Genomic DNA, 72,089 nt, shown 5'->3' with positions numbered 1-72,089 from the left:
GGAAGAGCTGGAGGAAGTGGCCAGGGAGAGGGAAGTCTGGGCCTCCCTACTGAGGATGCTGCCCCCGCGACCCGGAAACGGCTAAGCGGGAGAAGATGGATGGATGGATGGAATATAATGATGGAGTGCTGCATGGGTTTCTTGTGTTAGAAAGTTGCCTGAACAGAGTCTGAGTGCCTCAGACCTTTTTGATACATTTAAAAGTCATTAAGTGTACAAAGTCAAATTGTAACCTCACCTGACTCTCCAGGTGCAAGTCCTTCAAAGTCTGTAGTGAACACTTTGTGTGGCCCAACCTTTGACCATAGGATGTGGCCCTTGTGCTTTAAAATAAAAGTAGCATTTACACATAGTGGATTCATATATTATAATTTAGGAAAGTAAAAAGTCTTACCAGGAGTTGGGGAACTGGATGGTTCTGTGAGGTCCACAGGCTCCTCGGGGGGGGGGGGGCCACCTTTTTCAGGTTAGCAGGAATGTGGTCCTCTGGTGTTTTAAAAGGGACCATTGATCCACGTTCCCAATTGTGTCTCCCTTTGAGGAAGCAAGATGCACCACCTTCCCTATTGTGAAGAGTCCAAGCATCTCTATATCCATCCCACCCCACTCCTCTGTTCAGCCCAGATGTTCTTTTTCAAGACAACATCCCCAACTTGGAAGTCGTCATCCAGACACTTCTGCAATTTGCAGTGCTTGACTTTTACCTGTGATGCTGTGACGTTATCCTGGACCATCTTGTGTATTGCTGGTTGCATGTGCAGCCCACCATAAATATCCTCACTAGCAACCAGCCTTTCTATGTTCTCTGTGGTAACCTAGATTAGCTTAGAAAGTAGTGGTTTGTATCATTACAGACATTTGTGCAGGTTTAACAATGTTGCAGAAGTACAGTAAGTAGATACTTACATCATAATTCAGTGGCACCTCTGATGGATACCACACTTCTCTTCCAAAAAGCAAGAAAAAAGGGCTGAATCTGGTTATCATTTGTTTTTTGGTTTGTAGACCAAACATAGCAGCTGGTAACAGCTTGTTCCACTGTTTGGGGTTTCGGTGGTCCACTTTGTTGAGTGATCTGTAAGTAGAATACAGTGTGTTTTATCAATAATAGTCAATGTGATGATTAAGAACTTACCTCTGAATAGTACCATTGAGTCTCTCCACCAAACCATTGGCCTGTGGGTGGTAGGGGGCAAAAGCTTCTCTTTATTCCAAGGGCCTTACAGAGGTTCAAGTTCACCTTAAAGGTCAACTATGATATAACCACGATAGATGTACATGTGAAGAAAAGAGAATGTATGATAATACATGTAAACAGCAACATGTTACCCGTAAATAATTTATGAATAAACTGGAGATATTTCATCTTTAACAAGAGACCATGACTTCAATTCCTGAGACAAAAGTAAAACAGATGCAGCTAAAGACCTTGTACTTAAACTCTGTTCCTTGGTCTGTTAGCAGTCTTTGAGGAGCACAAAATCTAATAGACAAGCAGTAACCTCATGTGCTGATTTGCTTTTCAGAGGGTAGGCCTCTGCCCACTTTGTGAAATAATCAACCATAACACAAATATGTTGATTACCACCCTTCGTTTGGGTTAGGGACATCAAGTCCATCCCAACCAGCTCAAATGGCTCAGTGACCTGCAAGATGTAAGAAAAGACAATTGTCTGGTGAACAAGTTTCCAATGTCTTGCGTATACTTTTACATTTTCCATCCTACCTGGATTGGAGTGTACTGGACCTTCTCCTTTAAGACTGCTTGTTTTACCTGGCAGTCAGGACATTGAGCGATCTGAAAGCATAGTCAACCCACATTTATATTCCAGGATACTTTACCTAATCTTGTTTCCTGACCCACAAGTTGAGAAATCATACCCATTTGCAGATGTCCCCCTCCATACCAGGCCAATAACAGCGCTTTATAAGAGCACTGTGAGTTTTTTCCACCACACAATGCACCCCTAAACCACTCCAGTGGAATTCAGTGAACAATTCATTGGTCTCCTCTGCAGTGGTGATAACCTTCACCATGTGCTCAAGGCCACTTTTTGTTCTTCTACATATATAGAACAATACGCCATCTACAAAATGGAAATCTATGTTAATTAACATTTGTACATAAAAAAACACACATGGAATGGGGTTTCTAAGAAACATACCTTGAAGCACAAAGTTGGTGGCTCTCCTTTTGATAGCATAGCGACCATGATTGGTTCAGCCCTCTGGAAGATGTTGGTGGACCTTCCAATAAAACAATCTTTTGTACGATATTTGGATCCATTGTTTAACGCAATTCTGTTTCTTCTCTCTCTGCGTAAACCTACTACTAATTATTGAGGTAGCTCATACACGTCACTGATTGGTTAGTGAATTTGGATAATCAAGGAATTCACCTGAGAACAATTGTGATAAATGATTAGACTGAAATACTACTGTGAGATACAATATTTTCTCTTTCAATGTTCACCTGCACAGCTCACTCTAATACTGCTAAATGTAAATTTCTTGTTTATATATATATATAGTAGATTTCTTGTGTTTCTATATATATATATTCTATAAGTTGATCTTTAATTGTCACTATTTTGTTATTAATTGCAGTCAATGGGATCACACAACATGTTGTTGCTGTTTTAGCACAGTAACAATAAAGAATTCTGATTCTGTATTTTATGACCATCAGAAGTAGGATGGCAGTAGATCTGGACCCAAACACATGCTTTGTTCTGGACCATAACGGCAGCACACTCCACATTGGCTCCACAGATTGTTTGAGGCTGGTTGTTAGAGTCATTTCTGAACACAAAAAAAGTCACGTGGTCTGTTTCTCCGTGTAAATATGTCACAGTCGAGTGGAGGTGTGGACCCAAATGCAAGGAGAGATGGAGGCAGGATGGATGCATAGCGTTCTTGGAAACGTAACTTAAACCCAAATAAACAGGAGGTACAGGGAGCAAGGACCAGACGCAGCAGGACACGAAACGAACCAGCAAACACACTGTGACCAAGCACTCAGCTAAATAGTGGAGGAGGCCTGATTGGGAATGGGCCACACCTGGGTGGAAACATGAGGGCACTAATCAGTCACCAACCAAGCATACAGACATCACTGGGGGGCGGAGCCACAAGCAGAAACACCTGAAACACAGACAAGAGTTAAACACATGACTAGACTCAAACTGAATAAAAAAAGACACAGAATAACTTAAGAAAGGACCCCAAGGGCCAAATAACCAACAGAACCTGACAAAATATAGGTAAACGCGGTCACAACTGAACATGGAATGACTGCATTTCTTCTGCGACTGTCAATATATGGTAAGTTGACATGAGGACCATGTTTTGCTGCCCTCTTATGGATTTGGTTTTCTCAATGACACAGGATCGATTCCGAGTGGAGGAAACTAAAGAGTTTGTTTTATTTTATTGAGACAGATTGTACTCATGCTCATTGTTTTATTGCTTCGTCACATTATACAGATTGTGAATTCTGGAACGTACAATAACACATATCTGCATGATGTTCAAGTGTGTTTATTGCCTTTTGAAGTAGGCTGATCCCACCACGGTTCTCCACAGAACGTCACAGGAAATCATTCCTGCCTGTAGCGATCAAACTTTCCAATTCATCACTGTAACATGACAACTTTGATTGTAGTAAATGTCTGTATTATATTTGTATTATCATTTATTTTACTTTATTTTTTAGTACTGTACTGTGTGTGTATCGAATCCTTATTTTTTAACAGTCTTTCACATAATTATGTACTTTTTAATGTTTATTCTTTCTTTCTTCTTGTTCAACGTTTATTATTTGTATTTGTAATATTTGTTGAGTGGCTGAAATGCAAGTGATTTCCCCCTGGGATAAAGAAAGGACTTTCACTTGTTTAACTTTTATCACATTCAAGTCAATGTACGAACAATGAAATCACATGTTTAGTCACATGTACGCGTTATTCACTCCACAGTGACAGTAAACAGGCTTTTATGTTATTCATTTCTATACAATACCTGTGACCCAGATGTAACCTGTGGTATGTTGCGACCTTCGGAAGCATAGACATTATATACACACATAATGTCTATTATAGACTCAAAAGTAGGTCGCCAGTCAATCTGAACCGACAAAAAAAGTCATAGTTCTGGACTGTGAAGGCACCGCGCTCCACAGATTGTTTGAAACATATTCTTAGAGTGATTTGTGAACAAAAATAATCATAGAGATAACTTCTCTGCGTGTAAATTCAAGTTAACATGGAAACAGTGCAATTCCTTTGCGACCTCTGATAAAAACGTTATGTAGAGATTAGAATCATGTGCTGACAGCTGATCAGTAGCCAAGCGGTTAATGCAGTAGACGTAAGGATTTACTTTTTCTCATTGACGCAGGATCGATCCATAGTGGAAGAGACTCAAGTGTTTATTTATTTGTATGACACAGATCATATACGTGTTCATTGTCTTATTGTTTCATCATATTATACAGACTTTAGATTCTGTAAAAACACAATAAAAACACACAGGGTCGAAGAAGTGCGAGACACGTGACACTTTGCGCCAAGAAGTCCGATTATAGATGTTATACATGTGACACAATCACATATTAACACTTTAAACAGTTGTACAACGTAAATAAAAGCAACCCGGCATCGACGAGGGCAGCTTAGCACCCTGGTCCTTTTTAGACACATCTGTTGAGATTAGTGGTTTTTAAACCATTATATATTAACTTTATTCATAAACAGTTTCATTTTTCATTGGCATTAAAAATGGTTTTATTCCATGTCATTTCAACAAAATCTCAGGACATCCCACGCACTTTGGTCTCAAAGAATTCTGACACTTTTAGCAATAGCTTCATAATTATTCATACATTTTTAGTTTGATCTGATTAATAGTTTTTGAGATTTGGCTAATTTAGTGAGGTGTGTATGTGATGATTTTCACTCATCCTTATTTTTCTAACATTTTCAGCGTCTAAAATCTGAGGAACTACATCACGAGACACTGAAATGTGGTTTAATAATATAGCTCCACCTACTCTCTCAGAATATACAAAAAGATCTGCTATACATTCTATCTAGTGGACATGACAGCTCTTAAAAAACTTTCAGAGTTTGGGTCTGGAACATGTTTGGGTCTTCAGTAAACAACTGATCATATGTCTCAGCTCCCTGTGATTTAATCATCTTTGTACATAGACTGTTCACATCACTCATGATTAGTCACATATATGCTTTGGTTCTTGGGTGACACGCTCTTGATATTTTTTATTACTATTTTCATTGGTCCATAACTCAATGTGGGAATGTAAGAAAAGTTTGAAGTATTTGCATAGAATAGTCTTTGAACATAGACTGTATATGTATTGGATATTGATATAGGAGCTGAAAATGGAAGAATAAGGACACGCAAAGATCGACACATACCTCTCTCACTAAATGATCTATATCTCAAAAAGTATTCATCTGATCAAACTAAAAATGTACACTGTGACTATTGAATAATCACGGAAAAATTGCTTAAAAAAAAAAAACAAAATCAGATTTTTCTTGAGACCAAAGTGCGTGGGCTATTTATTAAAATGACATGTAATGAACCTGGTTCAATGTTCTAATAGAGATGCATTTTCTTAATGATGTTATCTTTTATTATGTGCACATACTGTACATCTGTAGCTTCATTTTGTTTCCACATCTTCGTACAAAACCAAACGACTTCCTCTGCTGACACTAACCTCAGAATGTGTGACACGAGCTTCAAAGTCAAACACTATGAGTGATAAATGACACTAAAGTGAGTTAAAAACAGTGAAGAGTTCATAATAATAATAATATGCACTTTATTCACCAGTAAAATTCTTCTCTACATTTTCCCTGAGGGGTAGTCGTGGGCTGCCAACTGCAGGTGGATTAAGGTTAAAGGACTTCTTCAACATCCCACAGTGATGGCCTTGGTGAGATTCGAACCGGTAACCCTTTGATTACAAGCCCGCTTCCTTAACATGTTCTTCTGTGTGAAGCTAATCTCTGTCCACATGTAACATCCTTCCCATCTCCACGAGGACGCACAGTTCCATGTGTCCAACCTTCACTTTTCCTTCCTGACGACGTCCTGCTGCAGAGCCTGAGGTGAGGAACCGTAGAGCACAAAGAGTCCACACAGAGTCAGAGCGATGCCCGCCCACCACAGAGCAGCGTGGACCTCCCCGAAGAACAGTCTGCCCAGCACGCCCTGCACACACAGGAGGGTCACGTGAGTGAGTGCGTCAGGGTTAGCGTTTCAATTACAATTACGATCGTCCTCAAAATCAATTCCAATTATGTTCCCAATTACTAAAGTTCAACTGAAATGAATCACAATTACTGAGCCTGAAATAAATAACATAATAAAAGTTCACTTTAAATAAATTACCTTTAATAAACAAGCTAAAAAATGTAACCTTCCTCTTGTGTTAGCTTTCTGTTAGCATCTCTAATGATAACAGGTCCTAAATCAGCTGTAAAATACACTAATATCATCTAATTTCTTTCATATCTACCTTGTTAGGCTTCATAATCAATGAAAATATAGATATTCATATTTTTGTGTCAGTATACCTCTCAATTTCAATTTATTATAAATAGAAAAATTTATTAACTCACTCATTTATCCATTCATTTATTTATTCACTCATTTATTAAAAGAGAAAAGAAAAAAAGAGAAAAAAAATGGTAAAATGTGGGAAAATAATGTCGTTCATTATTAAAATATGTTTTATTTGTGTAGAACTGTACATAGAACTGTAACATGGTTCCACAGTTTTGCATTAAATTATAATTGACAATTTTTATAACATTTTCATGGCAATTACATTTCCCTAGTCATTTATCTGAACTTAATTACCATTTAATTACTAATTAATTAGAATTGTAATTAATGATCGATTACAATCATGGCACACGTGCAGTGCTTACACAGGAAATGAAGTTTGAGGCTGTGACGGTGACGGTGACTCTGGCAGAAGACGAGCAGTGTCGAAGGGCTTTGGAGAAGAAGGTCCACATGATGGTGTTAAAGGTGAGGAGCAGGAGCCCACACAGCACACGCAGAGGCACATGGAGCTGAGGAGCACATGTGACCATGGTCATGTTAGTCTGCATAACCTTCAACGTCACGTGAAGATGATGTCATTAAAAACTACTGCACGTTCCTCCCCATAGCACCAACAATAACTTTTAAAAGTCTGTTATGGTTTTAACTCCTCCCTACGATGTGTTTCACTCTTGTTTTCATTGCACTGACTATTTTGTTGTGTTCAGAGTTTTTATTCATTTGTTTATTTGTGACAAGGAACAATGTACATTAATGGATATGAACATTTAAATGTGTCAGATTGTAGCCACAGACTAGTAGGATAAAATCAGAAACCCCTCCTCATAGAAGAAAACTGTATTTTAAAAGTACGATATAGAAGAAGTGAGAAAGTGGTTATTGTGGTCCCTGGAATTGGCAGCACAGGTGTTTTTCAGTGCATTTTAATGATAAACCCTGGTGATAATTTTCACGATTTACCCAAAACACCTAATTATTTTTTTAGGGCCTATACTATGAAGCTAGATATTTATATCCTGGATTTATCTCCATCAGTGGGCTTCATCTAACCAAACATTCTCATCAGAATCTAGATCACGAGTTGATTTCAGCCTGGCTACGTGCGCGCTCTAGTGACAGAGGTGGAAATGACAGCGTCAGACCAATCACAATCACAGAGAAACTGGAGAGCAATTTACATCACAATTGAGGAATCATTCTTAAAAACATTAAAGTCAATATATCAATAACAACACTGTTTCTGCAGTAAAATGGATGAATGCAAGAATTGATGAGTGTTAATGCTTAAATTAGTGAGATTATAAACGGAGAATAAATAGACACTGATGAGTTTCACTTTCACCTCGTCTGTCTCTGATCTGGGTTCATACAGATCAGCCTACATCGTAAGGTGGAATGTATTCATATTTATTATTATCTTACAGGACTGAGGCTTTGCATCACCACAGAATACATGAATGAATTAATGATCCTCCTTTTATTGGGCAGGCCGTTTTCTAAAAGATTTGATTGGTCAGGAGGCGGGACTTTAGTACTCGCTCAGATCCTAACCAGAACAAAACCCGGTGCCAACCAGGTTAGTCGTTCAGCCTAAGTTACCATGGTGATTTAGCTCCGTAAAACATAAGCCAGCTTCGTACTCCAGCACACACCAATTAATTCACGGAAGTTGGCGCGATAAGAGCAAATCCAGCTGCGTATCATATTTGATATCACAATGAAACATCTTCAATAAAATAACTTGAGTCGCTTCTAAATCTATTTTAGCCGTCGGATGACAAAACCTGACAAAATAACAGTGAAAAACATTTTGACCGCGCAATTAAAGTTGCACAAGACCGTCCATAACATCAATATACACGGCAGAGAATTAACCCTGTTCAATCCAAATTTCAGTTAATTTTAGTTTTTTTTTAAATTTTGTCTAATTGTTAGGGGACTATATTCACACAATAATTGTTTCTATTTGCAAAAGTATTTTTTTATGAGCTTAGGGAATGGAGCGGAATGATTTTAAGACCTTAAACAATGCTCTGTTCTGTATATTGACAATGTTATTGACAATCTTGCGCAAAATAATTCCCAAAGTCACAATATTTTTGACTGTTATTTTGTCACTTTTTGTCATCTGACGGCCAAAATAGATTTAGAAGTGACCCAAATGGTTTTGTTGAAGACGTGTCTCATTATTATTGACATTTTGGGACCAAATATAACAAACAAATATTTTGAAGTAAATTTATTTGACATTTATGTGTTTTTGATAAATCGCTAAAATCTTCCACAGGGTATATCACTAAAATGTCCACAAAAACACCAATGCCACCAATTCCGAAGATAACAAGAATCACTTGTTATATCGTACTTTGAAAAAAAAAAAAAATAACAGTTTTGTTTTGTTCTACCATGGGGAGGGGTTTTTCCCCATATAGGGAGCTTTTGGGATATGACCGTTAAACAATAGTTTTCATCCGTTGTCCCCGGCAGGTTGATGTTGTGTACAACAGAAATTACATTTAAAAAAACAACAACTCCAAAATCAGACAGCATGGACAGACAATAAAATACAAAGACTTAAACATAACAACATTGAGCTGAGGACAGATCAGAAATAAAGTGACCATTGCAGCTAAAGTGCCTAAGGCAGATGATAAAGCGCTTTAAAGCTAACATTTTGTGTTAAATAAGAAATTTAACCTCGCCCTTAGTCTGGTTGGTTGTTAGTTAAAGTACTGATATTATATATAATAAACCAACATTATATATTATACATATACAGAAGACTTGTCTGATGATGCTGACATAAACAGACAATGTAGAACGTTGTATGCCCAGGCGAACACACTGGCGTGTAAATTTGGATTTTGTGCAGACAAAGTGAATATAAAGTTGTTCAAATGATATTGTACACCTCTGTACACAGCGCACCTTTGGTTGAACTATAAAAAAGGAACTTTGCAAAGGTTGCATGTGGCGTATAATGACGCTGTGCCTGTGCTGCTCAGTGAGATGTTCATCACTGCTGGAATCAACACGCTGCAAGCCACACTGTACGTACAGTTTTATATGCTGTTTGAATAAGTCAGTGAATACAGTAATTGGGTCATCTATACAGAGCCTTATAAAATCCCTTTTAATTTTTCCCCAATTCCGGTTTTTCCACTTTAATTTTTTAAATTCCGTTTTTTTTTTTTTTTTTTAGAAATATTTATCATTTTTTAAAGAAAATATTAGTTTTTAACTCCTGTGAGGAAACAAAATAAATACTAATAAATGTAAAAAACACTCATAATTAAACAAAAATGTATGTCAAAAATAAAGTAAGATACAATTAAAAGACGAATTATTTTGACTGCTCCTTTTTAAATATTTATATGTCATATAAAGATGTATGAGATGCGTTAACGTCCCAATGACCCAAATTCTCTCAGGAATCAATGATTTACTGAATCTGATCAGGTTTAATGATTAAGTTTTGATCAACTTAATTTAAATTAACCTAATTTAAATGATAATATATTCTGTAACTCTGATGAGATGTTATTAGAATGTAACATTCTAATAACGTTGCTTCAACTGACTTTTATTGTGTAAACCGGAAGTTCCCACTGAAACGGTTGTACTTGAGGTAGCTAGCTGACTGTGAAGGTGAACCTATGAGTCACGGACTAAACGCTGGAATAAAAAGAACTAAAAGACTTAGTTAACCAGACATAACAGTTCCAACACTGAGCAGGTGAAGATGATTAAAGCTGATCACGTTTTCACGGAGCTGCGCTACACAAAAAATGGGCGGAGCTTTACAGGCACAGCAAAGTTAAACGGGCACTAGTGGCTCTGTATTTAGGAGTCAGTGATGATTTGCGGTGTTTTAGACGGTGTTTGTGGTGACAGCGTTTCATGTTGATTTTGTCCATTTCCGCGTTTACAATTTTCATTGGTCAATTCCGTGATTCCGTCCACGATTCCGTTAACGCGGATTTTATAGGGCCCTACCTATAGTGTCATTCGCTATCAGTCGAGGATGTGGAGGCACTGGTAGAGCTGTCTTTTTAAAGTGACTGTGTAATTGTTATTTCTTGTATTTTTGTTGGTGTTTGCTACATTGTGTCCCTCTGTCTTTTTGGACTTTGAGTTCGTAATAAAATTGAATTGATTGATTGAATATCCAAGCAATAAGTGACAGATATCAGTCCCAACAGGACCAATTTCTATTCAATAAAGGGAAATATAATGTAATAATTTGAGGAAAATTTAAGGATTTTGTAAGAATAAGAATTTTCAGTTTTTTCAACTGTTTAACATTAGAAATGACTGCAAAAAATTAAATGGCATGAAAATTTGATAGAAAAGTGGCAGAAATGTAGCAAAAATGCATTAAAAGGAGCAAAAATATGACAAGAAAAAGTGATGAAAATAGGTTAAAATATGGCAAGTTTGGTGTAGTTGCAGAAAAAGGGTAAAAATAAACAAACATCAGCTCAAATTGTTTGAAAATTGAAATATTCCTAATTTCTTGGCAACCCTCCTCTCGTGACCCCAAACGGGGTCCTGAGCCCACGGTTGAGAACACCTGGTGTAGAGAGCATTTCATACACAGGGTGAGTCAACATGTTTTACCTGATTCAAAGATTATTACATTATAAAAACACTGAGAACATTAAAAAACATATGTTTTCCCACCTGATGGATTCAAAATAAGAACAAGAAACGGACAATGAATGAATGTGATACTAATGACAGGAAGTGGAGTTTCAAACTAAACAGTTCAGTATCGATCTGACGGTGCTCGTACCCATGCGCACACTGTTCCGTGCTCGTGGAGCGTCCCCGTGCACAGGGCCGTCAGGTAGTGCGCGTTCACGGTCAGTTTGGCGCACACCGAGGCCACGGAACCCGCAAAGCCCGCCAACAGCGCGTGCACCGAACCAGAGGACATCCCGGAAGAGCTTCACTGACAAACAGGAAGCACGTGGAAATGAGTTCGCCCTTTCAAAACAAAACTAAACAGTGCAGCGCTTACAGTTTTTAAAATTTAGATTGTTGTAACTATTAAAAAAAAACAAAAAAAAACACGGCGAATAACTGAAAGAAAAATCAATTTTAATAATTAATTTAAAAAATCATATTTCAAGTCGTGGTGAATGGAGTAAAGTGACTATATTGATCCCACAGTGGGGAAATTTACTGTCATGACAGCTCAGATAAAGTGCAAGAAAAAAAAACAAAAAACACATTAGGCAACACACAGAATACCCAAAAATACATCTTAAAAATAGTGTAAGAAAGGAGGTAAAATATGACAATACAATACTGGAGGCTATATATAAATAGAAATAGAAAAAATAATGTAAATAGTGTAAAAAATACAGCTTATCCCTAAAGAATATATATATGTCCCCATATATATATATATATAGGCAGGGGGGCAAGGAGAGATGTTTTAGACTTGGACAGCGATCATGGTAAATAAATGGTTATTGGTCCAACAAAAACAATATTTTATAAAGATAACAGTTTGTTTGCACACACAAATGTGACTGAGTGTGAGTGTAAGTGACCATTGATATGAATATATATTATATTAATACCCCTGTAAGTAAATATCCATGCATCTTTGCATTAAGTTAGTTTGTAGAACTTAATTAAGCTTCCAATTTGATCTTATTTCCTACTTGTGCCTCATGAATGTTGTTAAAAATAAAGTGAAGTCACTCTGTAGTTGTTCAAAGCTGAGAAGCATCAGAGACAGAGTCACAGAATCATTTTATTAACACATTTTAAACTAACAACATGAATGAACAAGAAAATCAAGTCAATAGGAAAACAGACACTTGTCTAACACAGCTGTGGTCTGGAGATGACACCGTTTCTAGACATTGTCGGAACCAACAGGCCCAGGGTCGGTCATGTCCAGCCCAGATCGTAGTATCCCTCAGCATTTGATCCAGTAGCTGTCATCTGTTCCCTCCTCCCATTGGCACGAAGCTTGGCTTCTTCTTTTCAGCCATGTGTCTACTTTTGTTATGTTACGTAAACATTTCTGATTGTCAGACAAATAAGTCACCAACATTGATTGAAATAATTAAAACATACAATATTATGTAAAATAAATAAAATTGACCTTTCTATTTTGCAAGATATAATATAATGTATTACGTGACAAATATTTATGCATGTTAATGTAATTAAAAATAATAATGATCCAAATCAGTAACAGGACTTTTATTAAACCAACCATAATTTTGTATTTAATCAAACTAATAACATTCCGGAACTAAAAATTAAAACATTTTAGGAGGATTTGTAAATCTGTAATAATATTTCTTACATTAAAAAGAGAAAGTGTCTATTTGTACGGTTGCCGTACGGGCAACCCGCGGTGAAGTTACCAAAGTACGTAACATTTTAGGGTCAGGATTACGTTATAACCCAATATTGCAACAATTTTTAGGGTTAGGTTTAGTCAAATAGGGGCGCTGCGTACGGATAAAATGTTGGTATATTGATACGGCAACCGTACCTTAAAGACAATATTTTTAAGACACTATCTCATCTCATCTCATCTTCTATTCCTGCTTCTCCTGTACAGGGTCCCAGACAGGAGGTAGTGTAACCATCAATGGAACCCCTGCACTGAGAGGCAGCAAGGTTCCTCAGTGACCCACAGAGTGACCTGCGAGCTCAAGTTTAGCAATAAAAAAATATATATATGTTAAAAAAATAAATCAATGAAAATAAATTCAGTCTGAGGCATTTGGCTTTGTTTACATTCTTAGTGACTTTTCTTAAGAATGTAAAAGGATTGTGCAATCAAGCTGGGGAATCCTTACAATGTGAACCAATGTTTGACGTGCAAGATTTAAGAGAACCAAACCATCAAAGAGTTCAGGCAACGGTAGCATTTACAGTAAAATGTCTCTGCTTTATAGGATCCATAACTTTAGAAGAAGTCCATCTTTGTCCCAGTAGCAACAAAAAAAAAAACAAAAAACTAGCTCTGAGACTTTATCGCATTAATTGCGATTAATTAATTACAGAAAAATAACACACTAAAAAGTGTTTTTTTTATTTAAGAGAAGTTGTTGCAATGCTTTGTGGGTGTAAAATTTAGTCCCAGATGTGTGCAAATTGTGCAAGAAAGAGTTTGCAGATCACAGGAGCTCTTCCACCTCAACGCTAAACATGTAGCAGCTAGCACGGACAATAGTCAAACTCCACACAGGAAGGACCCTTTTTGGGGCCAATTCATAAAATCAGCAGAATGATGGTCCATTGTTCTATGAATCTGTGATAACCACATTTATTTATTCATCTGAATATTAACCATTGTTAAACAGGAAGTTTATTATTTGTGCCATAGCATATAGTAGCCCCGGCTCCAGAACCATATTGTGAGGGGGCATGTGATGACCACGGGGGGGGGCTGATGATTTTCCCACAGATCTGCACCTACATATGCATACAGTACTTAGGTTACCTAAGTACTGTACCTAAGTTAGGTATTGTACTATGGTCTCTATTATTACCGGGACAAGCACACATTTCAATTCATATGCACATGAAAACCAGTTGTAAAACACCAATCACTCATACAAACTTTTTTTTTTTTTTATTTACAAAAAAAAGAAAAAAAAGAAAAGGAAAATTAAGAACAGGGAGGGCCCAGGGCGCCAGATGTCTCGGGCTGGATGGGTGTACAGGACAGTGCGTCTGCTTGGTTGCCTACCCGGAATGGGACGCAAGGTAGCTACTGGGCCCACTTTTAATCGCATCTCACTATCCTAGCCTAGGATTTTTTCTCTCCCCTTTTTCCCTTCCCTTTGTTTGCCCCGGATTTCACTCGAGAACCAGACGTTCATTTACTTCTTTCTTTTTTATTTTGAAGTAATGGCTTTAGGTTTGCACATCAGTTTAGCCTCAGCTTTAACTTCAGCCTTAGCTTTAACTTCAGCCTTAGCTTTAACTTCAGCCTTAGGTGAAAAACCTCGAAAGAAAAATACACAGTACAATAATAATCAGACAACCATTCATTCAAAGAAATAAACTTTAGCTTTCCAACTCTAACTCTTTTCACATAATTCATGCAGTTATCCGATTTTAAACAAGTAGCACTTTCTAAACAGGGTTTCATCCTTCAATATAAGTCCATTATACTTAATCATTTTAACTTCCACATTTTTAAATATTTAACCTGTACCATAAACTTAGTGTTTATTTTATTTATTTAACAAAGAAACAAATCATCTCTTTACAATCATTATTCTTTTTTACCACCTATTTAGTAAACCCAGATTGTTGAAAGAAAGTTAACTTAATACTTAATAACTCATGTCTCTTTTTCAACAGCTTTAATATTTCTACTGAATATAAATCATTGTAAACTACTTATTTAATAAACTATTTTTAACCATTTAATCTTATCTTATTTATACTTATATGTATATAGTTTTACCAACACAGTTAACTTTGCACCAGACATAAATTTAATAACCCCTTAAACAAACAAGTATCAAACTCAAACATTTTTTCACTGCCTGTTAAACAAACACTTTTATAGAAATGAACAATAAATGGATTCAACTCAATTTTCCATTTTAGCAGTGTTTACGTCGTAAGTCTAATGAATTGTCCGATAAACAGAAGTTATCTCTCAGCGCTTACCAGCTGCCCATCCAATCATTTAAAGAGTCTTTTGAACCTCACAGTAAGTTCAGTCCCAGGTGAGGGGACAGAACACTTTCCCACTGGAGCTAAGCACTGCTACTGTCTCAGCTTCACCCACAGTCACTGGTTTGTGCCATTATCACCCTCAGGTGTGCTCACTCACCGGTGGGAAGGACTTCTACCTGGCCCCTCCCCTGCCTAGCAGGAGGGTGAGAGGCAGCTCACATGCAGTTTAGCAGAACAATTATCATTACCACCAGCTTGGCACCCCCATATTTTGAATTTTATTTTGAATTTTATCTAATTTAATCAAACTGTATACTCAACCCCCCTCATTTTTGTTTTTTAAATCTATTTAGTTAATTATTTATTTAGTTATTTTTTTATTTTTCTTTGTTTCACGATCATTTTCCTTTTCATTTAATTTTGCCATACCAAGAAGTGCATACTTGTCTAATTTGTTCGTTTAAGTATTATTATAATGTATCACGTCTATTCACCCTTTGTTAATCTGTTAATGCACACCTTATCACAATAAAAAAAATAAATAGATATCGTCTCAACTCACCACTTAGTAGAGCTGCAGTCGGCGTCTCCCAGAGTTGAACCTCTTCATCACTGCTTCCTTCCATTCAGTAGCAAATCTTTTAGTTAAGTCTCTTTCAAAGGCCAGCTGCACTAAATGTGCTTTTCGTTGGTGCAACATGCTGAGTCTATTGTCTGTGAGAACACTTTTTAAAGTAGAAAAAGAATTCTCACACATGGCTGTTGATGCTCCAAACGTCAGAGCATGTTTAAAGGCCGTCATCACACTTGGCATAGCCTCCAGGGCGCTGTGGAATGTCTTGATAATCCGTGATATTGTCCAGGTTTCATTGTCGGTGGTCATGTTTGTTTTGAGGAACTGGCGAGCAACCACAAACTCTGCTTCAATGATTTCAGTGTTTGATAAAGTCAGAATGGGCTTTATATGTTTGACATCAAGAAAAGTGTCACTGTTTGGGTCCAGAGATTGAAGTGCAGTCATTAGCTCACTGTTGCGTTCACTGAAACGTTTGCTCATTTCTTCCCCCACCGCGTCCAGGGTGCTGTAGAATAATCTCCGCAGTTCAGTGCCCCCCTCGTCAGTATCACTCTGCTCCTGGCCAACAGTCTCCTCAACAACATATCCTTGCAGACTTTTGTTAACCATCCTCTTCCTCTTTTGTGGCCTTTCTATCACTTTCCAAAATTTCGACACGCAAAACAAAATGCAGCGTCAGCTTTGACACTGTATTCTAACCAGTCTCGATGGTTGTACCACAGGGCAACAAACGAGCGTTTCTGACCCTTGAAAAGACGAGAGGGAAACTTTTTCAAGATGATCTGAGAGGGCTTATCCTCACCTAAATCATCCGGAGGACCACTGTGACCATGACCTCGGGTTTGCGAGAGCCCGCTGCTGCTGGGATTGGCGCTATAATCGGCATGCTCCGACTCCACTGGGGGGACTTGCGCCTCTGTGTTGCTACCGCTAGTTAGCTGCGGCTGCTCACCACCAGCTGTTGGCTCCTCTAGCTCCTTCTCCGCTGCGGGAATATGGCTCTCCTGCTCAGCTGTCGGTCGTGCAGTTTGCGGTAGCGGTGATCGGAAGAATTTCCTGATATCCATTGTTTAATGTCGTGACTCGTGATATTCGTTTTTTGTGATAACCGTTTCCTTACGTAAACAGACGTTGACACGTCACTTGCGGCAGCACGCACGCGTCACACGACACAAGCCGAGAGTATCTTAAAATATTTCTTTTGAATTTTACATTTTATTGATTTCAGTTAGCTGAATATGAATTGATACAATGTGACAAACAAAACGAATTATGACTCGTTTTAGAAAAAAAATTAAATCAGCAGGAAAAAAAAAATCATTAGGCCTACCACTCTGACAGCCAATGGGGGGGCAAGGAGGTACGGCAGGGGGGGCATTGCCCCTCTAATTGACCCCCTGACGCCGGGGCTGGTATATAGTCCTCTTAAAGATGTAAATCATTGCTTTAATCAGAAAAAAATGGGTTGAAAGTGACCAAAAATGATGGAAAATGTGGTGAAATTGAATTTTAAAAACCACAGGAATTGGTTAAAAGTTGAAAATTAAAGTGGCCACAAACAGACAGAAAAAGTGGTAAAAAAAGAGTTCAAAGTCTCAATATTGAAACAATTAGTTTAAACTGGCAAATAATGGGCATGAAAAATTGTGAATGTGGTTAAATTGGAAAAACAATAACCGTGATTTATTGTGAAAAGGGTTTGAAAGTGACAATAATGGGTCGACATATGTAATATTAGGATGGAAAAGTGGTGGAAAGGATTTATAAGTGCAAAAAATATCTTGAAAGTGGAAAAAAATGGCAGAAAAGGCATTGAAATGTGATGAGAAGTGGCAGAAATAGGAGTAATGTAGCAAAAGCGCTTTATAAGGAGCAAAAATATGGCAAGAAAAAGTGATGAAAATTTGATGGAGTTGCAGAAAAAAGGTAAAAATAAGTAAAAATGGGCTCAAATTGTTCTAAAAAAAATTCTTAGATTCTTGAACGTATCTGGCGACCCCCTCCCAGTGTTCTGCAACCCCAAGGTTGAGAAGCTTTGCTCTACCCAACAAATAACTTTGTCAGTGACTAGTTCAATAGCAGGCCCTACAATACCAGGACTTTAATCATGGAACACCTTCAATACTTTTATGCTTCTTTTCTTTTTTTGTTCGTCTTGATCCAAAGATGAAGGTCATACATGATATTTTCTCCAACGTGCTGACTCCTGATTGGGACCTAGCCTAGATGCTAGGCCCCGGCATGTGACTGTAGGAGCTGCTACATGAACACAGATGTCCTCTGAGACCAAAGGGACCTTAGGACTGATATCATGTTGGACGCAGACATGGAATGTAGAGCGAGTGGATACAGAGAGGCAACTGTTGAGTGTCAGATTTCTGCTTTGAGGAACGTCCTGATGGTAAAGGATGGAACGATGTGTGATTCAGTGAATTACACGACACGGCTCAGTATGAATAAACCAGATTCAGCTCAGATAGCATTTATAGACACACATAGATAGTGTCATGGTTGCATCACTGCAGCTTTAGCTCTGCTGCTGCTGTAGAAGACGGATCCTCTTCCTCAAACTCCTCTGGACCGTACCATCAGCCAGCAGAGTAGGGGTCCTGGAGTCTTCAGCGTACCCTGCTCACAGCCTCTCTGATCCATCGAATGTGTAGGAATATATAACATATCACAGCAGGAAGGTCTGTTCTGTCTAATCACAGACACAGACTGACAGTCAGGAAGAGAGAACGCAGCTTATAGCAGCTTCCAAAGGTGCCCCCTCCCCCTGCCTCGTGGTACGGTCTTATCCAGGCCATCTGGCACAGAGCAGGAGAAAGGAAAGGGCGTCAGGGAGGTGCTGATGTTCAGGCTGCAGATGTTCATGTGTTCTGTCTGAGACGCCCTGAGTGAGCTGCTGCTGCTGGAAGGTAAGAGACGTACCACACGGCATCCCTCTCCCTGTTATCACCTCCCCCCACACCCCACATTGATCTATGCCATAGACAGACACCACCTCAAGATCTGTACGTGTGTGTGTGTGTGTGTGTGTGTGTGTGTGTGGATTAGCATGAGAAATATGCCATTACACATTTCTTTGCTTTGCAAACATGCAGATGTGCCTGTACGTGTGTGTATGGTGGTGGTGGTGGAGGGGGGGGTGGCAACATAAACACCTCACTGACAGATGTAGGCTGGACTACATCACAATTGTGTGTGTGTGTTGTGTCTTTGTGCGTATCTGTGTGTGTGTGTTAGTGTGTGTGTGTGCGAGTGTGTGTGTGTGTGTGTGTTAGTGTTAGTGTGTGAGTACGTGTGTGTGCGTGTGTGCATGTGTGTGTGTGCATAGAGACCCCTGAGTGTGAGAGTGTGAGATGTTGGCAGATGTTGGAAGTCTTTCTTCTACACATTCGTTAGCTGTGTCTGCTGCTAACAGCGCTAGCATCGTTTCCATTGTGCTGGTGGTGCTCGTTGTACTGATGTAAACTGGTCTAATGGATGCAAATCTTCAGCATTTTTCTGTTGTGTCCTCATTATGAGTCGTTGCATCGTGTGGTTTTTGCTCAGCGCAGAGGAATGGAACATGGAAGTGTGTGGCTAACACTGAATGGAGAGAGAGAGAGTGGAAAGAACATTCAATATTGATAATATTCCAGTGATGTCACACATCACATGACTTTTGTTCACATACTATAACAGGATACCTGTACTCAGAGGTGTCACCATATCAGATTTATATTTCAAAATTATTGTGGGTAAAAAAAAAAAAATCATGATAATACCAAAATATTGAAAATTGTCTTTATTTTTAAGCACACTATTTGGAGTGCTGTTTTAACCCACCTGCTGCTGTTTGTCATTTTTTTTTTGGCATAACTTAGTCAAAAATCCATAAACATATTTGAGCATATTGTAATCCAAAGAATTCTGAGTGGACAGTGAATTTCTTCTCCTTCTCCTGGCTGTAAATTAACTTCAGAAATCCAGGGGGCGTGACGCTGGATGTCAGCCAATCAGTGATCTTTCTACAAACACGTGTGCTCCATGGGCTGTTTTGGGCGTTACTATTGGCTGCTTGACTGAAGTCAGGCGCGTTCACATACCATTGGTAGTAAAAATGTAATGGTGTAAGTTCCAGCAAAGGTCTCCATCACAGCATTACGGTACGTTCACACCGAACACGACTGTAGAGACTGCGGTCACTTAAATCGCCCTGATGAGACGCTTGGACATAGCGGCGCTTTTTGGTCACTTCATCGCTTCATCGCTCCAGTGATGCGATTACCAGGGAACTGTGTGTGTGTGTGTGTGTGTGTGTGTGTGTGTGTGTGTGTGTGTGTGTGTGTGTGTGTGTGTGTGTGTGTGTGTGTGTGTGTGTGTGTGTGTGTGTGTGTGTGTGTGTGTGTGTGTGTGTGTGTGTGTGTGTTGAGCCAGTGACAGGTTAGAGAGAAAGAGAGAGGGGGTTGATCATTTATTTTCCTTCTTGCTCCACTTTTACGGTTTAAACGATCAACTTACAGAGATATTAAAGGATGAGTTCCCTCACAATGTGTTATGATCAGTAGTCTGTTGCAGCCGTCTGCTGCAGCCGTCTGCACTAAAGTGGGAGGGAGCGGGGAGGGGCTGCAGCATCCGCTATACATACAGTAATGGACGGGAGAATTGTTGCTTGAAGTTGCTTAAAAAGTTCATATTTTTCAACTTTGAGCGACGAGGTCAAATCACGCAAGTCACATCGCTTGAGGGGGGATTTTGATGTAATCAAGTGGCTTCAGTCACTTTAGTCGCATTCGGTGTGAACGCACCTTTAGACAACAGTTACTCAGCAAATCAAGTGGAAAAAGGCAGATCGAGGTGGAGAAGCAACAGAATAAAGGTGCAAACATAGTCGAGAGGAACGGATCGCTTTGCATCCTCGCGGATCCCCGTTACTGCACAGGGTTCGCTGCACACCCTGGCATCAGAGAGAGAGTGACAACATACGGCGTGTAAACCTAAGAGAAGCATATTCAAGGTGAATTCATTTTACAGTCTGAATGCAAAGTGATGGTTGTCATTGCCCTGAGCGCCTGCTTGGCGGGGACGAGCTGACAGCAGCAGCCGCTGCTCATTACAGTAACTACAGAGTGATGCATGCATTCATGTCAGAGTCTCTGAAACACCAGAAAACTCTCCAAGAACACAAGATAAAAAGCCCATAAATTTGTCACTAGTCTCGAGTGAGAATAAAGTCACTCACAGCGTTCACAAAGACATTGCTAAGGGAGGCTAAGTTTCGGTTTTGGTTTCAAAACAGACCGGATTCTACTTACTGCAGCGTTAAATCTTCACACCTGTAAAAGTGACCCTGCTGTACGCTGACTGCATGTTTTACAGAAATGAATATTAAATGATGACACATAAAACTTGCATTTGTGACATAAACATTATATTTTCAATATAGAATATCAATGTGATCACAATAAATAGTGGAGCTGTGGCAATATCTGATATTATTTTGTATTGTAGCAAATGATATGAAATCGACCACTGGTCTTTTCTAGTTTTTAAGTTATAATTAGGCCCAAACCATGTGTAGTCAAGTGTGTTTGGATTGAGGTGTCTCCAAACACCAGTTAAATTCTGTTCGTTGCAGAAGAAAGTGAATACAGTTGTGGGTGACTTGCACAGTACTCAGTGGGGTACGTATCCTAAAAGTCATCCTGCACAAGGATAAGATTGCCTCCCGTAATTATATTGTCAGTAACGTGTGGTATAAATTGTAAATGATCGTAAGTGATACTTAGAATAAGCCAGTGACCATTTGAATCCGACATCTGAGCAATAATCTGTCCTTCAAAGTGCTTCAGCTATATGTTGACCCCTGCTGACTAAAGTACATGTCATCACCCTATTGTTTAGACCAGGTGTCCATGAACCAATGCTTCATTTTTAAAATATTGTCCCAAGCTTCACACAGAGCTAGCTACTGCCTCACACACCAATGCGTCTGTGGTGCAGTAAAGTTGTTTATTTCAAAACATTTCTAAAAATAAAAACATTGATGTGATTTTGTTGTTCTGTTTCTTTTTTTGCCAGTGCCATTAAGCACCCTTATGCCTGAACATGGTGTCTGTTATGGACAATCTGTGACAAGCACAGAAGTCCAATAACAAAGCACAGCTCGGGTTCCGATCAGGGGGGACGTTCCTCCCAAAAACACCTCTTCATGCCTGACTGTCGTTGCCAACGTGAGTGTTGAACTCCCCCAGCAGAACGAGGGAATCCCCAGAAAGAGCACTCCCCAGTACTCCCTCTAAGGAATCCAAGAAGGGTAGATACTCTGAGCTACTGTTTGGCCCAAGAGTCAGGACCTGCCCCCCCACCTGAAGGCGGAGGGAGGCTACCCTCTCGTCTACTGGAGTAAACTCCAACGTACAGGCACTGAGTTGGGGGGCAAGAAGTATAGCCACCCCTGCCCGGTGCCTCTCACCATTGGCAACTCCAGAGTAGAAGAGAGTCCAACCCCTGACGAGAAGGCTGGTTGCAGAGCCCTTGCTATGTGTCGAGGTGAGACTGACTGTATCAAGTCAGAACTTCTCAAACACAAGCTTGGGCTCCTTCCCCACCAGAGAGGTGACTTTCCACATCCCTAATGCCAGCTTCTGTAGCCGGGGATCAGACTACTGCCCGATCCACATCTCAGCAGCCCCATACAGTCCCTCCTGCGGGTGCCTATGGGAGAACGGGCCCACGTCATCCTTTCTGGCCTGGCTAGGGCCTGTGGGCAGAGCCCCGGCCACCAGGCGCTTGCTCTCGAGCCCCAACCCCAGGCCTGGCTCCAGAGTGGGGCCCCGGTAGCGCCAATCCGTGCAACGTGAACGTGTTCTTCTTCATATATGGCTTTTGAACTGCTCTTGGTCGGACCCATCACCTGGGATCTCTTTGCCTTTTGAGATCCTACCGGGGACATTAAGCCCCTGACAACATAGCTCCCAGGATCATCCGGGTACTCAAACCCCTCCACCACGTTAAGGTGGTGGTTCGTTGAGGGGACAATTTCAATATGGTTTATTGTTGTTACAGTCACAAGTAAAATACACACAGCTCACTAGCAGAAGAAGCCTATGTCTCTCTATGGCTGTGTGTATCCATCTCTATCTGCGTCTGTCCAAAAGTAAATAAAGTAAGCACAGTTATCTTCTGGGCTGGGCCCCCCTTTGTACAAAGACGAGGCTGGTTCAATTGTGATTTAGCCATATATCACAGGGCAGTCTACCTCTGCTCTGCTCTGCTCTGCTCAGTGACCTTGAGGTCATGTGAAAGCAATGCACAGTTGTGTGAGTGTTCATACCAAAGCAACAGAGTGTCATGGCCTACCAGAGACAAACATTAAAAAATAAAGAAATAAAAGAAATATCTTTCAGCGCTGATATCAGTAATGAGAGCAGCTCTTCAACAAAAAACAGCTTTGACTTCAACACACTTGGAGATCTGTAAAAGGAGAAGACACAGAAGGCACCGTTTACATTTTCAGTCATGGCGTCCTACACTGACGACGAGGAAGAGGAGCTGCTCTTGTTGCTTGCTTTACAAAAGAGACAACTCAAGAGGAGGTGGAATGTACGTCCATTAAATGCTTGAAGAGGTGAGGAAAGAGAGTACGCCATGTTAGTGAAGGACATGCAAAGTGTGGACTCGGAAAAACACTTTCTGTACTTCTGAATGATGTGAGAAAATAGTCTCTGAGGTGAGTAATGGAAAATATTTCACTCATATGTTGGCCTGATTTAGATTTTATGATACTAGTTCAGTGCCCGTCGGAAGTATGCATTCATGTGGGAGCATAAGGGGTATATTTGCGGGTGTAAAATGTGGGTGAAGTTTTCCTGGTTTAATTCTATGGGACGTGCATGACTTCATCATCACTTTTGTATTTTTTTGTTTGGTGTATTTTCCTGTAGCGTATGTTTTTTGGAGTCATGTGTATTTGTGTATCTTTCTGTTGTCTTTTTGTGCATAAATGTTTGCTGTTTTTTTTTATTTTTTTCATTAAAAATTTTTAATTTGTAATTTTAATTTTTTTGTAATGTATGTTTTTTGGAGTTGTGTATTTTTGTATCTTTCTGTTGTGTTTTTGTACATTTTTTGTATAATTATTGTTTTTTGTTGCCATTGTAGTGTGATTCAGAAGTCATTTTGTGTATTTTTTGTGTAAATATTTAGTTTTGTGTATTTTTCATATAAATACTTTGCTTTGTGTATTTTGAGCCATTTTCATTTTTTGTTGTATTTTTCTGTAATGTATGTTTTTTGAAGTCATCATTATGTGTATTTTTTTTATCTTTCAGTTGTCTTTTTGTGCATTTTTTGTATAATTATTGTTTTTGTTGCCAATGTAGTGTGATTCTGGAGTCATTTTGTGGTATTTTTTTGGTATAGTTTCGCGCATTTTAGTGTATTTTTTGTATAAGTATTTAGTTTAGTGTATTTTGAATCATTTTCATGTTTTTGTTGTTGTTTGGTATATTTTTCTGTAATATATGTTTTTTGGAATCATTTTGTGAGTTTTTGGAGCCTTTGTGTATGTTTTTCTGCATTTCTGTTGTCGTTTTGTTTACTTCTTGTATAAATATTTAGTTTTTTGTTTTACGTCATTTGTGCATTTTTTGTATAATTATTTTTTGTTGCCTTAAGTAATGTGATTCTGGAGTCATTTTGTATCACTTTTTAGTGTAGTTTTTTGCATTTCTGTTGTCTTTTTTGTAATTTTTGTATAAATATTTAGTTTTGTGTATTTTAAGTCATTTTCACATTTTTTGTTGTCGTTTAGTGTGTGTGTGCCTGCCTAACCTTCACTGAACTTATCTATTTTCAGTAGTTAGGTGTAGTGGCAGAGGTGTGTTTACTGATCTGACTCAACACTACAGTCACTACCACCCAATGGACGGGTGTCATGACACAGACTGTAACCGGACTAAACGGTGGTCCGTTATACACACACACACACACATAGACGGTGATTGATAGTGAAGCGCACCTGATCGGTGTGTGTGTGTGTGTGAGACTCTCTACCTTGGACTCTCATCTCCTCCGTTGGTTCTCTCTCACACGCGCTGCTGATAAATGTGCAGCTTTCAACACAGCAGCCATTACCGTCAATAACTTCCGGGTGAGGTCTGTCCGGTCTAAATAGCGAACGGTCAAACTAACATGAAAATAAACGTTTTGAAATGTCATCACCAAATAAAGAACAGTAAAAAAGGTATTTTTGCTCAAAAGAGAAAAGAGAAGTCCACGGGAGCTCACGCACACACCGGAAGTGAGCTGTGCAGTGAAATAGATATAGATGGTGCGCTAGCGCCCTCTCACACCCTGAGGTCAAAAGCTGAATAGGTTTCATTTCGGGGCCGTCCAGAAGAGAAATCAAATTTAAATAAACAGTTTGAAATGACCAAATTACTCCAAAATAACAGATACACACACTTGGGATATTTGGAACCCATTGACCAAGTTTCAGGTCGAACTCGCACCACGTCTGGGAGATATTTGCTCCACACACAGACACACACGCACACAGACGTCCCTTGCTTTTTAGATAGATGCTATGGGGCAGGTTAGCTAACCCACCACATAATGTAGCCTACAGTTTGGTTATCACCTCAGTGGGATCAGGGTTAACCCTCTGATAGTAACATACTTAAGTAAATTTCAGCATCCTTTGCTATGTATGTATTTTCTACCATCTATGTATGTACCGGCGAACGCCCCGCCCCCACGCTATGTCTTGTGTTTATAAAGCAGCATGAGCTCGGCTACGGAGTCGGTGGGAGGAGGGCGGGCCGTCCTCTGGCCCTACCTCACTGTGCGGGGAGGAGGAAGTCAGTGTCCCGTCTATGGACACGCTCACTCATGAATATGCAAAAGTAGGCCGCAAATCAGCCTGTTTGTGTAGAGTTCCTCAGAAAGTGACTTTTCAGAGGCTAAAACTCTGGAAAACAGGCGAGTTTGGGAAAATAAACCTTGAATACTATGTTTTTGGTTCTTAGAACAAATGGAGATGGTGAAAAATAGCATGATGTGGGACCTTCATCAAAGATTTAATATTTACAACAACTGGTAATTCTGCAAGCTCTGAATCTGATAGAAAAACTCCTGCTCCATGTTAAAAAGAAGCTCATGAGACTTCAGTTGACCAACATGGCAGCAATGGTGTTGCTAAATGCACCTCAGTGTTATGTTTTTCCCTCTCCTCTCTGTGCCAGTCAAGGGCTTCCAGTCTCAGTTTTAGGGGATCCCCCTCTGTCTCTTCTTCCCCTGCTTACCGCTGGTGCTTGTGCTGCAGTGTTCTGGGGTGATGCTGTCCGAGGTGTTACTTATGTCAGCAAAACCTGGTGGAGAGCAGGATTGTGGGGTTTACTGGCTCATAGAGGAGTCAGAGCAGGTTGGTGAAGGCGATTCAATGGCAGGCAAACTGGAACTGTCGTCAAATACCTAAAAACAACATAATAATTAGTTACAAGTACACAGTACATGTGTAGGATACATCATGCTGTGAAGGCAGTTGTGGCTGGCAAAGCTCCAGCAGGATGACAAGGATATTAAGCACAAAAATCACAGGCTCATCGTGTAGTAGTTTTTGTGCATTTTTAAAGAGGTTTTTGTGTAAAAGAGTGCTTTGATGTGCAGTTCAATCCCTGTTTATCTAATGTTTACATTTGTGTATCTCCAAATGGCCACACATACAGGTAACACACAAATGACAAACATTGTTGTATTTTGCTATAATTACATATATGACTGACCTCACTGGGAACATTACACTCCATCTCCCACAACATTTCTTGAAGTAGTCAAGCCATGAAAGGAGTGCAGATACAGTATATATTGAGGGAATTCCAGCTGCATTCGCCCCATCTTCACTTCTCCCTTTCATTTTTTGTTTGGCTTTAACAAATCCGTCCCTCATATACTTCCATTTCCCTCTGCACACTGCCTCATCCTAGAGTGGATGCGATCTCTGTCCAAGAGTTGCTGCTTCATCTCCATCTCTCCTGTACTGTTTCTCAACACGGGTTAAATACAGCTCTGTGTTACATTTAATGCTGGTCGACACATGCCGAGCAGTGTTTTGTGTTACACCACGTACATGGACAACTTCCGGGCAGAAGTAAAATCTGAGCTTTGCAGACAATTGTCCTAACGCAGACTCTGCTCCGCTGATGTACGTCCGAGTATGTTTGAACCTTTACAGATGCTTAGAAGATGTTCAGCAGTAATGTGAAAGTGATCTGTTTAGCTAATGACACGGTACCAGACCTGGCTGACAGGATCTTGCACAATGTGCAGGAAGAATACCCAAATGTGCAGAATGTTGTGATTCATTTTGAATTATATGATTTGACAAAGGAGTTAAAGGAGGAGTTCATTTGTCTGTCAGTAATATGGCGCTCCACTGCTGCTTCATTCACTCAAACCTGGCAACCCACACACTCCACAGCTGCTCCTCAACAACCTACAGGCTTTGGAGTTTACTGACAGACATCTGTTACATTCTCAGATGGACACATATTACAGATGGGCCGGAGAGTGTGTGTCCGTGCATGCTGATGTGCTCATCTGTCACAGTTCATTAACAAACACACAAACAAACGCCCAGACGCACTATTTAGGTTGTGTTCTTACACTTAGCATCAACATGACTTTAGGTGTCATGTGTCTTTAACATCTAAGTCACAGCTGTAGCTCTCTTACAGGAAGAAAAAGCTAAATATTGAGGCTTCAACATGTTTCATCAAGGTGCTGGTGTCTTGTTCTATGTGGCCCTGAGATCTACACTGTTGTAGAGTCCACTATGTTGTGCTCTAGAATTAGGAAACCCTGCTCTGTGGACCTGCTGATCTGGACAAGGTCAACTGTCAATGATCACTTTAAAATCCTTCAGAAGCTCACAGATGTACAGATGTTTTCAGGCTGAATATGAGCAAAAGTTTGGAACCTGCTGAGTGGGCAAGGTGCAGATACCACAGTACATCCACAGGCCATGCTTTAAAGTATTCAAGCTGTTTTTGTGTGCTAACACCAGGGTTGGGGTCAATTACCTTTTTAAAATTATAATTACATCTTCAGTTACAACTCAATTACCATTATGGTGACCGGCATATTTTTTGGCAATTATTTCACCTAATAGTCAATTACAATTACATTCTAAATTACTACAGTTCAAGTATAATTAATCACAATTACTGAACCTTTAATAAATAAGCCTATAAAATGTATCTTTCCTCTTGTGTTAGCTTTCTGTTAGCATCTCTTAAGATAAGGTTTTTCTTAAATATTTTAAATCAGCTGTAAAATACACTAAGAATATTATCTATTATCCAATTTATTTTTCATCTCTTAGTTACCTTGTTAGGCTTCCTAATCCAGGAAAATATTGGTAACAGGTAGTGGAAAAAATCAGATATTGATATGAAACACATTTTAATAATTGTTAACTACATATGTGTAAGCCATAGAACTGGAACATGGTTCCCAAGCTTTTAATTAATTTGACAGTTTTTATAGAATTTTCATGCCAATTGCAATTACAATGTCAATTAAAGCCGCAAGCAGCGTCGTAGGGTCCGAAAAATTTGTCGGGGTCGGTAACCCAAGGTCGCATATCCATATGTTGGGGATTTGGGTTTAGTCTGAGCAAATTTGTTGCAAATTGGTGGAAAAACAGCTGCGATATTGCATTTCAAATGCTTTAGGATTAGCATTAGCCTTAACCTAGCAGTCGCAATAACCTAGCATTAGCATTGGGCTAATATTAGCATTAGCCTAGAATTAGCATTAGCCTAGCAATGGCATTAACCCAGCAATAGCATTATCCTAGCATTAACATTAACCTAACATTAGCATTGGGCTAACATTAGCATTAACCCAGCATTAGCAATAACCTTGCATTGACATTAACCTTGCATTAGCATTAACCTAGCAATAGCATTCACCTAGTATAGGCATTAGCCAAACATTAGCATTAACCTAGCAATTGTCTTTAACGTAGAAATAACCTAGCATTAACCTAGCAATAGCATTGACCTAGCAGTAGCATTAGCCTAGCAATAGTAATGATAATCCAGTCGAACAGGAAAAAACAGTAAGACCAGTTAGAAGGCCAATTTACATAGTGCATGCATTAAAAACCCAGTATGAAAGGAAAAACTAGCATAACCAGTAAAACCAGTTAACACAGTAATATGTATTAAAATCCAGTATAAAGGTTTAACCAGTTGAATCAGTTAAAAATCAATCACTGCGGAGTTGGTGCAAATCCTGAAAAAAATAGCCATGATATAGCATTTTGAATGTGATGGCGAGGAAAATAGCACCACTCGAGAATGCAAGGCATGATGGGAAATGTTTCAAAGCAGTCATGAATAGGCTTGGGCATTTGTCATTTGTGTGAAATATAGTAGAACGACCTATGTTTGTCAGTTATTGGGATTTAGAATGTGATGACGAGGAAATGGCGATGGATTTTCATGTGACATGATAAGCCCCTCCCACTGAACACTGGCTGTTTTGTTTTTTTTATCAGCGACCTGCTCCCATCTGTCTAAGTTCATGCAACAGTATTTTGAGGTCAACATGACATATCGTCTTTCCGCTTGAGTGGTTAGCGTCGGATGCCACTAAATGCGGTGCCATCTGAGAATGCAAGGCATGATGGGTAATTTTCACATTGAGTCTTGTTTAGGGATAGACAGTCATCATGTGTATAAAATATGAGACAGTTTGAACTTTGTATATGACAGTTATATAGATTTATCTATTATGGCGTGCTATACTTGCTAACAGTGAATATGAACGTAACAGGCGCCAGTCGAAAACGCAAAGCATGATGGGAAATGTTTTAATGCCCTCATGAATAGGTTTGGGCAAATGTCATTTGTGTGAAATTTGAGGCTAATCGAACTTTGTATGTCAGAGTTATGGGTTTTTTGAGATTGTGGCGTGCTAACGAATATTAGCATTGCAACTTTGCTGCGGTGCCACGACCAAACTGTTAAAGATACACTAAATCCTTTGAAGAATTTGAATCTTCAGTGGGTCCTAAGTGTTCTGGCTCAGTTTGAAGCAAATCGGATGAAGCCCCTCAGACTAGTTTGTGCAAATGCGTTTCCAGGACGAAACGCCATTTTTTTTTACCTTTGACCCAAGATGGCTGACTTCCTGTTTGGTTTTGGGCAGGGTCATAAAGTAACTTTTTGCTCATCTTAATAATATATGTGGCGAATTTCGTATGAATCAGTCAAACTTGCTAGTCGTGTGGTTCCATTTTTTACGTCTATGTAAAATAATCATAATAATAGTAAATTCAAGCAATTACAATCTGGGACTTCGGACCCTAATTATCTGAATTCAGTTACAAGCAGATTTTTTTCCAATTATAATTACATCATAAGTGAAATTAATTATCAAATATGTGATTAAAATTATAATTAACCCTAACCCTGGCCAACACCAACAATACTGAGCAGGTGTGTGTGGGTTATATTCTGTTATCAGTTCATTACAGTCTGTCTTTAAATCAAAAGTGAAGTTTGTTTTGGTTGTTTATGTTTTTGTTAATAACAAAGGCTGATTATTGTCTTTAGATGCAGATATTTTGGTGTGTAAAAGAATGAGGTTTGTGTCTGAGAAACTGTGCTGGCTGTGGGTGTAACCTGGCCCTCAGGCAGCAACATGACTCCACTCAGTGTTAGAGTAATTAGAAGTCCCCCTGCTGGGAGCACTGGTGTAAATATTTCATCCACAACATGTCATGCTGCCTGGGCATTCTGTGCTCCTCGTGCACAGTCTGTGATGCAGTCACTGGTGAGTCGTTTTTGTCGTGGAATCAGACACCCAGCGTTTAAATCTATAAGTCACGTGCACAGTGATGTGAGTGAGAAATATCTGCTGAGTGTGTATCAGTTACTGTTGGAGGCGAGTGGAGAAGCTCAGAACGTTCTGATTGTAACTCTGTTTAAAAGCTAACATTTACTTTATCTTCCTTTTTTCTTAGATATGTGTCACAAGGATGTCCACACGCAGCTGCCAGGGGACGGACTCGGTCATCAAGCCCTTAGACACCATCCCTGAGGATAAGAAGGTGAGAGTTCAGCGCACTCAGAGTGGCTTTGAGCCGTTTGAGAAGCCCAGCAGCCAGGTGAAGAGAGTCCACTCTGAGAACAATGCCTGCATCAGCACCAAGAGCTGCTCCACCAGCAAAGAGTCGCCCAAACTACGTCGCCACTCCAGCCCTACCTCTGTAAGTCTGACATATCATCAACTTATTCTGTTTGTTCTAGTTCATATTGCTTATCACAAATGGAATGGAGGCCAGCTTTGATTTTATTTATAATTTGAAGCCCTTGTGTTCTTTGTAGCTTCTTGACTTCCTCCTGATGTTTCAGTCAGCTGGTATCTCCATGTCTATGAGTACTGCCCTCTGCTGGTGTGTGTAGGCACTACTATGTGCTCTTGGTTGGCAGCAGCTGTTTGTCAATCCCACAGGATCTCTGCAGAGGTGTAAAGAGTACTGATCTAGTCTACTTAAGTACAAGTACTGATACTCAAGTACAAGTAAAAAGTAGCTCAATAAACAGTTCTCAAAGTAAAAGTTACTATACTTTCACCCCCCACATTTATTTTTGGTAATAAATCTTACATACAGTAAACATCTCATGTATAAACTTAAAAAGAAAGAGATCAAATCTTTCACGATTAGTTCTAAATGTATTTTCCACAAAGACATCTGTATAAAATAAAACGTTTTTTAAAGTGTATAATTATTTTTTGAATAAAATAACACCAATAAATTCAATTCAAAATAATAAAAAAAAAAAAAACATTCTGAGGCTCGAAGTATAGCTACATGTATGAACTCTAAAACAGTGCCATGTCAAACGTTCCATGTGGGTAACAACATAATAAGTAGAAACACCTGAACCATAGAATGTGGCTGGGCTTTGATCAGAAATAGTACGACTAAGAACATATGGATTATGTTCAATGTGCCTTTATAAACTGCTGACCTGAAATCACGGTACAGTACTGTTGTTTAAGAAACCATTTTTAGTAATAATTTACTCAGTAATTGTTGGGTGTAGAAATGTAACAAATTACTTTAAAACATGCTTAACTACAAGTGAAATGACTGCTTTAGGAATTTACTCAAACAAGGTTGGATGAATTACGACCAAGCTCGTGGAACATCTCCACATGGAATAGCACGTACCACGTTCCCGAGAATTCAATCAAATGACTCGGTTCCACCGAGTAAACAAATGTGGCCCCCTGGCACCCCCGTAGCACATACAGATGAATGGGCCCCATTCATATATTGGTAGGTGTTAATGATTTGGTACCACCAACTGTTAGAATATTTGACACAAATGAATGAGAAAACGACTTTAATGGAAATTGCCAAAAAAAAGGGGGGGGGTCCCTAATCAAATTGTGCAAGGCATAATCATAATCTACATTGAATTACCTTTGAAATGATATATCACACGACTATGTTCCCACAAATTTGGAAATGACCGGAAATGACCATTTAAAAAAAGGGCTTCGAGCGTCTCATCATTTTCATTCATAGAGTATTCATACCCAACTGCATTCCGATCTAATGAGAACTAACGGAGGTGTAGTCATTTGAAAAATGGGGCCCCCGGGGTCCCCCTGGTGCCCCTGTGACACTTACAGGGTAATGGGCCCCATTTATATATTGGTATGTGCCAATGATTTAGTACCACCAACCGTCATAATATTTGACTGGCAAATAAATGACAAATCGACTTTCGTTTTTTGTTTCATTTTTAGGCCCCAAATTGAAAACCCTCCGAGCATCGATGCATGCTCATCCATAGATTATACCTACCAAATTTCAGCACGATCCGATCACGAATAACAGAGGAGTAACGATTTTAACTAGAGTACACAAAAAGAAGAAGAACAAAAACAACAACAAAGTGAGTATTATTTTTGTACGGTAGCTTGGCCTAAAAAGTGCAAGTAAACATAAAAGCAACTCAGTGACAGTAACCTGAGTACTTGTAATCCACTACTTTCACCTCTGGATCTCCGCCTGTTGTTCCAAGCACCTGTTCTAGTGGTGGGAGCTCCTAGTACAGACTGGTACAGATGCTCCTCTACTCTTGGTTGGGTTTCTCCATGTTGGCAGATGCTGATGCATCTTGCACCATGTCACTATGTGCTGCAGCGGTCTGACCTGCTGTGGTAGAGCCTGTCCTCTGTGTCTAAATGTGCTAAAATAAAGGTACATACAGCTGTATGTTAAAAAGTTATTTATGACCCCCTGGTGTCCACACAGGACCTGAGTGCAGACTTTATCCACTTCCATGTACAGTTTACATGATTTATGCTGTTTGCACGTTTATCCACGAGTGATTGGAAAATAACATTTTTAAAACCTAAAAGTTAAGTGATTGAGGGAGTGGGCATGTAATCGGAGGGTCACTGGTTCGATCTCACTCGGTCCATCATTGTAGGATTTTGAACAAGTCCCTTAACCTAGTGATTCTCAACTGGTGGGTCGCGGACCTGTACTGAGTGGGTCGCGGACAGCTGATCAAAAATAAATAAATACTAAATATCTCTAATGTTGGACTTGTTTTTATTTTGAAAGAAACTTTTCGTTTGACAGGGGTGCTGTGAAATGCATGTGACATGGGAAAATATATAGATTTATGTTTTTAAAAAGATTAAATATGTGTGTTTTCAACAGCTATTTTAGAAAAAATGAATTTGGTTGGTTGAATTCTAAAAAAAAAAAACTGGGTCACAAATTAATGACCGTGGTGAAATGTGGGTCCCAGGGTGAGACCAGTTGAGAACCCCTGCCTTAGCCTCCCACTGCTCCTCAGGGAGGGGTTAAATGCACACATTTCATGTATGTACCTGTTCATGTGACCAAAACAAAGGCTTTGGTATTACAAAGACCTCCAACCTGCCTGTCATTGGTCGATCTCATCAGATCTCAGTACGTTGCTCTGTACGATGTATCCTTAATTTCATGTGATGAACTATTTCTCATTAGTTCACTGTTTGTGTTTACAAACTGATGAATAATCTTCATCCATCCATCTTCCTTTTTTCTTCTTCTCAGCCCACGAGCCCCAAATTTGGGAAGGCTGATTCTTATGAAAAGCTGGAGAAACTGGGAGAAGGTTCATATGCTACAGTGTACAAAGGAAAGAGCAAGTAAGTGAGCGCGTTTCACACCTATTTAACCCAGTCAGAATAATCCATCCAATCATACAATGACTCTTTAGATCCACACAAAGAGCAGTGTCAGTAATGCCTGCTCAGATAATAATAGGTGTTGTTCTAATGATGGTGTAGAGATTGTACGCCTACGCGTGGGACGGAAGAGTCTCTGCAGATGTTCTGAACATCAGCAGGAGACACAGTATGGTCGACTTGGTGTGAGAAAGCCAATGAGATCAAGATGTTAAAAAACCACAGCATTAGAAGGAGAATGCTTCAATCAATAAAAAAAAATGCTGATCAAGCAGAGAAGATCCATTCTCCTTCACCTTAGACCATATGTGTGAAACTCATGGCCCAGGAGCCGAATCGGCTCTTTGGAGCAGACAATTCGGCCGCAGGAGAAAGTAGAAATGACAGTGAAAACATTAATCATTGTGTAAAATAAATTACACAATATTTGTAGGGGGATTACAGTTTTCCCGGTGCTTATATACCATGATTTCTGTTGTTTTTAATGTTAAACTGTTGAAAAAAACTCAAAATTATTACAAAAATACTTCAATTTCCCCAAATCATTACATATTATTTCTCATAATGAAATAAAAATCGGTCACAAAATCTAGGAAATTTAAATTGAAGATCCTGTTGTGACTGATATCTGTCACTTTTTGTTTGGTTATTGTCGGTTTCTTACGTATTTAGTATTTTTTGTAGAAGTGCAAACTAGGGAACAATAATGTTGAAATGATTAATTTTCCTGTATAAAATCTGTGGTCCACTTGTTATCAAACTGCTTTGTATTTGCCCCCTGAACTAAAATGACTTTGACACCCCTGCCCTTGACTGTGAGCATCTGTTAGCATCAAACATGCTAAATAGACTACTAGTGTTATTTAGCATCTTTGACAAACACAATAGTAGTGACACAGGGATGAGTTTAGATGCAGCTCTACATGTGTTTACGTGTGTTTCTACGCTGGTGAACCTTTGCTCAGAACCAGTGTCTGTGGTCAACAGGGTTAATGGGAAACTGGTGGCTTTGAAAGTGATTCGTCTTCAAGAGGAGGAGGGAACACCCTTCACAGCCATAAGAGAAGGTAAAATGATTATTATCTGAAGATTATTATCATAATCTCAAGATTATCATTTTAATATGAATAAGATGATTTACCTGAATCCACCCAGAGCTCATATCCAGGGCCTGCTCTACGAAGCTGGATTTCCTCTTAACTTCCGGGATTACTGTACTACGACGCTGGCTATCTTCTTACCGGGCTAAATCGCCATAGTAACTTACCGAACAGCTAGCCTGGTCGGCAGTAGGTTTAGTTCTGGCTAGGATGTGAGCGAGTATGAAAGCCCCGCCTCCTGACCAATCAGTTCCCTTGGAAAATGACCTGCCCAATGAAAGGTGGATCACTGTGTGGATCTGATGTGACGCTGACAGAGAGAATATTTAGGCATTGATGCAATCCTTTCATTTACTAATGACATCCTATAGAAAACATATAGATATATGTCTGATGGACTGATCTATATTAGGACCAGCGGTGCTAGGAACCCTATTGTAATCGTCAAGATTATAGCTACATTTTATTTTTCTCTCGGTAAAAGTGGTGCTGCAGGCTAAACCATGCAAGGGAGGGCGGTGCCCTTTGCAGAGTTGGTTCAGACCCCCCAGCTTACCTCGGACGCAAAAAATGTCTGTCAGCAGGTGGAACTAAAACCAAGGTCAACACGCTTAGGCCTTTAACTCCCACATCGTATGTTGCACATTCAAAAACTTCATATCCACAGATTCCCTGAATAGCACCGAATCACCTGGACTTGGCCACGCCCATTTCCACCTTGAGTTTTGTTGGCGCAAAATCGCGAAAAACTGGAAAACTTACTTTTTCAAACTCCTCCTTGGAGTTTTGTCCAATCAACGTGAAACTTGGTACGTAGAGTCTTCAGTTGGACCTGATCTAAAATTGAGTAAAGAATTTTATTCGGGCAAAATATGTGCAAATTATTAACAAGTAAAGTTTTCTAGCTAGCTATTAAAACATGAACTAGTGCATATCTCGGTCAAAACAAATGCTAACCACACCAAATCTGAGATCCTTGGTTGGCATGTGACTGTGCGGGTATGCGCCAAATTTCAATGATATTGGCCTCTAGGGGGCGCTGCAATTATGGGATATTTATATCTCTTAAATGGCAGACCGATTTTTACCAAAATTGGTAGCTATCACTACTGAGGCCATATCTTGGAGTGAATCGCGATTGGTATTGATATATAGAAGACCACGCAGACCACTCATACCAAAAAGTGCACCACTATGTGGCGCTATAATGGTTGCAAGCAGGTTTTGGGTTATAACTTTCACATTTTAACCACATCTTCATAAACTTTATATCTATGTGTTCCCTAAATACCGTTGCATCTTCTAACATAGGCCACACCTACTCCCACAGCATATTTGTCTTTGTAAGTCACTACACATCAAAAATCTACTTTTTCTAACTCCTTGTGTTTATGCTCCATCTGCACCAAACTTTGCACATATAAAACTTTAGAGTCTCATCATCGCCCCCAGCCCGTCATCCTTCGTGACGTTCTTCCACGGGCTCCGCAAAACCTGGGGGCTGAGTTGTGCTGGAAGGCTTGGCCCCCTTTCATAACTGCTTGCAGTTCTCGTTGTTATTATTATTATTTTATTAGTCAGCTGATAAAGCCTGCGTGCGATGGATTCTTTCAGACATACATTCATGAATTCATTCATGTATTCCTGTAAGATAATACAGGCTGTATACAATACAAAAATTGTCCACTTATGATTTAGGCTGACCTGTATGAATGCAGCATCAGCGACACAAGGTCCAGCATTATGCTATTTTTCACCCATCTCCATTTGTTCTAAGAACCCCAACAACACAGTGTTTCAGCTACTTTTGCTACACCCCTTTCTTCTCCTCTTCACCTTATCTTGTCACAGAAATAGTCAATTTAAGACGATAGTCCATTGTTTTGTCCAATTGTTACATTGCATAAAGTTTAGTCAGTAGCACAATGGAGGGTCTCTGAAAAACTTTGAAATGTCGCCATGAAATGTGTTTTATGTGAGTTTTATGGATCAAATGAACACATGTTGATATTCTACTTGGTCACTTTCTCACAGGACTTTCAAAGGTGGAGAATCAACAGAGATATTTAGCCTCAGTGTGCTTCAGGTTTTTGTCGTTGTAGATTCCAAATGCATCTCAGGAAACTTAGAAGTAAACTTCAGTGGGAACGCTGCTCATCCCAATCTTACTTATAGTGTATAGTAGACAGTACAGTATACACTCATTAGGTTTGTAGTGTGTGGTATTCAAGAGATTCAAGATTTTCATTTGTCACATACAGATGTGGAGTTAAATGCAACAACATCGAACACTCAGTTTAGTAATACACATACATAAGTAAAAGTAGAACACAATACAAGATTAAAAAAAAGGAATTATTTGAATGCACAAGACACAAATACAGAATAGAATACTGTAAACAGTGCAAAGTGTTCGTACAGTGTGATATTTCAAACACAGCCTTGATTCCTTCATCGTGAGTTTTGAAATGTAACGAAGGATTTACAGAATGTCTGCTACTTAATAAATGCTGGCTTGTCATTGGTTCTCCTCTCTGCTCTTCGTACAGCGTCTCTTCTCAAAGGCCTGAAGCACGCCAACATCGTTCTTCTTCATGACATCATCCACACCAAGGAAACACTGACTCTAGTTTTTGAATATGTGGTAAGTGTGCACAGAAATCGTAACTTTTAACCCTTTAAAAACATGTTGACTCCCATCATGCTTTGTGTCATGTTCGTACTGCCAGCTTTGATCTGGAACAGGGTTAGTGTGTCCTCTATCAGTCTGAAAACTACTCATTGTTTTTAAAGAGTCTCACAATCATCAAAATCAATTATTTTTTCTAAATTCATGTGTTTTATATTACAAGTTTTTACTGAGCTATTTAGATTTTGCACATTTCCAAGGATAATGTAAACACAGCTAGTGAGAAGACCTCACTGTGATAAAGCAGAGGAGCTGCTCTTCATCAACAATTTAAATGTGCTTTGTGTATATAGGACATTATTATTATTATAATTTAATATATACATGAGTGTGTCAAGTTCACCATTTTATGTTATTTTATTTGATATTGTGCATTGTTGAAATGTCAGTGTTATATAAATATTTTCACATATTTGTAATAGATTTGTTCTTAGTATTTATTCATGTAATTGCAATGCTTTGATATTAGTGAGGTTAGTACACAGTCAGAGGCAGAAATGCAACGGTACTAATAATACCTGGAATCATTATTTCTCTTGGTGTTTTGTTTCCGACTTTGATTTCTTCTTTCTCAGTTTTTGGGTTTCAACCAATCATTTCTACTGACTATGCTGTGTTTGATGTGTCCTGAACCTTAAGTTGCTCTTAATGGTTGATTATTAGCACCTCTGTCCCATTGTTGTGTGAATGAGGTGATATTTTAAAGCACTTTGGGTCTACAGTGTTTGACCTGAAGGCATCGCTATTAACACTGTCCTTTTTCGTTTTTATCCAGCATACAGATCTATGTCAGTACATGGACAAACATCCTGTTGGTCTTCATCCAGACAACGTAAAGGTAAAATACACATCTGTGAAAATAATTACAATAACACACTGTCCTGATAGGAGACAAAAAGTACTTCTGTCATCTTTAAAACATTCAAAATGACAATTTAAAGGTTTTCGTCAGAAGTCAGTTGGTGCTTCTGTTTTTTAAAAAGTATTATGGTATTTTACACCCATCTCCATTTGTTCTAAGAACCCCAACAACATAGTATTTGAGGTTTATTTTCCCAAACTCGCCTGTTTTCCGGGGTCTTTAACCCTCTAAAAAGTCACTTTGCGCCCGCTTCTGAAAACAGGCTTTTTTGGCGCTCATGCATATGCATGAGTGGGCGTGTCTGTAGACGCTGACTCCACACCACAGCTGATCACTATAGTGATTTTCTTTTGCTCTCCACACGCTCTTGTTCTAGTTTTCAGCCAAAAAACTGCACATTACAGTTAAACACATGAATATTTAAGCGGCTGTTATGATTGTGAGTCAGACAAACGCTGCTTCAGCTTGTGTGTTTATCACAGCAGCAGTAAATCATTAACAGGCACTTCCTTCTCCTCCTCACCTCTTCTGATAAAATAAATAGTCCATTGTTTTGTCCTACCGCTGCGTTGCATTGGGTCACAAACATGTCAGATCATCCCATAAAGTAGGGCTGAAGGATTTTGGAAAATAATCTAATTGCGATTTTTTTCCTCCATATTGCGATTGCAATTTAATATGCGATTATTTTTTCAAGGGCCTCTTGTCATGTATTTTTCAATGAACACAAGCAATAAATCAATCTGTTTCATAATAAACAATTTTAGATTTATTTAAACTTTAAATAAATATAAAATATACATTTTAAAGCACAGATTACAACAATAAAGCAAAGAAATCTGTGGCTTTACCTCTTCAACATATCTAACTAACGTCACGTTTCATGAAACACGTAAACATGTGGACTGCACTTCTCAAACACTCTCTGAACTTCAGAGGACAGTACAAGACATTACAAGAAATAAATACAAATTAAAAAATTCAAATTGCAGCCTTTGCAATTAGAAAATAGCATTTTATGATGTTGCGATAATATCGCGAATGCAATTAATCGTTCAGCCCTACCATAAAGGCGATACGAGGCGGTATAACGGTTCCTAAAAATGAAACTGATTGCTCACGCTCACGCTGCACTTTAGATTATCTATAAACTGAACGTAAATATACTAACTGTGATATTAATTATGATATTAACTGTGATTGTGTGATTGTCAGGAGGAGGAGTTTGGAAAATCGCCCGTTTGGAGCTTTGTTTTTACTAAATGTGGAATAACAAGGGAGGGTTATTTGGTTCTCTGAATTAGGCTAAAGAAATGTTTATCACTGTATCAAAGTTACATTATTCATAAAACTGCCCCTTTAAATTATCTTTATTTTACAGTCGGTGTGAAAAAAGATTAAATATGTGACATTTTTACACTATGAAAATATTTTTGGGTTTTAATAATATTACCTCAACTAGTAGATTATAACATAGTAAAGTAACTACATTTGGTTCATTTCTACATGCTATACACAACTATTTTAGTTAAAAAATATACAAGAAGTAAAATAAAACCTAAAAGATACATGTAAGGATTCATGAAGTAACCTAAAATTATTGAAAGTAACCTTTCCAAATCAGTTTGTGTTCTTTTTTTTTTTTTCCACCTTGTTTGCACATGCTGTTGAAGGTTAACACTACAAGAAGTGCAATCTTTTAACAGCAATGCATATTTTATTATTGCAATTAAATAAATGAATTTATTTCATTGCATAATTGTGACCATCACCAGCCCTCCCTAGGGAAGGGTAAATACTTTATTAAAGGGAGGATGTAAAAAAGAGAGGGCAGTGTTACACCAGGGTGAGGGGGGTGGGGGGGGAGTTAACAGGGAGGAGGGATACAAGATAGGAAATGGAATGGGTGGGGAATAGTCAATAAGTTTCAAGTGATGTGATGTGAAATTGTGGTTGTGTATATTGTGCTTATTGTTGTGTTATCAAGCCAGTCTGGTGACCAGTGTGCGGCTTAGGAATAATGGTGGTGGCTGTGAGCAGAGGAGGAAGTGAGTGGAAGTTACATAAAACAGGTATTTGGGAACAACGTGTCTATGGTTGAGCCCAGTATGAGTGTTATCCCACAGCCCGAGGCCAGTGCGTCCATGACAAATGTGATTCCAAGAGCCGCTACTGCAAAACCCATGAGCCGCCCCCAGGCCCGAAGAAGCAGTCGGGCCAGCAGAAAGAGCGAGAGATCTAGGGGCCCCCGGTGACCACCCCACGGCCAAGCAGTCCCCCGAACGCCCCCAAGGTCCCAAGCCGAGAGGCTGCCATTGCCCCCCCATACACACCCGAAAAGCCCCCAAGGAGCCAAGGACCCAGCGCACCACGCCACCGACTCCAACCCCCAACCCCCAGGCCCCCCAGCCGCTGGGGGTCACCCCCAGCGGTGCTCCCCCTCCAGCCTCTGTGGATTTATGTGTATGTGGTGTAATAGGCCGGAGGGTGTAAATGATGATACACCCTCCGGGGGGTGGCATGTTGAGATGCGATTAAAATTGGAGGGATTAGTAGGGCAACTAGAGGTGGGAGGGCCGCCCCCACGCCACTACATAGTAACACAGGTGGCGGCCCCCTCCACCCCCAGCCCCACCATCCAGCCCCCCAAGGGTTTGTGTTCTAAACAACATGCGTGTAATCCATCATGTTCTATAATGATACGGTTTGATTATTACAATGACATTCATTTTTTGTTAAAATGTCCTTTAGCCTGATTTTTTTACGTGGAGCAAAACGGGAATCAAATCTTAGCATTTTTGTGCTGAAGCTCATGCTGACATGTGCATTATTACATCATTAAATGGAGGCAAACTGTGGGTGTTTCCTTTGCTCATCACAATGTTCTGTTGACAAACAGTAGCTGTAGATTTAGTGCATTCATCATATTCTAGGAGTGGAACTGAGTTTACGATATAAGCTACGAGATGATACAACATTTTATTTTGTTAAGTAAATAACTAGTTATTATTACCAAATGATTAAACTAAAGTGTATTTGACTTTTTCTATTTAAAGTGCACAAACTGACTGATTCAAACTAGAAGCACACAGCTAATATATGCTGCTGCTCATCATCATCATCATCATTGTCAAATCCTCTACTCTACCATTTAGACTTTTTATGGTCCACACACACTTCCTTTTCTGAGCCGAGCATCTGCTGCATAGTCGACTAGAAGAAAAACAACAACAACGGAGGGTAGAGGGAGTCAGCATGTCGGAATTTCTTACCAAAAAAGAAAAACTACAGGTCATCAATGAGAATATAAAGAGATTTAAGTATACCTCATATTATTTATACATATCATGTATGACCAGGGGTGGAAAGAGTACAGAAAGAATCTACTTTAATAAACGTACTGTTACTTTGATTAAATTTAACTGAAAGTAAAAGTAGTTACTGGTGTAAAAATCTACTCAAGTAAAAGTAAAAAGTAGCTCACTTAAAATGTCCTTATTTACTTTATTAGAAAACACCATTTCAAAATAACATGCATGAGAACAAGACAGGGTGTGGCTAACCTGGATAAATAAAATAGGATAAATGTCAAGGATGTCAATTCGATGAGGTATGTGTTTCTGTAAATACATCCAATGTGTCAGAGCATCCAATAAATCACCTCTGAAAGCAGGAAATGTGTACAGTATGTTATATAAAGTCTATAAAACATTCTAGGTGGAATGAGCCGAAGGAGGAAAAAATGATACTGATGCCCTAGGGCAGGGGTCTGCAACCTTTACTCTCAAAAGAGCCATTTTGTCTTATCTCACCTGGATTAAAGTCCTTCCAGAGCCGAAAAAAAAAAAAAAAACCTTTCTAATGAAAACAACATAGTGTATACATTTCTATACAGTTAAAATTATATCGAATAATGTTTTGAAAACAATTTTTTTTTTTAGATAATGTATTTCAAGGACTACAAAAAATAATTTGAATTTGACAACACATGTCAGTCAACACATGCTGATTACTAATTTCTTGCCACATATCAAGCATATTAGCCGGCATGTTGGCAGTTAAATGAATCCGTCCCCACATAATTCAAATGTATATTTACTTCCAGGATAGACTTTCAGTACATTTAGTTATCTTGCCAGGGATTTAAAACTTAAAGTTAACCACAGGTGCAGGAAAAAGTTAATGGTCTGTAGATGTTTCAGGACGTGAAGTGAGTTATTGCAGGTTGACAAATCGTTATATCGTGATTTTATTTGGTTTCAAAATCATTAATCATTAATACCCTCTGTAAGAAAATAATTATTGATTTCAATATTTTTTGAAAGCTTTAGGGAGCCATTGCAAAAGAGTCAAAGAGCCACATGAGGCTCCAGAGCCGCAGGTTGCAGACCCCTGCCCTAGGGTGACGTGCACGCACCTACAAATACAGTTTTATATTAACAATAATAATTGTAATTAAAATCACATGATCATTGCGCAAAACTGCTGATCAATTGGCTGCAACACCTGTAGCTGTTATAAAAAGAAACGCACACACAATGCGTAAAGACACACAGTGGCTCATCAGGCACTGCTGGAGGACAAGGTGCACGGGAGACCAGAGTCAGCGCCAGGCAGTATTACATGGGGAGGCATTAAGAAAACTTTGGGGGGCACAAAAACGCTCGGCTCTGAGTCGCACACAACCTATATGGTTTATAAACACAGCCACAAAAACAAAGTTAGCTCGCTAACATACCTCTGACCAAGTGGTCGCTGCAGACACGGGCATCAGCAGACTCTGCTCCTCTAAACCGCAGACGTAGGTTTAATATCCACTTTTTACGGCGTTGTTCTGTGAGCTTTTTCCATTTCTCACCTTTGTGAACGACAATCTTCAGTCCTCTATGAAATATATTTTCTTTTTCTCGGTTAGAACGATTAGAGCAGCCATAAACTACACAAAACATGGGCATTTTGATTATTTCAGACAGCAAATTCTCAAGTTTCCCGCTCTCTATCAGAATTTTGCATTCTCGCTTTGTCGTGATGCAGCAATGTGAGTGACGTCACGTGAATCAACAGAGTAGGCCATAGACATATACACATTCTATTGGCTGATCCTAATAACAGCTCTAGGGTTCAATAGCACAAATGTAGCAGACTCCCGTCCGCGCACGGGATTTATTTTATTCTGTTACTTGAAACAAAATTTACTTAAGTAAAAGTAAAATTACAGATTTTAGAAAGTACTCAATAAAGTAGAAGTACACAAAAAGCTACTCAATTACAGTAACGCAAGTAAATGTAATTCGTTATTTTTCACCCCTGCATTTGACTTTAGTGGAAAACATTTATTTCATTTAAAAAAAAGAATATTTCAAATTCAATGAACTTTTATTTCTCATGAGTATTTATTAAAAATTAATAATAGAAAATATAATGGGCTCCCAGTCTTTGTTAGATTAAATCTCACTTGAATAAAAATCACAATCAAAACCAATAAAATACAGCCTGATAAGAAAGAAACCACACACACCCTAAACAATAGATAAAATGACTCCACAAGTCTCGACAAACCAAACTACTCGGCGGCCATCTTGAGCCCATTAGCGTGATGCTGAAAGGCACCACCTCAAATCTTGTATGCGTGTGTGTGTGTGCGTGTAGTCTAACATTTCTTCCCTGCTCTTAAAGCTTGTTGTTGTGTTTCATTGTTTTTCAGCTCTTCCTGTTCCAGATGCTCAGGGGCTTGTCCTACATCCATCGGCGATATATTCTTCACCGCGACCTCAAACCACAAAACCTGCTCATCAGTGACACCGGGGAGCTCAAACTTGCTGATTTTGGTGAGAACTCATTAAAAACTTATTATTTGAAGTTTTTCCAGGTTGTGGATGGTTAGAGATGGAGCATGAACAGAAACATCTTGACTAATTGTTGAATCATAGAGGGTGGAAGATGTTTACAATGCAACTAACACTAAAGCTAACAAGCGTTTATCATTTCAAACCTTTTAAAGTGACGCTAGCTAAACTATTTAAAGGGGGGTATCATGTTTTTTTCAGGTACATAATACCATTCTATAGCATACTCAAATAACTATGCTATGCAACATTTTTTGGAAAATGCAGCAAATATCCATCCATCCATCCAGCTTCATACCCGCTTATTCCCGTTTAACAGGGTCGCGGGGGTCTGCCGGTGCCAATCTCCGGCTTTCATAGGGCGCTGGGCGGGGGTACACCCTGGACAGGTCGCCAGTGCAGCAAATATTTTTAAAAAAAATTTAAAAGAATTTTCCCTCTGTAGCACACGGTTCATGGTGCTTCGATTTTACCTCTGTCTCTTTAATAAACTTAAAGCTTTTCTGACACGCCCATAAACACGCATGGATGTTGCTTACTTCTGTTTTTCTGTGCACTGTGCTTGGATACTTTCTACATTTTTACATCGCTACAATACATTAAAATGATTATCAAATTGAGGAATGCTAACGTACGGACGGAGATCTCTGTCACCGACACACACACACACACGCACACACACACACACACACACACACACACACACACACACACACACACGCATACACACACACACACACACACACACACGCACGCACGCACAGGCTTACCTATGCTGCTGCTGCTGCTGGCTCTAGAGACCAGAATAGGGAACACATTGTGTAAGTGTACTTATTAATCCACTTTCAAATAAGCTCTTGTTTTAAAGCAGTCATCTGAAAAGTGCCTGGAACAAACATAGCAGATCTTTTTGGGACAAGGGCCGCGTCCAAAGCTAAACTCCAACCATTGTTGACGAATTGAGTTTTATTTACATTTCTATTTTATTTTTATCTTAATGGTACATTAACTCATTCAGTGCCATTGACGTAATATTACGCCATTTCAAATCCAAACGCTCAGTGCCATTGATGTAATATTACATCAATTATGTTTTTTTACTAAAATACACCCTGGTGGAGGTCCCTCATCAATATTTAAGCTGTAATGTGATGTAGTGACCAACTGTGCCCTGAAGGTGGCCTTTAGATGATAGATTAGCGAATGATGCTACCATTAGCTAAGGAGGATGAAGCAGGGACGGTGGGAGATTATGGTGCTATGAAGTGATATTCTGAAGCATCCAGCAGATCACAGCACCACATACTAACACAGAACATGTCTGGACCTGAGTGGATTATTGATAATGTTGCGATTGTGAGATTAAACCATCAACTAACTGGACAATACAGGTCATCTTGCGTGTCGGGAGGAAGTGACGTCTGTGTGACTGACTGGGGTAATTTTGCCATCAAAAATCCGGTCTCAGTGATGTTTTTGTAGTTTTAAATAAGGAAACAATGTTGAGGTGTCCCTAAAGCAAAAAAAAAATTGCTTCAAAGTTACGAATACATTTTTTCAGAAAAAGACATTTTTCTCAGCTTTTGTTACAAATTAGTGATTTGTGTAAAACTTGCCTCTATTCAACTGCAGATTACAGAAGAACGAAACAAGCTAAAAACAAAATTATTTTTTCAGATGAAATTAGAGACTTTAATTGGTGTCATTCAGATTGTCATAGGACAAAATATTCTGTGCTCCGTTATTTATTGTTTACTTCTCTCTTTGTGTCTTTACCAAAGCTCTGATTTGCTTCCAAGACTTTCTCAAAGTTTCCTCCGTCCTCACGAGGCCTAAAGCAGGTGTTAGCTGCACCATCTTTGTGGCTAACATGCGCAGAATATGGCACAGACAGAATTTGTTCAGTCATGTTTAGGCTCTTGTGTCGTGATTCCATCCTTTTCCCAACGCTTACCCCTTTTGATGCTTCTAACGTGCCTTACATCTTTGGCTCCAATCAGTCGACCAGATATCCATGAGCTTCAGGTGGTAACCACAATTGATGATGATGATGAGGAGGTAAAGTTCCTCTGAGTCACAGAGGATGTAGAGACACAAATGAAAAGGTGGATGCTTTAGCTCAGAGAGAAAATAACAGAGAAATGAACAATAACATCAGCAAATCAGAAACCTAAAGTATAGTCAAGGGAAACGTTATCTTAACGTGGTGAGACAGTTAGAGTGGTTGGAGAAGAGAGGAGGTGTTGTCGGTGCAGCTCAGGGTGGAGCAGCATTAGTTGAGTGCAATAAATCAATGAAACATCAACAGAATTCTGTGATAGATGTAAGAGTGCTAATGCACTCAAAGCTGAATGCTAACGCCCTAAAACAAAACTAAGAAGAAGTCTGTTGGCAGGACACTGAGGATGTGTTGTAAATGTCATACTAACGTACTACTCATACTAAGTCTGACGTCTAATGCTGCGTTCACACCGGATGCGTCACGACATGTCCTTGTGTCCAGATTGCATAAAAAGTCAATAGATAGATGCGTCCCAGATGCTTTCCTGTGTGGCGGTGCGGTCCATTCCGAGGCCGTGCGAGGAGGCTCCTGATTTTACACATATCCGCACATTCGCAAGAGTTGAACATATTGAACTCTTGCGAGTGTTTTGTATGACGAAAGCCAATCAGAGTCTTTGTTGACGATGACATCAGGCCGTCAACAGAGACACCGGTCTGTTCACCCATTCAACCATGGAGTAGAAGCTGTGTGTGACCACCTGGAGCTGTATGACACAGCCTTTATAACCAGGACCGGACTAGGAAGGTGGCAGTAGCAGGTAAAAGTTCTCTGTAGCACTGAGCTAGGATAGAATTAGCCGTTAATCACACCGGCTTTTTTCACTGGTGGTTTATGTTTATGAGAGGAGAAAAAGGAGTGCAGCTCCTCACTTCAACAGGCAGTGAAACTCACCCAGTTGAATGTGTCGCTGGTGGGAGGGGCTTTGCTTCGAACGCACATATGAAGCGAATGGGGACATTTTTTGATCCTGCGACACATGCGGAAACTTTCGTGCGACAGATGCGTCGGATGCCGCAGAAGACGCATTCGTTGTGAACGCAGCATAAATGAGTATGTAGTACGTTCACGTTAGATAGTATGAAAAGATTGAGTATGCAAGAAATACTTTGATGTATACAATATCATTTATTTCAAGTATGCACGATGGGCACATTATGTATTGTGAGCTGAATGTAAATTGGTCCTGACACCAGCTTCAAGCTAAAAATCAAACATCCCCTTTTCAAAATAAAAGCATCTCTTAATTTGTTTTCTAATACTTTTGTGAATAGGGTTCTTGTTTTGAAGTTAACTGGAAGTTTTTTTCAATGTGTTTCTGTGAGTTTTATGGATCAAATGAGCACATGTTGATATTCTACTTGGTCATTTTCTCAAAATTTTCTCAAAAAACCCACGCAGCATGGGGAGAACATGCAAACTCCACACAGAATAGACCCAAGTGTTCACCCCAGAGTTTGAACTTCTTACTGTAAGGCAGACATGCTAAGCACCAGGTTTGGGGTCAATTCCATTTTGTTCATGTTCAGGTACAATTAAATTACAATTACAGCAACCAGTATTTATTCCAATTACAATTAATTGACAATATTTTTGTTATCCCCAGAACGTCAATTACAACTGCGTTCTCAATTACTTAAGTTCAATTACAATTAATAATAATTATTGAGCCTGAAATGAATAACCTACAGTAATAAAAGTGAACCTTTCTCCTGTGTTAGCTTTCTGTTAGCATCTCTTATGCTAGCGGGTCCTAAATCAGCTGTAAAATACACTAAAAACTAATATCTATCATCTCGTTTCTTCCCTATCTATTGATTACCTTGTTAGGCTTTCTAATCAATGAAAATATAGGTTTGAATATTTTTGGTGTGGGCGTCTGAGCCTTTTTTGTGTCACTATACCCCTAGATTTATATATATATTTTAAAATGGTACAAAGTGGTAAAGCTTGATATGAAACATATTTTAATAATAATTAACTACATGTGTGTAGAACTGTACATAGAACTGTAACATAGTTCCCTCGTTTTGTGTTAAATTATAACTGCCAATTTTTATAGAATTTACATGGCAATTACAATTTCAAATGAAATGATCTAAACTCAATTACAATTGAATTACGATTACAACAGCAACATATTTTTAAAATTACAATTGCAATTAATGATCAATTATGCAATTACAATTGTAATTGACCCCAACTCTGCTCAGCACTGTGCGCCCCTGTCTGTGAACCGTCTAACTCAAATTATCTCCATCTGGTCTCAATATCTGGTCAGATTTGGATCTTGGAGGAGGTTTGACTCTTATTTAACATCTGAAATGTTGGTTATTTTACATGTATGGTATTTAATGTCCACTTGGAGTTAAGATCTCTGGTCCTACACTGAAGTGGTCCAGTGTTCTCTGGTCCAACATGTTGTTGTTTTCCACTTTGCTATAGATGTAATCCATCTTGTTCTTTTTTGTGGTGGTTGGACTCTTTGGTCCCAGGTTTGGCCAGAGCAAAGTCAGTTCCCAGTCACACCTACTCTAATGAGGTGGTGACGCTGTGGTACCGGCCTCCAGACGTCCTGCTGGGCTCCACAGACTACTCCACCTGCCTGGACATGTGGTGAGTGAAGTGTCCACGGGTTCTACCTACACAATTAACATCTACTTGATGTCTATCAGATGTGTTAGACTAGAAGAATCTTTTATATATAACACACGGTTCCCGAGAATCCTTAGGAAGTCTCAAAATGCATTAAATTCATGAATCTAAAAATAAGGCCTTAATTGTTGGTATTGTTTCAAAACTCTTACAATAAGTATGATTTTATGATTTAAATTAGTCTCACATTTCAAAATTAATGATCCGTTTTGTTTAAAAAAAACATGGGAAATTGTAAATTTAACGAAAATTGCTCATCCAACAAAGATTTTTCTTAATGGTTTTTATTTTTTATATTTTTGTTGTTTCATAGATTTCTGGCTATTTTTGTAGTCATCTTGTGTTTTTTGAAGTGATTTAGGTTTTTTTCTGGGTTTTTTTGTGTAGTTTACCCTCATTTTGTGTATTTTTGTGTGTTTACTTTGGGGGCCGACGGTTGCACGTCTGCACTAGACGCTAGAAAAAAAATGTACCCTCACCCCTATGTTTTTTTCCCCCCAAAATATGTTTACTGTGAAGTTGGTCTTAAATTTAATTTCAAATGGCATTAGAAAGTCTTAAAAGTCTTGAATTTAATTTGACTAAAGCTGTTGGAACCCTGATAATAGTCTAGGTCAGTGGTCAGTGGTCTCAGACATTTAACCTGAATCCATGTACCCCCTACTCCTACACACTTCATAAACACAATAATGTAATGTCATATACACAATGTAGCCCTACAGTGAAATTTATCTCTGAATTTTACCTATTACCTACATTTAATAATATGTAAAAAAAAAAAAAGAAGAATCGGTAAACACACAATAATAAATCTTGTTCAGAATTATCACTTGATTTATTTATTTAATTAGCCTACTGGTATTTTCATTTCATTTTCATTTTATTTCACAATTCCATACGTTGCATTGTGTTACATCATGTTAGTCAAGTGCAATTGTGAAAAAGGACTCCCAAAAAGCAGCAGCTTATAAGTAGGGGGTCCATCCCACCACCTTTCCACCACCATTCACCTGGCAAGATTTTGTGAGCAGTCCAACTTAAATAATAAAACATATCTCTTTAATTTTTCGGGTGTTTAAGAACAGTTCCCTCAAAGCAAACAATATGGATAACCACAGTACCTCTGCACCTTAACTAGATTTTTTTTTTTTTAATTTATTTATTTATTTATTTATTTTTTATCATGAAACAAGCGAAAGAAGTGAACCCTCGGCCACAGGATGTAAATGGACCACACTGAAGTAGTCTCACAAAGCGCTTTACATATCAGATGTGTATCTCATCAGTAGTTGATGCTTTAGTTTATTTTTGAATGTAGATAATGACGTAGATTGTTTTAACTTTGTATCCAACTCATGCCATAATTACATATACTGAATTTAGCACTTGTTAGATTCCTATATTTCCCTTTTAGTAACAGCTTATGTCTGGTTTGGTGTGGGTGAGAAGATGAGTATAATGGAATGAGTTTACATAATATGATATTTAACCTGTTGACAACATTATACATTGTACATGCATTGTGATAAAAGTTGATTTCTGGAAGCTTTAGTAAGCCATGTCTATGGAAGAGTGCATTTGTATGAGAATTTCGTGTAGACCAAGAAATAGTTTGTATGGCTTTCTTTTGTAATATTAAGAGTTTGTTAGTATAAGAAGGGTAATTATTGTTCCATATAATATTACAATAATTTAGATGAGGCTCAAACAAGGTCCTATACAGTGATAAGAGTGCATCTAATGACAGCACTTGTCTTACTTTAAAGAACAATCCAACAATTTTGGATAATTTTTTAACCAGATCATTAATGTGTTCCTTAAAGTTTATGGATTGATCAATATGGATTCCAAGAAATTTTATTTTGTCCACTTTTTGGATAGCTCTACCGTTTATGTTTAAATTAATGTCACAATCCCTGTACTTATGACTGCTTGGGCGAAAGACAATATAAAAGGTTTTACTGGTGTTTAGTGATAGTTTGTTACATTTGAACCAGATATCTATTACCGCTAGCCTGTCATTTAAAAGTTTCTCAAGGTGATCCAAGTGTTTGTGGGATATAAACAAATTAGTGTCGTCAGCGAATAGTATTTTATGAATATCACAGGAACAATGTACAAAATCGTTAATATAAATAATGAACAAAAAAGGCCCCAGAATGGATCCCTGAGGAACCCCAAATTCAATATTTTCCAAATCAGAATCTTTTCCATTTAAGTTCACATATTGCCTTCTTCCATAAACATAGTCCCTGAACCACTGCAAGGCCACACCCCTGAATCCGTAGTGCAACAGTTTACCAATTAAAATTTGAAAGTCTATGGTGTCAAATGCTTTAGAGAGGTCAAGAAAGACACCAATACCAAATTCTTTCCTCTCAAAAGCATCATTTATTTTCTCTACCAAATCTAAAATGGCCAAACTTGTGCTGCTTTTCTTCCTAAAGCCATATTGTGAGGATTCTAGTATGTTATGTTTATCTAGGTAATCTACAAGTCGTAAATAAACCACCCTTTCTAGTACTTTAGACAACGCCGGCAGAATTGATATAGGTCTATAATTATGAAGATCATTTTGTCACCTGATTTGTATACTGGTATTATCTTTGCTATCTTCGTTTGTTTGGGAACTATGCCATACTGTAATGACAAATTAATTATGTGGCTCCGCTATTTCATTCCCTATGGCTTTAAGAATAATACTAGAAAGTCCATCAGCACCAGCTGTGTGTGAACATTTAATTTTTTTGTTTACTTCCATTTTACAGGTAGGTCTAAAGTAGCAGGAACTGAGAAAGTTTTATAATTAACACTCCCAGGTGGGCCAAATTGTTGGGACAGATTCTTTCCAACAGAGGCAAAATATCTATTGAATAAGTCAGGTAGTGGATCTTGTATTGTCTGGTTATTTGATGAGGATGGTTGACTGGGGATTTATTACTGCGACCAAGTATCACATTCAACACTTTCCAAGATTTCTTCTGATCACCTGAGGCAGATTTGAGCCGATCAGTGTAGTAATGGCTTTGCTAGTTCATATTAAGCTTGTTCATTTATTCTTGTAATGTGTAAACAACCTTTTGTTTTCAATGTCAGGTTTCTTCCTATATTGTTTATAAAGTTGGTTTTTCTTCTGGATAGATTTTAGAATTCCTTTGGTGATCCATGGATGAGTTTCCTTTTTGTTTTTGATTGTCCTTTCAGGAATAGTTGCGTTGATAGCATCAGTTATTTGAGTAATTAAAAAAGCATAATTTGGATCTGTGGCATTGAATATTTCATCCCAACTTTTTCTTTTGAGGTGTTGAACTAATTTCGCAAGAGTTGTGTTATTTAGAACATTTACCTTTCTATTAGTACATGGATCGGATACTCTTTTTATCCACTTTGTAAAAAACACAATAGGGTAATGATCGGAAATGTCAGAATAAATCACACCTGATTTACAGTCAGTATTTTGTATATTTGTTATAATATTGTCAATTATAGACATATTTCTATCTGTAACACGTGTATGTTTATTAATAGTCAGATAGAATGATGAGGAGTGGATAGTATTTAAAAAAATTGGTTCCCTTTGTATCTTCTTTAGCAATGTCTATATTAAAGTCTCCCATAATTGTGCTTTTTTAGTTCATCTGGTTTATACTAAGAAGGAGATTATCAAAGTGGTTTCAAAATGTTTCACAATCAGAGTTTGGTGGTCGGTATATTACTCCGATGATCATGCATGCACCACTCGCTATTTTAATTTCGAGAAATAATGAATCTGTGTGACCATCATCAACTGTCAGATCATAACGCTCCTTTACAGCATAATGAGAATTTACATATATACTGTACATAGCCCTCCTCCAATTCTGCCCAGCCTATTCATAAAATATAATGAGTATCCATCTATTTTGTAAATATCTGAAGGAGTTTGCTCACTCATCCAAGTTTCACTGCAACCGATGATATCAAAACTTGTTCCTGTGCTAGCAAGGAGGATGTTTTTTAAGACTTCTAATGTTTAGATGCATTAGAGAGAAAGATAAATTATTATTTTGTTTCAGATCTTCAGGATTGTAGTACTCACAGCTTGTATTAGTAGAAGTAGAGAGGTACTGCTCAAATTTCTCATACTCGGTACTACAATTTAAATCTAAAATACCCATTATTTTATAATAGAATTAAAATTATATTTCCGGATGCAAAAATACATTACATACAGAAAACTTTGGACCATTATTTTCTTTTTTATTTAAACACCCTGTGAAGAAGAAGAAATACATTTCAGTGAGACCGGCATTTTTCCCAATTACAATTAAACTGACAATTATTATTTTCCCCCTGGAATTCAATTACAATTGTTCTCACTTACAAAAGTTCAAATTTCATTAATCACAATTACTGAGCCTGAAATAAATAACCCCATAAAACATTTGTTTGCCTTATGGTGATAGCCTTATCTCAGGAAGAAAAAAAATCTAAATTATTTCAATTTCTTTGCCTTGCCTCAGAAATGTTGGTTTTTTCACATTTTTTATCATTTTTCATGCCTTACTGGATTTTCACTCCAGTTTAAATATGCTAATCATCATGTTTAACTAGTATTTAACTTCATTTTTTTTATCTCAAAAAAGAAATTTCCAAAATGTTTCTATTTTTATGCCTTACTGTAGCTTTATCTCAGAAAAAAAAATAAAAAATCCCTGTTTATGATAGCCTCATCTCAAAAAAAGTTCTAAAAGTTTTCTATTTTTATGCCTTAATTCTATTTTCATTTTATTTGTAAGCCCTATCTAGAAATTGCTAATAATTATTATCATTATCTGATATATTATTATCTAAACTTAATTACAAATTAATTAAATGATTACAAAAACAACAGATCTTTTAAAATAAAATTACAATTATAATTACATCATGATTGTAATTAATTATCAATTATAATTGACCCCAACCCTGGCAAATACAACTCACTACAACTTTAATGTTTGGCTGAGTCTGACTCTTAAATTATTCTCCATGAAAAATCTTGTTCTTTCTTTTGTTTTCATGTTTTCAAAGCTGAAAATTGACCACGTACTGGTGACAAAGGGCATCAAGCATGTTTGGCTAACGCAAATCAATGTCGCTCTCATCATATTTTAATGAGATAGTTTCTCTGTCACCACTAGAGGGCAGTCTAACAGAGGCCAGTGTGTCATTTATGGCAATGCATGGAGGCTCCTGACTGCTGCTCTATTTATATTCTAGTTTCCAATGTTGTTTTGCTGTTTTACATTTTTATTCATGTACCCCTATGACAATAAGCGTACCCCACATTGGGAACCTAGGGTCTAGGTCTAAAGTGTGTGAGTTGGTATCTGCGTTTGTGGAAAAGCTGAGTAAAGGCTTTACTTTTAGGGGCGTGGGCTGCATCTTCGTTGAGATGATCCAAGGAGTGGCTGCTTTTCCAGGAATGAAGGACATCCAGGACCAGCTTGAGAGGATTTTTCTGGTGAGATGCGTTTTATTGGATGTTATGTTGTGTCTTCACTTCATTCAACCAAAGGGAAACCTCTGCATCAGTGTGTGAACAATAGAGCAGACAGAAAGATATTTTAAATATATTTCCCACCAGCAGACGACTCAAACCTGCTGCTACGTTCATTCTAAAACAAACTCATTTGAACACATTTTGTCATCACTCACTTTGTCATTCAGCTTCGTCTTTAAATGTGTATTTTATCACTTTAACTGAAACGTTTGATGGTCATTTACATGATTGTTTATTTTGTTTTTTACGTGAGATGGTAACAAACAGTCTGTGCTTGACTGTGTGTCAGACCACTGGGGGGGCTCGCCCCACACTTTGAAAAACCCTGCTTTAGATTGTTTTCAGACCCTGCTGCTGATGTGTTTGATCCTTTGTCGAAAAAGAAAGAAACAGGTTTGACGTTTAGGTTCATGTGCACATTAATAATGTGTCAAACTTAAGGCCTGGGGGCCAAACCCGGCCTTTTAGAGCATTGAATGTGGCCGGCAGGAGAAAGTAGAAGTGAAAGAGAAAATATGAATAACGGTGTAAATTATTAACTAATTCAGTTGTAGATATCTCAGTCCATTCAAAATATTTACAGGCCTCACAGTTTGTCCAAAATCTTTACATTTTACCCAATTTATTCTTAAGAAAATGTATCACTTTTTGCTTTGATGTCTTACATACTGTAGTATATAACATTTAATTATCAAAGTACAAACTCGAGCTCAACAATGTTGATATTTCTTGTTTTCCCGCCTTAAATCGCGGCCCTGAACTGTAACGAGTTTGACGCTTCTGATCTAAGCTGTACTGACAGTTGTTTCTGTCCCTCCTGGTCCAGGTTCTAGGAACACCATCTGAGGACATGTGGCCAGGGATCAGCTCCTTGCCTCACTTTAAACCAGGTAGGAGCGTCTGTGGTTTCCTGGTCCAGTGATACCATGTGTGTAAGTTGACCACATGTTGGAGATCCATCCAGCTTCATAACCGCTTATTTGATAACCATTTAACAGGGTCACGGGGGGTCTGCCGGTGCCAATCTCCGGCTCTCATAGGGCGCTGGGTGGGGGTACACCCTGGGTACACGCCAGTCCATCACAGGGCAACACAGACAACCACTCATTCACTCCAATGGGCAATTTAGAGACTCCAATCAACCTTACAGTCATGTTTTTGGATTGTGGGAGGAAGCCGGAGTACCCGGAGAAAACCCACGCAGCACGGGGAGAACATGCAAACTCCACACAGAAAGGACCCAAGTGTCCTTCTTGCTGTGAGGCGGACGTACTAACCACTAAGCCACGGTGCTCCCCATGTTGGAGATGTAAATTATTATTACCACAGGAATAGTAACAAAGCTCTGTATAATGTCAGCCACTCATGAACACTCACAGTCACACACAGTGATGCTAATGCTACTTATGCTACAGTTTATAAAGCTGACGTTAGCTAACAGTGCCGGTGTCACGGTCTTTCTTTTTTCTATGGACTTTATATTTTGTTCAGTGCTTTGAGATGACTTTGTTGTATTTTGCGCTATATAAACAAAGTTGAATTTAATTGAATTTAAAGTGAGTTCTAGTGATAATTTAGCTCATCAAGTATTCTTTTTAATTTAAATACATATGATTAAAATGTTTTTCTCCTGACATTCACATTTTGTGAATTTTATTGTCATTAAAACTAATTATTAATAATACCATCAAGTTTAATATGCTAATAATATCAGCGCTTTGATTGTTACATTATTTTTCATTCAGCCAATTTGGCGCCCCTGGCCGTATGGCACCCTTAGCATTTGCCTATATAACGGGTCGGCCCTGGAGCCTCCCATTTAATAATTCTCCCGCTGAAATACTGGGCTTGTTTTTCATTGTCACACACTCCTGATCATACGTTACTAGGGATGTAACGATTCACTCAACTCCCGATACGAGTCGATTCACGATACTAGGTTCACGTTACAATTCTCTCGTATTTATTTTACAAAATGGGACTGTAGACAAATGATGATTTAAAAATATTCCTTTATTTTTTGGCGGGAAAAAACTAGAAAAAACTAAAATCTAAAAATAAATCTTGAATGAAATAAATAAAGGAATAATACAAATGAAAAAGAAGCCTATTAATTTAAAAACTACAAAATAGTTATTTTTCTTTTTGAAAATGCAACTGAAAATGTATTTTGCGCCTTAACAATTGGACTTTAAAAAAAAAAAAAAAACAGTCTGCACTCTAGTTACGTCAGATATTTGTTTGGACCAGCAGAGGGCGCTGGTAACCCAGTGGTCGGTTGGGATGCAGATATTCTGTGCAGTGAAGAAGAGATGCTATGCTAGCAGACAGAGCTAATAGAAAAACGGGCCTTTTACAGATATTCACGTAATATTACAGATATTCTTTCAGTACTAAAGGATTCATTTATGAACATGTTTAAGAGTAGCAGGCGGCCAGAAAGAAAGTAGTAGCAGATTCCGCCCGCCGCCTCAGCATTTGGACAAGAGAAGGATAAATAAATCTGCTGTTTAAAAAAAGTACTGCGATTCAATTTTCAGAAAATCGTTGTGAACCGTGATACCTATGAATCAATTTTTACGATTAATCGTTACATCCCTATACGTTACTCTAACCTCATGTACTTATTACAACAGTTAGCTTAACTTATCCCAACATGTCCTCAGTTCAGACCCATGGGTGACTAACTATGGGATGTTTTTTAGTTTCTATGTTGAACAAAATGCTGAAAGGGAAAAATCAAGAGTGCTCATCAGTTGGAGAAACATGGTCATATATGAAATGCTTATACGTATATTTTAGTCAGTTTTGACCTCTTTGTCAAATCATCATCATGGCTGCTGGCCAACAAATGCCATTTTAATCACTATTACAGGTTAAAAGCCACAGAAAAAGCTACCATGTTTCCATCATGAGAAGTTCTACCTCACAAAGTATGAATTAGAAGAAAGCACCCCCAAAAAATAATAATAATAATAATAATAATAATAATAATAATAATAATAATAATAATAATAATAATAATAATAATAATAATAATAATTATGTTACTTGTGAAAAACTAATAACCAACAAATGATTACAAGACATGGAACCAAGCTACAATAGCCTCGTATAAATGATTTTCAATACTGGCGAGTGGAGAAATAACCCAAAGTTGGGTCCAAAATAAAAATGAAGAAGTTGCATAAAGAAAAATATTTTATATCCTAAGAAAGAGTAACCTTTACACCATAAATTAAAACAGAGATCAGATTTTTTCTTGCATTCCCTCATGCAGTTATGGGCCAATGAAAATAATGAAAAAAAAAAAAGTATCAGCTTATCAAATTTCAAGAGACTGTCACTCAAGAACCAAAGCATATGTGTGACTAATCAATAGTGATGTGAACAGTCTATGTTCATAGATCTATGCTGATTCAATTACAGGGAGCTGAGACATATGTAAAGGTGTTTACTGAAGACCCAAACATGACCCATATCCTGAGAGAGTAGATGGAGCTGTATTACTATACCAAATTTCAGTTTCCTATGTGATGTAATTCCTGATATATTAGAATCTGAAAATCAAAGATAAATAAGGACAGAAATCAACACGAAGCCCCTCCCTAACTGTTCATAACTCAGAATGTATTCATCCATTCAAACTAAAATGTACTGCGTGCCTATTGGTTAATCACAGAACAATTGGTAAATATGTCAGAATTGTTTGTTGGCCATTTGTTGTAATGACATGGAATGACCCGTGTCTTTGTTTCAGGACGGTTCACAGTGTACAGTGCTAAGAAGCTGAGGCAGGCCTGGAACAAGTGAGTGGATCCTTCTTTTCTGGTGTGTGTGTGTGCGTGTGCGTGTGCGTGTGCGTGTGTGTGTGTGACCTCGATGGCTCTCCATAATATACGCATCGACGACGTGTTAAATTCACATGATTTTGAGCCTTTGGCCACTTGTCCAGTTTGAGCGTGTGTTCCCATTGGCTCCTGAGCAGTTGGGTTAAACCTTTTTTTATAAGCCTGAGGGCGTTTCACTATTTAACAAGGAACTTCTCATTTCTTTGCCGTTCAGTTGATAGCCAATCAGATATCTTTGATTAATAAAAAAGCTCCCCTGTAGTGGTGAGGAAGAGTGTGTGTGTGGGGGGGCACAGTAGGGGGGTGGGGGGGGGTCACTGCCCCGCTAATAAATAAAATAAATTTGCTGCAGTGGGCGCAATGCATTTCATCAAATCTGGAACTGTTTGCGGTGATTGTTTTAGCACCCGAAAATAGTACGACTGACAAGCAGGTGCAAACACATGCGCAGAGATCAGCTGCAGTAAATGTTGACACAAAACACAGTAGATATGGGGAAAAAACTCTAGTTAACCTTTCTAGTATAAGAAAATAATTTTAATAAAACAATTGTCAATATTAACAGCCACTGAATAAGAAAATGCAGAGTAAAGAAAAGTGTGTGATGGAGAGAAAAAGCTGGACGCGGCGCGTGTAGAGTCTGGTGTCGCTGTGGTGCAGAGAGTCGCTGTGGTGCAGAGATTAGAGCTGCACGATTTTGACAAAAAACCTGATTGCCATTTTTCTGACAGATATTGTGATTCGATTTATGATTTTTAAAAATCATTGTGCATTTAAATGCATATGCGTTTTTTTTTTTTTTTTTTTTTTTCAAATTTCGTGTTTTCCACATCTTTTTTAAAAAAATTCAGGTTTTTTTTAAATATTGATAATTTATTTTCAGAAAATATTAGTTTTTAACTCCTGTGAGGAAACCAAATAAATACTAATAAATAAATAAAAACCCATAATTAAACAAAAATGCATTTTAAAAAATAAAGTAAGATACAATTAAAAGGAAGATATACTGTAAGTTGTACTGTGAGGAAACAAAATAAATACTAATAAAAAATGTATGTCAAAAATAAAAAAATTAATTTTAAATAATGAGTAAGATACAATTAAAAGGTACTGACATGGATTATTGTGACTGCTCCTTTATAATAATTCATGTCATATAAAGATGTATGAGATGTATGTTTAAAAAAACAAAAAAAAGAATTTTTATTTGTTTATTTTTCTACATTATTAAATGTTTGTACAGCACACAGAGAAGTTCACCTCCCTCCAGTTGAACTTCTTCAAATATCATTTTGTGCTTCTGTGCACTCACCTCTACACATTGAACGAGCAAAATGTTCATTTAAAATAGGAAAGTCTCAACCACGTCTATACGTACAGCTATTACTGCCACAATCTTAGTGAATTACCCACAACAGGTGGAGAAACGGTGCCACCAAAGGATTTAGGGACGCCACTGGTTTACCACCCTTTATTTCAGATCTTAGTGAATCCACCCCTCAGTGTGTGTGTGTGGGCGTGTTTCTCAGTGTGTGTTTCTCAGTGTGTGTCTCTCAGTGTGTGTCTCTGTATGTGTCTCATTGCGTGTGTCTATGTGTCTCTCAGTATGTGTGTCTCGGTGTGTATGTCGGTGTGTTTCTCTGTGTATCTCTGTGTGTGTCTTTGTGTGTCTCTGTGTGTGTGTCTTTGTGTGTCTTTCAGTTTGTGTATCTTTGTGTGTCTCTCAGTTTGTGTATCTTTGTGTGTCTCTCAGTTTGTGTATCTTTGTGTGATTCTCAGTGCGTGTATCTCAGTGTGTGTCTTTGTGTGTCTCTCAGCGTGTGTATCTTTGTGTGTGTCTCTGTGTGTCTCTTCGTGTGTGTATCTCTCAGTGCATGTCTCTCGGTGTGTGTCTCAGTGTGTGTATCTCGGTGTGTGTGTCTCTGTGTGTGTGTCTTTGTGTGTGTATCTCTGTGTGTGTCTCTCTGTGTGTGTCTCAGTGCATGTATCTCAGTGTGTGTTTCTCAGTGTGTGTCTCAGTGTGTGTATTTCGGTTTGTGTGTTTCTGTGTGTGAATCTCTGTGTGTGTCTTTGTGTGTCTCTCAGTGTGTGTATCTCGGTGTGTGTGTCTCTGTGTGTGTCTTTGTGTGTGTATCTCGGTGTGTGTCTCTCAGTGTGTGTATCTCTGTGTGTATCTCAGTGTGTGTGTGTCTGTTTGTGTCTCTTTGGTGTGTTTTAGTGTGTGTCTCTCAGCGTGTGTCTCTCTGTCTTACTGTGTGTGTGTCTTCAGGTTGGGGTATGTGGACCATGCTGAGGATTTGGCTTCCAAGTTCCTCCAGTGCTTCCCAAAGAATCGTCTGTCAGCGCAGACGGCACTAAACCACGAGTACTTCAGTGACCTTCCTCCGCGACTGTGGGAGCTACAGGACAGTAGGTATCACCATCCTCACTGAACACGCAGAGAGCAATGGACCACACACACACACAACCTTCATCCATTCCTTCCACGTATGTGTTGTGTCCTGGCCAGTGTCTACGAGGGGCATCATCTCCAGCAGGAGCCCCATAGTCGTTAAAGTGATCCTCCACTGTTTTTATTAGTTTGGCCTAAAATCTTTAACATTTTCTTATTAGAAGATCGATGTTTAAAAAAACACATTATTTTGCACCATATTCATTTTATTAACGTTTAAAAATGGGACTACATTAGAGTTTTAGAGCCTGTGTTCCTCCATCTTGAAATCATGTGACTGATGATGTCATATGGCCCCACTGCCTGTAAACATCTAATTGTTTCTATTTAGCAGCTTTTTTAGTCAAAATGACAACTTGTGCTGCTTTTGGTTGCTCTAAAAAAACAGGAAAAGTTGAAGATGTTGATGTCAACCTCATTTGTTTACTAATAGAGAATAAAAACAGTTGTGACAAAAAAATAAGAAAAGGGGACGACGGTTCCAACCCTTAAACAGTGAGCGGCTGATGCTCTGATGTCCAAAGTTTGCGAGTAATCACAGACTGTTGAAGGACTTCTATCCTCAGGGTTTGTGTCTTCAACTGTCCGTAATTACTCGCTAACTTCAGATATCATTAATAACCTTTTCAAGAGAGTTAAAGCATGGCTTTTAAAAAGCCATGCTTTAACTCTCATCTCTGATTTTATGTATGTTATATGAATGAGATTTATTCACAAATGATTGACTTGTATGACTGAGCTGAATTCCAACTAGAAGTTTTATTGTATCTGTTAATGATCTTAAAGTTATATTTATAATGATGTTAATTTTATTTATTTTTTTATCAGTAGAATGTACATAAATTGCACTCTATGTATTGCATCTGTTTCTTGACCCCTCCCCCCAAGGACTGCAGATGGAAATTAGCTGTTAAGCTAGAGTCTGATACAAACATCTGTGTTTTCATAACTTAACCAGTGTACCTCCTTTGCATGTTTGTCAATCCATGTGTACCCCTTCTTCAAATCATAAGTACCCTCTCCATAATTTAATATACTTGTTCATTTGTGGAACAGCGGGCCTAAACCCCTAACTAAGGCTTGATCTACAAATTCAAAACAATGAGTGTAATTTATTGATTGCTTATATGATTACTTCAATAGTAAGTAGATACAATCTCCTTTGCAAAATGTAGCTAATTGTCTCATATTGTCAGAAGTGTGAAAAAATGGCCTTGACAGCATGAAAACATACTGTTTCAATTCAAGAAAATATAGTATTTTATTAAGCAATAGTACTTTTATTTTGTGGTGAATTTGTACACAGAATTGCTTAAAAAGGAATAAGGAACATTTCCCAACTATTTTTAAATTAATTTTTAGATATTTCCAAGTACCCCCTGCAATGTGCTCCTGTACCCCTGTTTGGGAACCACTGACTTAATGTATTTGTAAGCTGTCCAAATAAATAAATTAATTAATTAAATTAAATTAAATATGTTGATCACAAGCATATTTCTGTGTAGACCTATGCAACAAAACTGGTCAGTCCCACTAAATCTCACTCAAAGGTTTTTTTTAAGTTGGCAGCTTTGTATAACATCTCAGTACATGTGGTACATGCTGGTTCTCTGTGAGATAAAACAGAAGCCCTGTTGCTAATCATGTGTGAACAGTGAACAGAAACCTCCATGCTAAATGCTAATTGAGCTGCATGTGTAATCCTCCTCCAGCTCAGTGTTTGTGAACCTCTGTCCGTCTCCTGCAGTGTCTTCTATCTTCACTGTACCAAATGTCAAGCTGCAGGCAGAGAGCGGGGACAGCATCCAGGTGTGTGCGCAGAGAAACAGCCACGGAAAGGCTTCGTCTGACAGCAAACACTGACCTGAAGCAGCAGGTGTGTGCTCCTCATCGTCTCAGGGTTCACTCAAGGATCAATGTGATGATGAGTTTCAGAACAACAAACACATCGGTCCTCATTTATCAACCTTATGCGAAAATTAGTATAAATCTGAGTTCACATTGTGTCGTACGACAGGACCAACGTGTGATTTATGAAACATTGGTATCTTTGGTATGATTGGTATAAACATGTTACGCCCTCCTGTTTTGGAGGCCCCGCCCACTAAGGTCAAGATAAAAATCGGCATCCTTACATCTGAGGTAGAGGAAAACAAAGATTTGCTTTTTGAACGTGTGAAAATGGACTTAAAGGTGCAGTTGGTAACTTGGAGGAGAGAGAGGACTTAGCGTTAATTTTGAACAAGTACAACTTCAATATTGCTAAATGGCCAGTAAACCACACAACAAAACCGTTAAGACTGTCAGGTCACTTCATAAAGATACCGTCTGCTACTTTCCAATAAAACAACAACAATCAGTAACGTTCGCATTAGTCTCGGAAACAAGCTAACGTTAGCCCGACTGCAACATCACAGTAATATAACATGCACTACGCAGTACTCGTGTAGCAATTACAAATCAAACAAAATGTAAATCAAGCAGGGTTAATTACCTGTCAAGCAGAAAAGTCACCAATTCTGCATCAGTTTTGAGTCCTTCTAGATCACGGAGTTCCCTCCACCGCTGAAAAGCCACTCCGATGTTGATTCTCGACTTGTCCCGGACTCTGTCCAATTCTTTCTTTTTAGCTTTTCTTTCTTCTTGCTTCCTCTTTTTACTTATCGTCTTTGCCGTTTAAGCTGTTGTTGCTAACGGAGGTATCGGCAGCTGATCGACTGTCAGACAGTCCATCAAACACAATCCTGGCTCTGATTGGTCCATTTGCTTGGTTGCGGCGGATTCTGGCGATTTGCAGTAGGAGCAGTAGGCGGGACTTAATGAGCCTGTTTTTTTTTTTGTTTTTTTTTACAAATTACTAGTTTCATGTAATGCTGTCTTTACATAGTGACAGTTTTAGCAAATATATAAAAAAGTCACTTTTATAAGAGTTATCTATTGCACCTTTGAAGAAGCGCACTCTGTGGAAGAGGATCTGTTACTGAGCAGGAGATGTCTGCCCCCCCGTGTGCGCTGAGCACAACTTCGCAACAGAGATCCTGGTGAAACACACAGATATGACGTGGCAAAAAATATCACATTAAAAGAAATTAACTATCAAAACTCTTAAAAAAAGCCTTAAAAGTGATTAGATACATTTGTAAAAGTTTCAGGTATACTTTATATTTTAAAAGCATGGATGAGGTCTGGTCTCCTCAGTATTAGATCCCAGCGAAGGCAGTGCTCTGAAGCCCAGTTTCTCTGGGGTACACACTCCTGTTCAGACGGTTCACCAGCGGGGTTATACAGTATTCAGTGCAAGGAAAACCAAAAAAAGTGGTATCTGTCATAACGTGGGCTCTTTAAATGAATTTTATTTTGTTTTAATAATCTGTTTTGATCTGTTCTGAATGTGTGTCTGCTTATCTTAAATGACAGCTGAGGTTTGTTTAATACTTTATTTTCAGGCTCAGTCAGATTTTGCTGCTGCTCCACAAATCCAGTCAGATTATTGTAAACGAGCTGAGATCTGATTGTAGCGTACGCTCACGTCACAATTGATAAATACCGAAGCTTGCGTGAATATGGTTGAACGCATGTCGTGCGCTCAGTACAAACTAAAGGGTGTAATAAAAAAATATATCGAGATATTTTACCACACGATTACAATATTGTTCCAAAAAATATCCAAATTGATTTTTTTTAATCATGCTTTTTAATGAAAAAACTTTTAATTGCACTAACAAATGCATAGCACGTAAACGCCCTGTCATAGGTGTCAGTGAACCACATCAGGCCTTGTGAAACGACCTCACGCCCCAATGCTTTTTAGCTGGAAGTTTATTGCACTTCATTCTCATGAAACATACTGGGCACTTTTATGTGGTTATTTTTTCATAATAATTGAAGAACTTAACAGAATCAGAATCTGTTGTAGGAGCAAAAGTTAAACTTGTTTTTGATATTGTCACTTGAATTACAGTTAGTTTCCATTTACTTGTTCTGGCAAGTTTAAAAAAATAAAAAATAAATTGTACCATTTTGTACTTGTAAAGGTGAAATTTGTAATTATTTACTATTTACATCATGATATATCATGTTGTTTAGTACTGGGATATATGCAGAAATAATGTATTGTGACATGCAAATTGTGAATCATATTGTGTTGTCAGATTTATGGCAATGCACAGCCCTGATACAAACAGTTGATAAATGAGAACCGTTATCTTTATGTCTCAATAAGTCTTCAGCTTCCACTGTTTCTACAGGTTTGGCCTAAAACCTTCATAATGTTGTTATTAAATAGAAGATCTGTGCATAAGAAGACTTTATGCACCATATTATTTTAAAAATGAGTCTGTGGGCCACCATCAGGACCATCAAAGCCTCATGGGTTCATGACTGGTCCACACAAAGTCCCTGAATGCTGGGAGTAGTGGACGTGAATAAAGCAGAACATTGTTTAGGAGTGAACCAAAGGAAGAATAAATCATATGGGGCCTTTATTGTAACAAAACATTTTGTGTGTGGGTAATACAATCCATGTGTCTGTACCTGTTCCTCTTCTTCTGATTTTTTTTATGGTAGTTTCCTCTTCCTTTTCTTCACCGTATTTGGAGGTGGTTTGATTGGAAAACGTGTTATATGAATGTGTGTCTTATTAATAGGTTCTAAGTTATAAAAGATAGTCATATAACATATATGACATAAGTTAAAGTTATTTAAAACATATATTAGAGATGTAACGATTCACTCAACTCCCGATACGATTTGGTTCACGATACTGAGTTCACGATACGATTCTCTCACAATTTATTTTACAAAATGGGACTGTAGACAAATGATGACTGAAAAATATTCCTTTATTGATTTGGGGGGGAAAAAAATAGAAAATACTATACTATTTTCCTTTTATTTTTCATTGTCAAAAGAATCCCTTGATAAACTATTCAAAATAATGCAATTTAACTAAAAATAAACCTTGAATGAAATAAATAAAGGAATTATACAAATGACGAAGAAGCCTATTAATTAAAATTCTGGTTCTATAGTAAACAATGCAAAACTAAATAATAGTTCTTTTTCTTTTTAAAAGTGCAACTGAAAATGTATTTTGTGCCTTAACAATTGGACTTGTTAAGTCTGCACTGTATTTACATCAGATATTTGTTTGGACCAGCAGAAGGTGCTGGTCGGTTGGCATGCCGATATTATTGCAGTGAAGAAGAGAAGCTATGCGGTGCTAGCAGACAGAGCTAATAGAAAAACGTGACTTTTACAGATATTCACGTAATATTACAGATATTATTTCGGTGCTAAAGGGGTAAGGAATCATTTATGAACATGTTTAAGAGTAGAAGGCAGCCAGAAACAAAGTAGTAGCAGAATCCGCCCGCCACGTACACTGCTGGACAAGAAGGATAAATATATAGCGCTCTCTGCTGTTTAAAAAAAAGTACTGCAATTAATTTTCAGAGCATTGATGTGAACCGTGATACCTATGAATCAATTTTTAACTGCCTTACAATTAATTGTTACATCCCTAATATATATGTATATATATATATATATATATATATATAGTGTTTTATGAAGTTGGCCTTCCATTGGAGGGTCTGTCACTTGGTACCAAGTCTGTCACTTTAAAATCAACAGAATTTCTAGCGGTATTGCATGAGTTACAAGTTAAAGATTGCATTTGCCAAATGTAGAATGTCCCGGTTTGACGACACACACAGAGGCGGCCCTACCACTAAGTGGATTAATGGGCTGCTTAGGGCCACCAGGGGGCCCCCACACTATGGCTGTCCATCACACTTCTTTAACCTGTTCTTTACAGCGAACTGCTACTTTATGTTAACACACCCCATCCTTCAAAAATCACCGTCAACGTCACTGTGACGTTAAATCAGCATCTATCATACTTGAGGTCCTCCATGACATGAAGAAAGGCTTAGTGTACTGGCAGTCATCAGGTTGGAACTTAAGGCAGATTTCCTTTGATGACATTATAAAAACAAAAAAAAACAATCATATGGTCATTAGCAAGAAGAAAGAAAATAAAAAAGTGGTTGGAGCTAATAAGCTGTAATGTTTTTCTTTGAAGTTCTAAACAATATTTTAATTTATTTTTTCATTTGGATGTTCAGACTTTCTCAACCTTTCTTTTGAGGCTCCTTTATATAAACAATTACATTTACCACTTTATAAATACTCTTCATATTTATTTTGTTGCAATGAGTGTTTTTATTTTTTTAATTTATATTTGTATATTCATGTTTAAATTTACTTGTTTTTTTTTTTGTTTTAAAGAAAAAAGTCTTTTTGCCATTATTACCATGTTCATCGTGTTTCTGCTCAGTAGAATAGTAAGGAATCCCTTATGTAAATACATTATTATTGGCTAATTGAAAACAATCATTTATGAATACATTTAAAATCAGCCTTTAACCCTTTATTGTATTTATTTATCTTCCATTAGAGTGGCTTTACATACTGTACATTTGATTTTACCCTCAAGGTTAAAGTGGTTCATTAGAGTTAATGTTTGACACAGAAGAGCAGTTAGTAAACTATGGCCATCATGTTCAGCGTTTGTGTTCTTTAACGGTCCATAGTTGACAGTGTGGGGCCGCCAAAAGGTATCCCGCTTCGGGCCCCAAGATGTGTAGCTCCGCCCTGCACGCACACGCATAGTTTGGATACAATAATGGCCCCATAGAATCAGTGTATGATTCAGTGTAATGTGTGCGTACAGCAGCAGTCAGAGATGTTCCTACTGAACTCACTGAGTGTTTCTGTGTTTGTGTTCCAGGTCCACTGAGTGGAGACAAACGGAGGAGGTTCTCGTTAGAACGTTGTTGTGTGTGGAGAGCAGGGAGCGTCCCGCATGTATGACTTATCAAAGGTTTGACTTCCTTCCTCCATCCGTTGCAATGTCTGTAGACTTTTATAAAGCTCCTCTAACATATTACACAAAGAGAGACTTTACTGTTGGTACATCACGTGAACCTTTATGTTTGTACAAAGAAGTCATATTTAAGAATGTATATTTGTATGTAGGACACAGCCTTCTTATTAAGTTCTATATGTAAGACAAATGGAATAATGATAAAGACGTGTTTGTTGTTGTGTGAAGGATCAAAGTGCTCCAGGTTTATTTGGTGAAATGTGAAACAATGAGGAAGTCTAACGATGAAGATGATGATGATGATGATGAATCTTACTGGATGTGACAGTGACACATTCAGGCTTCAGTCACTGTGCATCACTGTGCAGCGCTGAGACTTTAAACACATTTATCTCACAGTACAAAAACCTGCAGGATAAAGCTGGACCTCACAGTGTATGAAGTGAACACACAGTTCTGTTGTCATGTGTCAAACTCAAGGCCCAGGGGCCAAATCCGGCCCTTTAGAGCAATGGTTCTCAAACTTTTTTTTGTCTGACTACAACATCTTTGCTTAGAAAACTATTTAAAATCAACTATAGAGCATAATTAATGGAATGAACGAGTGATAACACACATTTTAAAGAATCTCTTTTTGTAAATAAGTGGAAAGAAACAGTATTTAGTGCAATGGTTCACAACCTTTTTTGCATCGTGACCCCATTTTCATATCTGGCAAACCTAAAGACAATTTTTTCTAGAATTAGCTTTCGATCATGTTTGAGCTCAGATATTTGAATTTTTTTTTTAATTTTCTCTTTACTGCATTTAATAAAATAAAATAGGGGTCCCGACCCCAAGGTGGAAAAACGCTGAATATATATTTATATCTATAGTTTTTATATAATTTCCGGTCATCTTACACCTGGGGTGTTACCAAGACTGACTTCTCCACTCTCTCTCTCTCTCTCTTTCTTTTTTAAGTACCCCCTGTAGTGCCATCGCGTAACCTAGGGGTACACAAACCCCCATTTGAGAAACATTGCTTTAGAGCATCCAATTCGGCCCGTAGGAGAAAGAAAAGATGACAAAGTAAACATAAATTATTGTGTGAATTACCAAATAATCCAGTTGTAGATATATCAAATCCACTACCACCACAGTCATTTTAGGGGCTTGAATTTTTCCTTTGTTTATATCACATAAATGCAGTCATTTTTAATTGCAAATTGTGGAACAAACTCAAAATTTTTCCACAAATCATGCAGATTTTCACAAACAATTCCAAAAATCTACTCTAAAGTACACAAAAATTGGTAATTTTTTTTTTTTTAAAAAATCAATATTTTTTAAGTGAACTGAACTGATATTGAAAACTAGGGTGCAATTGTTCTTTTTTCCCCATCTAAATTCTGTGGCCCACTTGAGATCAAACTGGTCCGTATTTGGCCCCTGAACTAAAATGAGTTTGACACCCCTGTGTTAACCTGAAAGGTCAGTGATGACAGTCAACAACGACTGTACCTGTAAACACTGAGCACGTGTGTCTTTGTGAGGAAGCACTAACATGACAATCTTTAATTTTCTATTTTCCAGCAGTTAATGATCAGCAATATGTGAACAAAGGCCAATATATCACGTCCTGTCATCTGATGGAATTAAGTGTTTTCTGTTGAGCGAGATTATGAAAGCATAAAGAAATGTGTGATTAGAGTCCTGAGAAACTGGCCCTCATTTATCAACCATTCGTATGTTCAGATCTGACGTGTGTTCGACCAAATCTAAGCAAGCTTCGATCAGATCTCACATTGTGTACGATAATCTGTCATTTAAGCATAAGCAGACGCACATTCAGAACAGATCAAAATTAATTCTTAAAATGAATTCTAAAAAACGCACACACAAGACGCAGTGCTGCTACATTCTGTCTTAAGACTAAGGTCCTATTAGGAAATAGGATCTTATTTATGCTTTTAAATGGAAATAGTTCCTTAAACTTTTACAAATGTTCTACAGTATTTCATCAGTAATGTGAATTATGGGTGAAATTGGTTGAAGGCATCATAAATACAGATCATTTTTAAGGCTTTTTTAAGGGTTTTGATTGTTAATTTATTTTACTGAAAAGTGTTGCCTAAAGCGTGCGGACAACGGAAGTTGATATAAACCTATTTCCTTGTGTCTTCGGGATCTGCTGTGAAGTTGTTTTCAGCGCACACAGGGGGGCAGACGTCTCCTGCTCAGTAGCTGATCCTCTTCTACAGATCGTTTAAATGATCTCCTTTAAGTCCAGTTTTCACACATTCAAAAAGTACATCTTTGTTTTGCTTCACCTCAGAAGACTTTCTTTTCTTGTTTGACCTCAGTGGGCGGAGCCTCCGAAACAGGAGGGGGTAACATGTTAATTACGATCAAATTCAGCCACCGCATTTACCAACACCTGATCATTTTTATGCTGATACGAATATCTGATAAATCACACATTGGTCCTGTCGTACGACACAAACGTGAACTCAGATTTACACCGGTTTTAACACAAGGTTGATAAATGAGGGTCATTGTGTGTCTACACTGTTACACACTAACACCTGAGAGATGTTAACACAAAGATCCTGAAGTCCATACAGTTCTTGTTGTTCAGAGTAAGTCAGGGTGATATCAGCCATTACATTAATCTTGTTAAAGTCCCAGTGTACAAACAGTATTGATCGTATTGAATCCATGATGTGAACGTGTGGTTTAGTCAATAACATGAAGCACTTTGATGATTCTAATCATTTGTTCTGAGAGAGTAAAAATGTTGGAGGTAAAGGTTTATCAGTTCATGTTTAAAGACAAACATCACAAAGCGTCACTGTCCTGAGTTAAACCTACATTAGAAAGTGAAGGAGATGAAACATGTGGAATGGACCACAGACTGTACTCTACTGCCGGGGTTCTCAACCTTGGGGTCAGGACCCCATTTGGGGTCGCGAGACACTGAGAGAGGGTCCCCAGAAGCCTTCAAGAAATTAAAAATATTTTATTCAACAATTTGAGCCCATTATTTTTTTTTACATTTTTTCTGCAATTACACCAAACTTGCCATATTTCAACCTATTTTTATCACCTTTTCATGCCATTTTTTTGCTCCTTTTAGTGCATTATTGCTACATTACCCCCATTTTTGCCACTTCTCCGTCAGCCTTTTGTGCAAACTTTCAAGACATTTTGGCACTTCTAAACCCTTTCCACCACTTTTTTTTACCTAGTGTCGCATATTTTTACCCATTGTCACTTTTAACCTCTTTTCACCATATGTCATGCTTATTTTTGCCAATTTAACCAATTATTTAATTAATTATTTACTGGTTTACACTTAATTGTTCCTACTTTTTAAAATGACATCACTAGCTACCCACCCATTTTTAAGACAATATTGAAACTGAACCATTTTTACCACTTTTTTTGTCTGTTTTCGGCCACTCAAATTTACAACTTTTAACACATTTTTTGTGATTTTTAAAATCCCATTTCACCACCTTTTCTACCATTTTTGGTCACTTTTAACCCATTTTATTTCTGATTAAAACATCCATCCATCCATCCATTTTCTTACCCGCTTATTCCCGTTTAACAGGGTCGCGGGGGTCTGCCGGTGCCAATCTCCGGCTCTCATAGGGCGCTTGGCGGGGGTACACCCTGGACAGGGCGCCAGTCCATCACAGGGCAACAGAGACACAGACAACCATTCACTCTCTCATTCACTCCTATGGGCAATTTAGAGACTCCAATCAACCTTACAGTCATGTTTTTGGATTGTGGGAGGAAGCCGGAGTACCCGGAGGAAACCCACGGAGCACGGGGAGCACACAGAAAGGACCCAAGTGTCCACCCCAGGGCTTGAACCCAGGACCTTCTTGCTGTGAGGCGGACGTGCTAACCACTAAGCCACCGTGCGCCCTGATTAAAACAATGATTTATATATTTAAGATGACTATACTCCACCACAAATAATATTAAACTTCCTTGATAACAGTGGATATTATTTAGATGAATAAATAAATGTGTTTATCACAGATTCATA

At 38.3% G+C, this 72,089-nt stretch overlaps 2 protein-coding genes across 3 annotated transcripts; one reads left to right on the top strand and one right to left on the bottom strand.

Annotated features, from left to right (window-relative positions):
* Positions 1-5,834: 5,834 nt before the first annotated feature.
* On the bottom strand, positions 5,835-11,548 carry LOC114478284 (transmembrane protein 42-like). The gene is made up of 3 exons (XM_028471262.1): positions 11,399-11,548; positions 6,966-7,112; positions 5,835-6,243 (listed from the first exon to the last, which is right to left on the bottom strand). The coding sequence occupies exons 1-3, from the start codon at positions 11,540-11,542 to the stop codon at positions 6,100-6,102; spliced, it is 435 nt and encodes a 144-aa protein (XP_028327063.1). The 5' UTR covers positions 11,543-11,548; the 3' UTR covers positions 5,835-6,099.
* A 7,096-nt stretch (positions 11,549-18,644) lies between these two features.
* On the top strand, positions 18,645-68,633 carry cdk14 (cyclin dependent kinase 14). Of its 2 annotated transcripts, none has more exons than XM_028470421.1 (14): positions 18,645-18,771; positions 30,876-31,121; positions 33,981-34,075; positions 35,102-35,181; positions 37,764-37,858; positions 38,679-38,741; positions 44,470-44,593; positions 49,169-49,289; positions 54,720-54,813; positions 55,679-55,742; positions 58,613-58,661; positions 60,973-61,112; positions 62,903-63,031; positions 67,949-68,633. In XM_028470421.1, exons 2-13 carry the CDS (start codon positions 30,891-30,893, stop codon positions 63,016-63,018), a joined length of 1,272 nt encoding a protein of 423 aa, XP_028326222.1. In that variant the 5' UTR covers positions 18,645-18,771; positions 30,876-30,890; the 3' UTR covers positions 63,019-63,031; positions 67,949-68,633. The 2 variants fall into 2 exon arrangements, with proteins under 2 accessions (XP_028326222.1, XP_028326223.1); XM_028470422.1 differs by having other exon boundaries at positions 60,973-61,116.
* The last annotated feature ends 3,456 nt before the right edge of the window (positions 68,634-72,089 follow it).

This window comes from Gouania willdenowi, chromosome 16, assembly GCF_900634775.1.
Source record: "Gouania willdenowi chromosome 16, fGouWil2.1, whole genome shotgun sequence".
Classification (NCBI taxonomy): domain Eukaryota; kingdom Metazoa; phylum Chordata; class Actinopteri; order Blenniiformes; family Gobiesocidae; genus Gouania; species Gouania willdenowi.
The sequence above is the reverse complement of the archived record's forward strand: the minus strand, read 5'-3'. Positions and strand labels throughout refer to the sequence as shown.

Bases quoted from the DNA above. Each gene is read 5' to 3' on its own strand.
- cdk14 (XM_028470421.1), top strand. From the start codon at position 30,891: ATGTCCACACGCAGCTGCCAGGGGACGGACTCGGTCATCAAGCCCTTA. The intron at 35,182-37,763 runs GTAAAATGATTA...CTCTTCGTACAG, and splicing joins CTTCACAGCCATAAGAGAAG to CGTCTCTTCTCAAAGGCCTG. The intron at 58,662-60,972 runs GTGAGTGGATCC...GTGTGTCTTCAG, and splicing joins CTGAGGCAGGCCTGGAACAA to GTTGGGGTATGTGGACCATG.
- LOC114478284 (XM_028471262.1), bottom strand. From the start codon at position 11,542: ATGTCCTCTGGTTCGGTGCACGCGCTGTTGGCGGGCTTTGCGGGTTCC. The intron at 7,113-11,398 runs GTACGAGCACCG...TGTGCTCCTCAG, and splicing joins ACGGAACAGTGTGCGCATGG to CTCCATGTGCCTCTGCGTGT. The intron at 6,244-6,965 runs GTAAGCACTGCA...CTGTGTGTGCAG, and splicing joins CCTCAAACTTCATTTCCTGT to GGCGTGCTGGGCAGACTGTT.